The 72,089-nt window shown below is 41.6% G+C and overlaps 2 protein-coding genes across 2 annotated transcripts in view; one reads left to right on the top strand and one right to left on the bottom strand.

The window, feature by feature from the left end:
• The window catches only part of LOC308085463 (mitochondrial intermediate peptidase-like), a 73,405-nt gene extending 52,116 nt beyond the window's left edge, over positions 1-21,289 (top strand). Inside the window, 1 exon segment of the mRNA XM_080428623.1 lies at positions 20,479-21,289. Within this exon segment, the coding sequence (XP_080284749.1) occupies positions 20,479-20,579 (101 nt within the window). The 3' untranslated portion in view covers positions 20,580-21,289.
• Positions 21,290-25,463: 4,174 nt separating this feature from the next.
• Positions 25,464-63,598, bottom strand: LOC308085466 (tumor necrosis factor receptor superfamily member 19-like). The gene is made up of 10 exons (XM_080428629.1): positions 63,119-63,598; positions 61,369-61,443; positions 60,321-60,434; positions 50,257-50,435; positions 48,695-48,780; positions 35,130-35,294; positions 33,950-34,075; positions 31,629-31,731; positions 30,380-30,702; positions 25,464-26,603 (listed from the first exon to the last, which is right to left on the bottom strand). Exons 2-10 carry the CDS (start codon positions 61,429-61,431, stop codon positions 26,599-26,601), a joined length of 1,164 nt encoding a protein of 387 aa, XP_080284755.1. The 5' UTR covers positions 61,432-61,443; positions 63,119-63,598; the 3' UTR covers positions 25,464-26,598.
• Positions 63,599-72,089: the final 8,491 nt, after the last annotated feature.

Here is a 72,089-nt window from a genome sequence, read left to right as displayed (position 1 = left end):
CTCCAGCTGTCTGACCTTTGAACTTCAGTGCCAGGTCCCTTCCTTTAAATGGTAGCAGCAGTTTGGCTGTTTAGCCGCTGATAGATGCCTGCTACGCTGACAGGCTTAAAGGGATAGTTCACCCCCAAAAACATTTTTTTTTCCTATCGATTAGTCACCCCATGGAGACTTGAATTCATGGATATTTTTTAGTTTTGGTCGCATTTCTAAGCCAAATAATTTGATGACCAGCGGACCGGTAGGCAGCGGTTCTGGTAGGAAACACAAAGGAGACTCTTTGTGTCTCCTACCGGAACCGCTGCCTGGTCATTGGCTTAGGAATGCGACAAAAACATAGGTACAAATTCAAGTCTCCATGGGGTGACTAATCGATAGAAAAAAAGTCATTTTGGGGGTGAACTATCCCTTTAACGCTGCGCCCTCCTCTACTCATGCTTTCACCCCCCCCCCCCATCATTTCCTCCTCTCCACCCATTCTCCCCCATCTCCTCTCCTCCACCTCTTTTCACTGCTCCATCCACACCCACACCATACCCATGCCGTCCTCCCCCGGGCCGCTTCTGTGTAGCATGCCTGGACATGACAACAGAGAGCAGGATGGCCAGAGAGAGAGAGAGAGAGAGAGCGTAATAAAAGAGGGTGAGAGTGAGAGGTATAGGGAAGACAGGAGACAGGAGAGTGAGTGAAAGAAAGAGAGCGGGGTAGTATCAGGTATACTGTAAATCTGTCCCACAGGTTCGCCACAGGCTTCAACCCCCACCCCCACCCCCCCACCTACATCTTTTCCTTCACCTCCCACAAACCCCCATCATCCTCCCCCACCTTCCCGCATCCATCTCTGCATGTTCTTCCACCATCCCATCCCACCCCATCCATCCACGTCTTTCCCCTCCACTGACATCCCCTCTTTCTCCCCTTCTATCCAGTGAAGTAAAGTAACAAAGTACATTTACTCAGGTACTGTACTTCAGTACAATTCTGAGGTATTTTATTTACTTTACTGGAGTATTTCCGATTTTCAGTACTTTTACTTCTACTCCACTACATCTCAGAGGCAAATATTGTATTTTTACTCCACTACAATTATTTGAAAACTTTAGTTACTGGTTACTTTGTAGATTTAGATTATTATTACACTTCAGCCCTATATACATTTTGGTCGTTTGAAAATAGCCGATCTACAAGCTCACAATGCGTCGCGATGCGACGCATTGTGAGCTTGTAGATCGGCTATTTTCAAACGTATTTTTTTTTTAACTTTCAATTTTGCATGAGTACTTTCTACTTTTGGTATTTTAATTACATTTTGTTCTCTTTTACTTTTACTCTAGTGAATTTCGAATTTCTGACTTTTAACAGAGTATTTGTAACAGAGTATTTCTACATTGCAGTATTGATACTTTAAGAAATGTGAGTACTTTTTCCACCACTGCTTCTATGCCATCTTCTCCCTCATTCCTTTGCCTCTCCGTCTCCCACATCCCCCTCTTTGATCGGATCGCTGTCCTGGCGGCACCGACCGACCGCGTTTGTTCCTGCTCTCTGAAATTACAACCGCCGAGCAAACCAGGCTCCCTGTCATTACATCTGTAGTTTAGGTATCTGTTGTTAAGATCATTTTCTTTTCCTTCTTTTTTTTTGCCTTTATGGCTTACTTTGAAGTTGCTGTTCTAACTCAGACCTGTTTTGTAGAATAGCTACAGTATTACTTTTGTGTGGATGTGAAAGATTGTCTTTTTCTGTCCTGTCCCATGATTGTGCCCTTCTATCTTCTTTTACACTGTAAAAAATATATTGCGACTAATACCTTAAAACCATAGCTATAAGTATAGATACAAGGGCTCTGTCAGTCCATACTATCCATCCTGCCCATAGTGTTGCAGGTCAGAAGCACCTTACTTCTATTGTTTACATCCACCTTCATTGCTGGAGCACTAGATGACGCTTATTGCTATGGAGTGGATACCATAACCGATACATATTTAACCCCATTCACACTTGCCTATAATGCTAGCAATTTACTGGTATATTTAATGCGGTATATCTGATGACGTCAAAATCCCGTCATGCAACCAAGTACATTTTCCTGCATTTATACCACAGTATATAAGTGTGAACGCAAAGTGTCACTATACCGTCATGCTGGGTGTTTTTCAACCATGCGGTTGAAAAACCGTGCCGTGTGCCGGCACTCCAGTCGGCTACTTTTTTTTACTGCCAACAAGGTGAACAGCGTCCAATAAAGATAAACAGTCGTCTGTCTGGAAATGTTTTCCCCTGTCTGGTGGTTTCCTACATGTCTCATTATCAGCTACGGTTTCAGATAAAAGCCTTTGGTTTATTTTAAAAGACAAGGCACTAAACACGAAAATGAAAGTTACCTGCAGAATGCTTAAGGTATCATTTCCCCCTTAAGGTGCCGCTTGTTTTGGTGTTAATATTATAGATTTAGTGGTGGCCAGCAACATTGTTTATTTAATACATACATTGGATAAATCGCACAGGATAAAGGTAACATTAAAATCACTTCTCTGTAGGATAGGGCAGTTAACTCATTGAGTGCCATTCACGTGTTTCATGTGTTTTACCGCTATGGTGCAACGTGCCAATCACGTGTTTCACGTGTTTTTGAAAAAAATAGTGAAAATAAATAAATAAATATATATATACGGTATATACCGGTATATATATATTTTTCAGAACCCAAGATATCATTATCTGAAGATTTGCAGCTCCATCCACTCATTGTTTAACTTATAACTGAAAAAGGCTGTATCTCGCTTCCAAAGCACTTTTTTTTAACTTTGAATTTTTTTTATAATAATCGCACTGGCCAGAAATAGCCAGAAATAATTTTGGCACTCAGTGAGTTAAGTTGTTGTCACTACTAGCAGTGCATTTCAGCACCTCAAATTAGTGTGCGTCCCATATTAGCATGAAGTACTTGTAGAACTTATTATTGTGTTAAAAAATGCAGTCTGAGAATTGCCGAAGGTCTCTTTGAAAAACAGAATGAGCATGTAACACTGCTATAGACTTGTAAGAGTTACAATTACTGTATATACAGTATTTTAATACATTTGTATTTAAATTAATTATTTAAAGTTTTGGGTTAATTAGTCCTAAACTGATGGTTATTATTTTTTTGTGTACACATTTAACCACTTAAACGTCCCATTCCTGGAACATATGGCTGTGACTATCTGCTTCCATCTGGTCCTGTCCTGTGCAGTATGTTGTGCCTTGCCCTAAATTACGTTTGCCGTTTTCATTTATGAGGTCACAGTTCTCCCGCAGGTTGTTTTTGGCCTCCCTCTTTCCATGTGGGGTCCATCTCAAGGCTCCTTTAGCAATGCGGTCGTGGTCCATTCTGAGGACACGTCCGAGCCATCGGAGCGGTCAGTGCTTATTGTGACTTTGTACAGGCCCTCATTGAAGATCTTTTCTTGCCAAAAGATGTGACATATCCTCTGAAGACATCCATTGTGGAATGCATTGATGATGTAGAAGGAGTGATTACTTCCTCTTAGGGATGTTAACAATCAATCTATAATCGTATCTATCGTTAATCGTAATTAAATGTATCAAACTAGTTTTTTTTTTTTTTTAAGAATTGCTTTTTATTATTTTCATTTTTTGGGGGGGAGGGGCTAGTGAAAGTTACAGGTATAGTGTGTGTGTGATATCAAATGTGAGCTTTTCATAATCACAGTAATCCTTAATCATATTCCATCATATTCAAGGGCTTTTGGAGAGAAATGAGACAGACTCCAAAGAGCACTGCAGAGGGGTGTGCGTGTCTGTGTCCAGCTGATGCTCGTTGACACTCGTTAATGTTATATCGGGGCAATTACGTTTCTGCACTCGGTTTCGGTTTCAGACAAGAATTTTCCAAATTGATTGATACGGTTATCAACTATCAATTAATGAATTAATCGATAATTTGCATCCCTACTTCCTCTTATATGTTTCACATGGAAGCACATGGTTGCGATGAATGTGAATATCTGTTCTATGCTTAAAACAATTGAGTTTAGTATTCAAAAGAATAGCGCCCAGCTGAATGATTAGCAACCAATGTTGTGTCAATTTTCTGTGTCTAGCATTACGCTAAGCACCGTCATCTGTATCACAGTCATTTTTAGGGTACTGGGCAGTATATTTTTTCTATTTCAACATCCCTGCCATGTCTGGCGAAATGTTGGAAGCTTTCGGGACTGTAGTGGGAGTTGGCTGTCAAATAGCCTCCTCTGCATTTATGATAGCTACATCTGTCCTTATAATTTAGCGCATCATAATGATTGCATAAGTCACGGTCATAAAGCTGAACAGTGAGCGCATGTGTTGAAACATTTAGCAGCTCTACTATTGTTTTCTAAGAGGTTGAGAAGTTCATAGCAGCCATCCTGAATGCCCATTGGGGAATGGGGAAGGAAGAGAATGACGCGAATGAGCCAAGAATCAAGTTTTTACATCCTTGGATCCTAAGCTGTACTTAACCCGTTAAGACCGGGAACGCACCTGTGTAACCACTTTAACCATTATTTTATACTTTGGCTATTCAAAAATAGATATAGATATAGATATACAAGCTCATAGTGCCGCACTATGAGCTTGTAGATCTGCTATTTTTGAAAAATCGTGAAAATGTGTGCACATCTTTGAATATATATGTTATTTAAAGCGAACATTTTAACTCAAATCTTTGCTTCTGGGGGTCCCTGGAAAAACATATTTTGAGATGGGGGTCCGCGGCCAAATACATATAATTTTGGGGGCCCTTGACATGAAAAGGTTTGAGAACCACTGATTATAGCAACATAAGTTTTTTTTTTTTTAAACTGTTAGGATTTAGAAGCCTTTTTGTAGAATCCCCAGAAGCAAAGATTTGAGTTAAAAATGTTCGCTTTAAAAAATATATGTATATTCAAAGATTTGCACAAATAACAGATTAATTTTTTTAAATAGCAGATCTACAAGTGTATATCTGCTATTTTTGAATAGCCAAAGTGTCAGATAATGTGGTTAAAGTCGTTAATACCTAAAATGACAGATGCTTTCCCGGCATTAATGGGTTAAGCCGGGGGGGGGGGGGGGCCGGGGGCTATATAAGAAGCACCCCCCCAAATACAGAATCCAGACTCAACCCATTACGTAAAAAAAACCTTTCAAACAAAGCCCCTTGTGGATGAGGCTGTGTAATGTTTCCTCCACCTCTCCTCCTTGTTTCACCAGGTGGTAGCGGGGGGGGGGGGGCAGGAGGGCAGAGGGGGGAACCGGAGAGCAGGGCCAGCGAGGGCTAATCAGAGGCCAGCCTCTTTTATCTGCATGGCTCCCTGCCCACTGGTTGGATATTTCCCAGACACAAAACTCTGTGCTGAAAAGTAACCCCACGGCACACAGCAAAATTCTGAGTGTTGATTTTACTCTGAGAGTGAAAAAAAATGGGCCCCGGAACGGTACATTTTTGCACTCTCGCAGTTAAACTAACACTCTGGAATTTTACAGTGTATGGAATGGGAACGGCAGCAGCAGTAGCAGCAGCAGTGGCGGAAAGTGAGACCCAAGAAAGAGAGAGACAAAGAGAGAACAGGCTGAGAGAGAGAGAGACAGAAAAGAAGGAGAAATAAGAGAGGAAGGGAAAAAGTCTGGAGAAGGGGAGAGAGAGAGAGAGAGAGAGAAGGAGAGAGTGAAAGGTGATCGACTGAGGGGACACGCTGACTGGGGCTTCTCTGTGTTGTGGAGCCCAGGCCGCCCCCGGGCCCTGCTTACAGAAGAGGGCTTTCATGGGGGCTAAAACCTGTTCCCATGGCCCCCCCACTGCTCAGCACGGATCAGGAACCACACCGGTGGGATAATGCATCCACTTGGGTCGGGTTGGGGGAGCCGGGTCCCAGGACCCCGGTGGTTCTCTTTCATGAGGTATAGCAAGGCCCTGTTGCCTCTGGCGAGCAGGTTGTACCGACTGCTTGCTGCGCACAAAGCGTGCTGGACTGAAGTTTCGTTTTGGTTATTTATATCGGTGGTTTTCAACCCTTTTTCATATCCAAGGTCCATTGTTCATTCGGCATTTTTGAGCCACGGAACCACCGTTTGATGAGATTTAGCCTCTCAGATCCAAGACTTAGTATATTTTGTTATCGTTTGATAAGATTTTGTCCACAATTCCATGCTGTACCATAGGAGAGATAACAGCGTTGATCAAACTAACAATTCTTTAATTAAGTAATGCGGATGTTTAACAATAATTTAACTCTTTGAGAGCGTAAAATGAAACCAAATGGACCCGTATAAGGGTCCATTTGGTTTCATTTTAAGCTCTCAAGAGTTAAAGATCTATAAGGGTCCATTTGGTTACCAACTCTACCATCACACACACACACACACACACACACACACACACACACACACGCAAACAAAACAAAAAAACTATGACCATAGCTGTAGTGTTGTCATTTTGTTCACAGGAGTGCCACTACAGCTCCTCTTGTGAAACCTACCCAGTAGACTGTCATCACCCTTGTCATGTTTAGCTTTTTTGCCATTTCTAAAACACCATTTCCAGACCCCAAAAAAAAGCAGGCTCTCCCAACTTCAAAGACATAATTACAGAGGCAGCGAGAGGATGGTTTGCCTGCGGGTTAGACGGGGGTAATTACTTTACACACCATGACATGTTTCGAATGGTTATGAGCAGAAGCTGAAGTGCTGCTGCAGCTACCAGAAATCTGTGTTCAAGTGCATGATTATGAATATGTATACATATTACCTATACATATTTATAAGGCACCCCAGCTGCTTATATTTTGAAGCCATATAAAAAAAATCAAACCTGGGTTCTCAATATTCTTTATTCAGCTAGAGCAGTTATTATAACAATATGAAAGAATGTGGAGGCTACAATCATTATGTAGCATATTTCAACACGCTCAAAAGCTGCTTGGCTTGACAAACCCATGAGCAATAGGTTTGGCCAACCAGTCAAACCCTGCCTCTGTTTGCCCCAGATATCCCAGCAGTCATAGGGAGGGAATCCACTGGGTGTGGCTGCCCCAAGCACTGAACACAGCCGATCTATGGCACTTTAGACTGATGGGATCAATAGCCCTTTACAACAGACAGTCTCAGTCAGTGTTGATTTCGTCGACTAAAACTATGACAAAAGATGATCATCGACTACCTTTTTTCACTGACGAAAACTAAGCTATGATGACTAGAGCTAACACTAAATATATTGACAATTTTGTCAACAAATAAAAACTAGACTAAAGTGAGGGACTAGTGGAGAAGAGATCCAGTAGAACTAAAAGACAAGTCATTATAATGACGCGTTGTGGGCTTGTAGATCGGCTATTTTCAGCATGCAACCAAGTGTAAAGTCAGCTATTACGACACCATCAAGGCACCGCCAAAATATTTTTTGTAGATTTATCGACTAAAATCTTATGATATTTAGTCCACTAAAGCTGACTGACTGAAACTAAATGACATTTTATTGAAAAGACTATGACTAAAACTAAATAGAAAGCTGTCAAAATCAATACTGGTCTCAGTCAAGCAATCTGACTGTGCCGACAGTTCCTATAAAGAACATCCAAATTGGTTGCCATGCTGTCTTTTTGGTAACCAGAAAGTTAATGTAATGTCTTCTGTTTAGTTTTTCTTGTGTTTTTTGATCCCTGAGAAAAATGTACATTGTGCCAACGGTATCTATGTAACCTTCATAGCCATAATCACACTAAAGCAGCGGTTCTCAACCAGTGGTCCGGGGACCACCAGTGGTCCTTGAGGAGTTTCCAGGTGGTCCCCAGCTAAATGATGGAGAGTTGGCAACCAAATGGACCCTTATAGATATTTAACTCTTGAGAGTGTAAAATGAAACCAATGAAACCAAATGAACCCTTACGGGTCCATTTGGTTTCATTTTCGCTCTCGAGAGTTGTTAAACATCTGCAAATTTACAAGAAGTCTACACAATTAGAGAATGTAGAAGAATTGTTCTTTTGATAAAATCTTATCCAACAACAACAAAATATTAAAAGTTTTGGGTCTGAGAGTCTAAATCTCATCAAACGGTGGTCCGTGGCTCAAATGCCAAATAAATAATGGACCCGATATGAAAAAAGGTTGAAAACCACTGCACGAAAGAACTATACAGTATTTTCTGCTGTCAAAAACGGGTCTGGGTGTGTGAGTGCTCAGAATGCTGACTTCTGGCCAGATGATCCCTTTCAACTTCCTTATCCCTATAATGTCCTGAAAGATTCATTGGTTGCTACTGCAGCCGAGATGCTTGATAACGCTTGATAGCTGCAAAAGCAGGCAGGGCTGAGCCTGAGCCGCGGTCCCTGGAGCGGTCATTAGCACTGGGCTCAGAGCTGTTAGCCAGCTACATCGGGCCTTCATTTAACTGATAGCCATCGGCCCACCAATCCTCCCCAAGTAAATAAACAAGAAATTCCAATAAATCTGTGTGCAATCTGTGCATGTTACCCCATTAGTAAGACACACAGTAACATGTGCTTTAAAAACAAATTGGTTGTATTTATTGACTGTGTGGCGTTCGATGAACACAATTTGGCGTGTCTGTAGGTGGAAGCCAGCAGGGGAGGGGGATCCCTGTTGCTGCCCTGAGCTGCTCCCACAGGTCGGTCAGACTATTCAAAAATAGCAGATATACAAGCTCATAGCGCGGCACCGAGTGCCGCGCTATGAGCTTGCAGATCTGCTATTTTTGAAAAATCTTGAAAAAATTGTTTTTAATTTTTTTTTCAAAAAACTGTTTAGAGACTGTTTAGAAATCATTTTTTAAGAATCGCCCCAGGTCTTAATGTGTTAAAATCCTGCTTGCCAGAGTTGATTTCTTTGGATCAGTACAGTACTGTACAGTACAGTACGTACAGTATGTAGATCTATCTACCTCTTGCCCAGCATGCTAAGTATTGGGACAAATTGCATAGCATTATTACACTCATACTTATCTTGCACTTTTTTTAACAGTTTAATTTTGCTAACTCAAACCCTAGAATTCATGTTGAAAGGATTTTGTAAGAAAGTGCGCTGTTTACAGGTCTTTCTATCCGACAACGTAGACTGATATGGCCCTGGGTTAACTCATCCTATTGTAATCGAATAGAAATCTAGAAAAGCGTTGCACATCGAAAGTCAAGTGGTGTGCCAGCACATTTTGTAAATACGCTGTACGACCTGCAGGACAACCATTTACATCTTTTCTGTGGCATAATGCAGGTATATAGAGTGTAGGAGGCGTTCTGAACGAAAATGCTCTGCATAGTTTTCAAGACCTGAGGTACTTACTTATACAATATCTCACCCCTTGGTCATCACGAATGACCAAGGCTGCATAAAGCAGCATATCTCCATTCTGGTCCTGGGAATCCAGACTACCGCTCAGTTTCTATTCTACAAGCTAGCTACTCATTTGGTTCTCGCCTCCATTCAATGGGACCCAGACAACTACTAGTTTTTGATTTAACCCATTAAGACCTTAAGCCGATTCTACATGTCTCCTAAATCTCAACAGTATTCTGAAAAACGTATGTTGCTATATCAGTGGTGCTCAATCTTTTTTCATGTCAAGGACCCCCAAAATTATATGTATTTGGCCGCAGAGCCCCATCAAAATATTTTGTTCCAGGGACCCCCAGAAGCAAAGATTTGAGTTAAAAAATGATATATATAATTAAATATTCAAAGATTTGCACACATTTTCACGATTAAAAAAATAGCAGATCTACAAGCTCATAGCGCTATGAGCTTGTATATCTTCTATTTTTGAATAGCCCAAAGTGTAAAATAATGCTTTTTAGCTCAAATCTAAAAATGACACAGTTCCAGGTCTTAATGGGTTAAACAGTTATTTTAATTCACCAAATGATTCCCTAATTATACATTAAGTATTAAACGCAAAAGCCCTGGAGTCCTCAGGGGTTGGTGTACAACAGAAATAAATGATCACTGACGGGAGGTTAAAAGTATGGAGCCTGTGACAGCATTATAACATTTTACCTACAGTACAGTAGAGTTGTTTTTGGCATGGTGTGTTTCAAACATTTTGTTAAAACTTCTGTCTGTTCAGACTAGATGGGGTGTTGGTAGCCTAGGGGATAAAGACGTGGGATTGCCAGGCCGGATGAGAACGTCTAGGCCAAATTGTTTGCTTTGCTTCTTTTGTGTGCTTTGACTTTTTGGGGTTTTTTTTTTTCTTTTTGTATTTTTATTTCTATATAATCCAATTTTGTAAGAATAAAAAAAAAGAAAAGAAATCTAGGCAGTGAGAGTTAAGAATTGAACACCCCTCACACTCTCCCAAAACTGCTGTTAACCATTTAAGACCGGGAACGCATATGTGTCATTTTCAGATTTCTATAGAAAAAAATAAAATAAAACATCTTCAAAATTTGTGGACATCTTTGATTATATATTTTTTAAAGCCCCCCCCCCCCCCCCCCCCCAGAAGCAAAGATTTGCACACATTTGCACGATTTTTGCAAAAATAGCAGATCTACAAGCTATGAGCTTGTACATCTGCTATTTTTGAATAGCCATAGAAATCTTAAAATGACACAGATGCGTTCCCGGTCTTAATGGGTTAAGGTGGTCTTTATTAATGACGGTACAGAATCGCCCACTGGATGTGTTTGAGGCATTCAGTGGCTAACATGCATGCAAACTATATGAATGCAAAAACTAGTGTTTGCTATAAAAGCATTCACGCTCAACCGAGCCTTCCCTGGATAAATAAAGTTAACTTTAAAGGTGCTGGAAGTTATTGTCTTCTGACTTCTGACTTCCATTCTATTATCCGACATTGATTTGCCAACTTGGTAAGCGCCACAGACGAGGATAAAAGCATGTTAGTGGGCATGAACCTGGCTTCTCAGTGCCAGTGTCGTTATGAATTAAGAATGCCATATTCTTAAGATTAGATGAGTCATGATGGTAAATCCACTATCCATAAGGCTCTGGCACAGTGTACACAAAGGACAGCTTAAGCCATTCAAACCGGGGAAGCATCCGTGTCATCCCTTTGTGCCGTGCTATGAGCTTGTAGATCTGCTATTTTTGAAAAATTGTGGAAATTTGTGCAAATCATTGAATATATATATATATATTTTAAAGCAAACTTTTTAACTCAAATTTGCTACTGGGGGTCCCTGGAACAAAATATTTTGTGTTCCGCGGCCAAATACATATAATTTTGGGTGGTCCTTGACATGAAAAAGTTTGAGAAGCACTGACGGTTGACGTCAGTGCTCAACCGTCAGGTTGACCTCAGGTCTTAATGGGTTAAACTCAGTTTGACTCAGGTTTTATACTGTGTGTGTGTGTGTGTGTGTGTGTGTGTAACCAACACCGACTCTGTTATGGTTTCAGTGATTACTTGTATTTGTCTATGTTTTTCCAGCGGATTATCGTGACATTTCATTGGCCTCGGTTATAAAGATGTAGCTTTTGTCAAACATCATGCTTGCTGAACTGCTGCTGCAACTTAGCTCCATCTCCAAGGGGAATATTTTGAAAATAAACCAAAATGTATACCATCCATCCATCCATCCACCCATCCACCCATCCACCCATCCAATGTTTAAGGAGGAATTGTAATAATGTAGTCGGTTGTAATGTAAGATAGATGGAGAATAAGGTCCTGTGTAACCTATCATTGTTTAACCCATTATACAAGCTCATGAGCTTGTAGATCTGCTATTTTTGAAAAATCGTGAAAATGGAATCTTTGCTTCTGGAGGTCCCTGGAACAAAATATTTTACAAATGTTCGCTTTAAAAAATATCTATTTAATGATTTGCACAACTTTTCACGATATTAAAAAAAAAGCAGATCTACAAGCTCAAGAGCTTGTAGATCTGCTATTTTTGAATAGCCAAAGAAATCTAAAATGACATAGACGCGTTCCCGGATTGAATGCGGGTTAAGATGATTTTATTTGATTCACTACCACTCTAAAAGCCATAGTGAGTCCCATGAGCGACGGCTGTACCCCACCAGTGTTTATTGTCCACTACTTCTATCTTAACCCCTCCTCGCATCCATCCCTGCTTGTATCAATACAGATAATACATATCGCTAAGCAGTCGCGTGTGTGTGTGTGTGTGTGTGCGGGTGCGTGTGCGTGCGCGTGCACGTGCACGTGCACGTGTGTGGAGAGAGAGAGAGAGAGGGAGTCTTGTTATGGCTTTGTTCAGGCTATCTGTACATTCCTCCACAACTCTCCCAGAGAGGCTGGTATGGCTGGGAAGAAGAAGAAGTGCAAGGGGCTGCTGGTAGCTTTTATTGTAGAGTCTCTCTCCTCAGCTACCGCCGCCCACGTGAGAGCCAGGTGCTGACACCCTGCGCTGGTGGTGATGACGGGCCCGGCAAAGGCTCCGTTGTTTACCTGACTGGCCTCTTCAATAGCTGGGCCCGGTCATCACTCACTCAGTCCCACTTTCTCACTTTCTCTGTCTGTCTGTCTGTCTGAGTCTTTCTTTCACTTTCTCTTACTTTCTCTCAACGCGTTGTGTTGGTTAACTCTTTAACTGCCAGAGTTAAAGCATCGTCTATAGTTGCCATTGCCAGCGATTTTGAGCGTTTTTTACTAACCTTTGAAAAATCATAGAATATTATTTGTCACAGCGATCCACCCGGCGATCGCCTCAAAAGACATAGGGGGGTCTCTGAGAATCGAGGGGGAGGAGGGGGAAAGCGTGCCTTCGGGATAATCCATTCCATAGTTATGGGCAGTTGACAGTGGCTTGTTTTCGTCAAAAACAACAGAAAGCAGAGAAAACTTTACTTTTAGAAATCCTTTAACACTAAACGAAGCTTCATTTTGTTGTGATCACGTGATATCTGGGTGTACTCTTCATCATCATAGTCATTCACAGGGCGCGGAAGAGCGCCCTCTATCGTAAAACCACTGAAAGTGCAGATCATCGGCGGTCTGAGCCTTGGAGAAAAATGATGAGAGATCTCGTCATTGGCAGTCAATGAGTTAAGTTGAAACAATAATTATAAGATATCAATTTATAACTCAGGCTTTATTTAGGCTTCAGTCTCCGTCTCTGCTCTTGATCGTCTCCCCCACTGTATTCATCAGTCTCTCTTCCTCTCTCTTTTTTCCAACGTATTCTTTCCGTCTCTCACCCTCTCCCGCCCTTCCTCATTCTTTCTCCCCCCTTCTTTCTCTCCCTGCCATGCCCTTTACCTACCCTGTTCTCTCCTGATCTCTCTCTCCCTCGCTTTACAGAGCCAGAGAGATTTCTCTCTGTTGTCAGTCTCGGCATGTTGAGCTTTGCTTGTTTAACCCATTAAGACCGGGAACGCATCTGTGTGTCATTTTTAGATTTCTTTGGCTATTAGAAAATAGCAGATATACAAGCTCGTAGCGCGGCACCGAGTGCCGCGCTATGAGCTTGTAGATCTGCTATTTTTGGAAAAATCGTGGCAATTTGTGCAAATCTTTAAATATATATATTAAAGCAAAAATGTTCTACTCAAATCTTTGCTTCTGGGGGGTCCCTGGAACAACATATTTTGAGATGGAGGTCCGCGGCCACAAAAAGTTTGAGAACCACTGATTATAGCAACATCAATTTTTTTCCAAAAAACTGTTAGGATTTAGAATACATTTGTAGAATCCCCCAGAAGCAAAGATTTGAATTACAAATGTTCGCTTTGAAAAATATATATATTCAAAGATTTGCACAAATGTTCACGTTTTTTTTTTAAATAGCAGATCTACAAGCTCGGTGCCGCGCTATGAGCTTGTAGATCTGCTATTTTTGATTGACCAAAGAAATAAAAAAAATGACACACACGCACACACACACACACATACACACACACACACACACACACACACACACACACACACACACACACACACACACAGAGAGAGAGATGCGTTCCCGGTATTAAAGGGTTAACACACTGACCTGAGGCGGGCAGGCCTCCAAGGCCACAAATCCCCCTGGTATCACAACGCAGGCAGGAAATTGGTGTCATTAGAGAAAGTGCCAGTGATGCCGCAGACAGCACGCAGTTTATCCAAAGTAAAGATCTGATCCCACAGCTCTCCTGGCTCATGTAGGGCTGGAATATTGAAAGAGAGAGAGGGGGGGGCATGTGTGTGATTTCATAGTTTACACTATACAGTACATGTGTGTTTAGCTGTTTTTGGTGGAATTCCGGAAATAGGCGCGCATGCAGTAGCTATACTGCATGTGCGTTATACTAGAATATAATATTACAGAGTTGTATTAAGATAGTAGAGTGACAAAGCACATCTGTTTGTGTGCCAGCACTGCAAAGTTTCATTCCCAAACACAAACACTTCAGATTTGAGCAACTGTTATTTATTTTTATGTCCATGGGAGAATCCCACAGGGGTTGTGGTAGTAATAAAAGTCTACATTGTTTTAAGAGGCTGAGTTTCTGTTTGCATTGGGTTGAAGTTCAGTTAACTCATTCACTGCCTGTGTAAATAAATAAATAAAATCAGCCAATGCCAGCGATGTCCTTACCTTATCAACTAGTCACAGAATATTTATCTCCAGTATGATCGATGCCCCGATCGTTGCTAAACACGGACGGTTTCTCGGTGCTTCCGCAAAAAAAAACAAAAAAACATTGCAACAATTCGCTAGTTATAGGCCGTTGAATATATCATGTCTCGTCAAAAATGCAGAAAAAAAACAAGGAAAGCAAGATACAGCTGTTTCCCCAAATACGCCAACCAGGAAGTGAATGGTGGAGGAGATCTTGCGATCACGCGATCTCCTGGATCTGTGTGTGACTGAGAACGAATTGGTCACTCATATCTTAGCGAAGAGCGCCATCTAGTGTAAAAACTCAAAACACGCAACAGGCATCAGAAGACGTCGTTGGCGGTCAGTGAGTTAAGGTGACTCTCCACCAAACAGACTACTTCAGACTACAACAGACTGGCAGTCTGTTGGCAAAAGTTGGCATTTAGTTCAGCACAAACTGTCGGCCGACGTTAATGAGGACACATTTTTACAGGCAGTGTTGCCATATTTTGTGAGAAATAAGCAACCAGGTCTAGGAATACAAGCCCAAAAGAAGCAAATTAGGCCACATGAGCACTTTAAACCTATATGCATCGGCTATTTGAAAATAACAGATCTACAAGCTTGGCTATTTTCAAAAACTCTTGCAATAAAATGTGGAATATTTGGAATATTTTTGAAACACAAATGCACAAAACATTTTCATGAAAATATTTTAGCCACTGGTTTAAATAATAATTTAAAAAAAATTAAACAAGCCTAAATGAGCAACTAAATAAGCAACCACCAATTTTTACAAGCAACTTTACAGAAAAAGAAGCCAAAAGTCGCTTATAATAAGCCGACATGGCAACACTGACTACAGGGGCCAGGGAAGGGGCAACAACTGTTTCTCTACTCAGGCTTTGATTCACTTCACTACCCTACGGCTATCGACGACTCTACCGGTCGGGCCACGACCGAAACTGCTCGGTGGTTGATCGACCGTATATTCTAGAAGTCCCGACCCGACGGCACGGCGCTATCTACAACAGGTTGTCGGCAGGTTGTCGGCAGGAGACGCTTTCCAACGCCTTCCGCGGCCGAGTCGGGACGATATCGGTGCGGTGGAGAGTTGGCTTTAAATTGACTTTATTTTACATAATGAGTCGACAATCGAATCAAACTGATTAAAACATGATGAGAAACATCATCGAGTTAAGTTAGAAAAGTTTATGTATGTCAGATATTGCCATAAAAACATCTTCCCCTCCCAAACCAGGGGTCTTCAACAGGCGGTCCACCAAATTTGTGTGATAGGAATTTACATTAACCGCTTGAACCCTAGCATCATATTCAGAGGAGAACTTGAGCCAAAAATAGCAGATCTACAAGCTCACAACGCCTCGCAGCGCGAGGCGTTGTGAGCTTGTAGATCTGCTATTTTTGGCAAAGCGGTTTGGTGTAGATGGGAAAAAGAGCAGACCAAGTGAAAGGTCAAGTTTAGTAAGTATTGACGGTTAAATGTCTAAAAATACATATTTAACTAGCCTGATTATCAGCCTGAAGCTGCGTGGAGCTTCAGTCTGACATTGGCTGCAGTGTCCGCGATTACCAGGGGGAGGGGATTCAAATTTCCCTCAACCAATCACAAGAGATCCACGGATCCGCCTACATCTGACATCATCGCACAGCTTGTTTTATTCGCTGATTGGCTTGTCGTTAGACCACTCCCACCTCCGACTCTGATTTGACAGGTTTTTCTTCGACCGTGAAAAGCCATAGGCTCACATTATGACACCAGACCAAGAGGAGCAGTCCACTCAGAGAGTGGGCGGGGTCTATGGTCTGGAACCAGGCTAACATTTAACATGAATCCAATATGTAGTGGGAGTCCCTGCTTCATCTCTCTCTCAGCTAAGGGGTCCTTGGTCCTGAAAAACGTTGAAGACCCCTGCCCTAAATAATCACTAATCAGAAAAGATGACCAAGTGAAGACACTGTTAACTCACAAAAAAGAAAGACACAAGGTGACCTATCATGGCACAGGGTATCTATCCACTGTATTCATCTGCAAAATGACATAGACGTCTCAAATGACATCTACGTCAGCGGTGGTCCACAACAACACTCCCATCAGGCCCCTCTGTAATAACGCCTATCATTAATGTCTGGAAACCAGGGTGTCTTTTCATGTGGTCTCCTCCTTGTTCCACAGGCCTTGTGGTGGCTGTGTGCTCAGTCAGGAACCCCTGTATGTACGGGTATCGTTTTGCTGCCAAGGGGCAGGGTGCGACTGGTGGGGTAATAAGAGACAATGAGACCTGCCCTGCCCTGCCTCTCTCTCGCTCTCTCTCTCTCTCTCTCTCTCTCTCTCTCTCTCTCTCTCTCTCTCTCTCTCTCTCTCTCTCTCTTTCTCTCTCTCTCTCTGCCCCCCCTCCCCCCTCTCTCTCTCTTGTGAGGGTTTAGTGGGAGGCCAGGATCAAGCCAAACCTCTCAAGTCTCAGTTTCCACCTGCTGAGACAGTTCTAGGATGCTTTTGCGAGATGGATGGGTTTCCCGTGTGTGTGTGTGTGTGTGTGTGTGTGTGTGTGTGTGTGTGTGTGTGTGTGTGTGTGTGTGTGTGTGTGTGTGTGTGTGTGTGTGTGTGTGTGTGTGTGTGTGTGTGTGTGTGTGTGTGTGTGTGTGTGTGTGTGTGTGTGTGTGTGTGTGTGTGTGTGTGTCTCTCCAGCTGTGTCTGTCCTTTCATGTATATTGAGAGCACACACTGTGTATGAGAGGGGGAGAGAGTGTGTGTGTGTGTGTGTGCTAAACTCTTTTGTGAAACCCTTTGGGTCTCCATCCATGCGTGCTTGCGTAGACATGCTTTTTTGTGTGTCTGTGTGTGTGTGTTGGAGGTGACCCATGCAGGAAAGACGGTGAGGGGGAGGTGAGGGGGAGGCCCTATTTACATTGGCAGCCACACAAGGGGAAATGAACTGAGTTCAAAGCAGGCGTGCAGCAGAATTGTAAAGCAAAGCGCAGGGAGCGCTCCACGCATGAGCTGGCAGACAGGCTCTGAAAACACACATTCCCATGGCCGCTCACACAACAAGAGCATATTAGCTCTACAGCAATAGTCAATATAAGTGTGGGTGGGTGGGAGAGAGATTGAGTGAGTAAGTGTAAGGTCGAGAGAAAGGTCAATGCTAACATACAGTTAGTAGGTTAGGTACCATAATGTACACATACATGTATAAATGTAAACATTCAAATAAGAATGGTAAGGTTCCATTACTATTAAGCATTTTTGCCACTTTCTTTGTGAGCTTGTAGATCGGCTACTTTCAAATATTTTAGTACTTTTACTTTTGGTACTTTAAGTGCATTTGGATACCAATACTTTTAAATTAATTTTAAAACGGACTTTTACTTGTAACAGAGTACTTCTACATTGCAGTATTGATACTTTTACGTAAGTAAAACATTTGAGTACTTTTTCCACCACTGCTCACTAGTGCAACAACAACAAAAAAGCGGAAAAGGCTCATGGTGTCACCCAAATCATCCAAATTCATCATCTGTGGAGCATGAAGGTGCACAGCTAATTCCCTTAGAATCCAGCCAGGAGTTTTTGAGATGTTTGATTGGGACCAACGTGGTGGACGGAGAGATCGACATCACCGTCCTTGGAGCCTTGCTGCTGCTAGCGTGGCTAAAAACAACAAATGAAAACACAGTAGTTTGTTTATCCTCACTGAAGTGTCACTTCTCCCCACTAGCGCCCTGACACATTTTCCTCTGGAGAAATAAACACCCTTTTCTTTAACCCATTAAGACCTTGAACGTATCTGTGTAATTCTTTAGATTTCTTTCGCTATTAAAAATAGCAGATATACAAGCTCATGTGCCGTGCTATGAGCTTGTAGATCTGCTATTTTGGGGGGAAATCGTGAAAAATTGTGTTTTAAAGCGAACATTTTTAACTCCGATCTGTGCTTCTGGGGGTCCCTGGAACAACATATTTTGAGATGGGAGTCTGCGGCCACATCCATATAATTTTGGGGTTCCTTGACATGGAAAAGTTGGAGTAGCACTGATCAACAACATACTGCTAGGATTTAGGAAAATAATTATTTGGCCGCGGACCCCCGAATTTTTTTGTTCCAGGGACCCCCAGAAGTTCCCGGTCTTAACGGGTTAACAGCGTGGTACCGAGGAGCCTGCCATCCAGAACAGGGTTGTCTGTATGAGCATGCCCGTGTCCTGAGGAAAGTAGACCAATCACAGCGAACCTCGCAGGTTGATTTAAGCAGTCACACCTGGCCTCAGTCAAACTAATTAGGCTCTGAGCTGGGTGTGACACGCCTGTGCGTGCGTGGATGCGTGCGTGCACCATTCCCACACACACACATTCAGGGAGAGCCTCTGTCATGACAAGTTCTTGTCTCCGCCAGGCCGGAATGGCCAAGAGCATAGGCGGTGGGTGAGCAAGACAATTGGGAAGGCTGGGGGTCAGCCGTGCGCAAAGCGCGCGGGCGCCAAAATCTGCAAAAATCTGTTTTTTGGGCGGATTGTGTTAGTTTCTTTTTGGTTTTTGATTACTTTATTTTGGTTATAGGGTTAGGGTTAGGTTAGTTAATTCTTATTTTTGCCTGATTTTACTGATTTATTATCAAAAAAAATACTAAATAATGCTGCACACATATATTATATATAATTTGCACAATTCCCAGAATTTCACAGCATTTGGGAAGGCTTAGCCTATCCTAGCCTTCATTACCCGCCGCCTATGGCCAAGAGGCAGGTATTACTTTCGCTCCTGCCCTGTCTGACCGTCTGTTTGTTTGTGCGTGTCAGAGAGTTGCTAATCTCAGGCACCGCTGGACTGATCGCTGTGTAACTTCGCATGCGCACTCCCAGTAGGCCAAGGGACAACCCCTATACCCCAAATGTTTCAAATCGGCATCATGGTGCCACTATAACAGGCCGCTTCACACATTGGCCTATAACTCAAAACAGTCAAAACATTTTCCCCATGATTCCTAGTGATCATCATAACCCTTCGGGGATGCCTCAAATGCATTAATTAATCAGTGCATTGATGCACTGCTTAACCACTTAACCACTATTTTATATACTTTGTCATACAACGGTGTAGCACAAAAATTGTGAAAATAGCCAATCTACAAGCTCACACGTGTTGCATTGCATTGTGAGCTTGTAGAGCTTGAAGATCGAGCTTGTAGATCAGCAGCCCTAGCGATAATTACTAGCGATTACACTGAAGAATGGCAAGCAGGTGAACTTTGGTATCTGATGCTGTACAGAAATTAAAACAACTTTGAAGGAAACTTGTTGTCCTTGATTGGTTGAATGAAAAAAAAAAGAAAGCCAAACCCAAACAATTTGACTCTTGTGTACCAGTATATGAGATGTAATGAATAAAGAGCTTGAATCTTGAGTTACCCTGGTATGAAATATGGCTTAAAAAGATCTCAATATAATAACGAGTAACCTGTTGCTGTGCACAGTAATTATTGATCTCACACAAGAAAACATACACACACACACACACACACACACACACACACACACACACACACACACACACACACACACACACACACACACACACACACACACACACACACACACACACACACACATGTGCGCACGCACGCACACACAATTGGTAGGGTTCAGCTAGTCCAGCCTTCATCAGAGCATAACGTCAACATGACAGTGTTCCCACAGAAGATCAACATAAAGACAACTTTATAGTCCAGACTTTGTTTTCTTTATATTCATCTGAAAATGTTGCCTATTTTGACAATTTTTATTTTATATTTTTATATTTGTATTTTTATATTTTTATATTTGAAATAATTAAAAAGCAATGTTTTTGGTGAAAGTGCACTCTTCTCCCATTCCCCCCCCCTCTTATTGAAAGTGTTTTTGTGTCACACAGGGATGCTGCAGAGACGGCCCACCGTGGAAGAACTGGTGGACGCGCTGGTGTCTGAGCTCGACCAGAACTTTGAGACTTTTCTCATGGACTCTGAAAGCTGAGGCGTTTCCACTCCTCATGGAAACATGGACTTCCAGAGGCTCCAAGAGGAAAAGGAAGAGCCTTACAGTTTACACACAAAGTATGCACACAGCAAGAAAAGACTCTTAAAGGGCACACGACACCTTTGTATACCTTTTCATAAAGATAATAATCCAAACCTGTGGATATTCAGGTCACCATGAAGCGTTTTGTATTTGTCTTGACCTGTTGTGGCATCAACTAAATTGGCTTTTAGATGTTTTTCTGCCTGGGAGCTGAATTCTGAGGAACAGACTGTGAAAATTGTAGGACTGAATGTCTTTGTAATGCCAAGAAGTAACAAGGTCAAGAAATACATCAGTGTCATCCTTCTAAGCCTAAGGTGACTAGTTCAGAAAGTATGTATGACTATGTATTAACCAGGGCGCTCGGGTGGCGCAGTGGTTAAGTCACTGCCCACCACCACGGAGGTTGTGGGTTCGAATCCACCGTGGTGCATCCGGCGTTGTCGATTTATTTGGCCCGTGTTCGGGGGAGGGAAGCCGGGCGGGGAGGGTGATAATGGTCATCTTTGCCCCTGGGGGATTCTACAAATCCCCCAGAAGCAAAGATTCTGGGGGATTTATGTGTTAGGTTCTAATAGTTTTTGGGGGGGGAAATCAGTCTAAATTCTAAATCAGTGGTTCAATTTGTGTAAAAAAAAAATCGCTTTAAAATATAAATATATATATAACAAAGATTTGCACACATTTTCTCGATAAAAAAAAAATAGCAGATCTACAAGCTCATAACGCGGCACTCGGTGCCGCGCTATGAGCTTGTATATCTGCTATTTTTGAATAGCAAAAGAAATGACAAATGAATGATGTGTTCCCGGTCTTAATACCCTATATATTTCGTTGTGTATCAAATAGCGAAAATATCTCATCTACAAGCTCTCAACGCTTCACAGGCGTGTATATCAGCTATTTTCGCAATTATTTCTTTAAATAAAGAAATGGAACCAATCAATAATCAATAATTGACCTTCTTGACCTCGATATTTGACAACTGACCACATCTGAACATGTCAGATATTCAGTTAGAGATCTTATATTAAGCAATATGAAAAGGATGCCGTCACCATGTAAGTTATATTCAACAAAAAAAAAATCACTACTCTGCAAGGACCAGCATGGCTAGTGTGAAGCTGAAAATCAATGTCACTTTATACATGGACAACCTCCATCTGAGTTCTGGAACCCCAAAACAACACCCACTAGTGATTTTAACTGGCAACTGACAATGTTATATTACAAATAAAAGTAATAACATAATGTTTTTATTGCTTGTCCATGTGTCAAATGTTTATTGATGTACAGTCCAATATAATTATACAAAATATTGAACACCTTTTTGTTTTGCTATTTGATTTGATTTACCCTACATTTACAACAATATTGGAAATACGTTAAAAAAAACAAATGTTGGTTCATAAATTGGTGCACTTATGAGACTTGGAGTGCAGGTAAGTTTGTTGTTAACTAGTGCAAATATAGAATTATCCAGTGGTGTTAAGTAACTAAGTACATTTACTGAAGTACTGTACTTAAGTACACTTTTGAGGAATCTTTACTTAACTGGAGTATTTCCCGTTTCCATTACTTTTACTTCTACTCCACTACGTTTCAGAGGCAAATATTGTACTTTTACTCCACTACAATTATTTGAAAACTTTAGTTACTAGTTACTTTGTAGATTTTGATTATTATTACAAATCATACATGAACCACTTCAGCCCTATATACATTTTGGCCATTTGAAAATAGCCGATCTACAAGCTCACAATGAGTCGCGATGCGACGCATTGTGAGCTTATAGATCTGCAATTTTCAAAAGATGATTATACATTTGAAAACTTGAAATGGGACATTCTGCATAATGAGTACTTTTACTTTTGGTACTTTAAGTACATTTTGATACAAATACCTTTGTACTTTTACTCAAGTAAACTTCGATTACCGGACTTTTACTTGTAACAGAGGATTTCTACATTGCCGTATTGAAACTTTTATATTGAGTAAAACATTTTAGTACTTTTCCACCACTGGAATTATGGATATTCTTTTGTGGAGTATACAGCTGCTACTAATACACACACAGGCTAAAAATAGCATTTTCAGTATCGGGTGTATAAGCGGTTCATTGTTATTTCCTGGTCAGATCAGAGTGGAGGAAGAATGGCAAATCTGTTCTTCCTGTCATTCGGTGCAGTGTTTTGACTTAAGAGCAATAGATGGGTTTCCGCGCGACGTCATCACAGAGCAGAGTGTGCGATCTGCGCATGCGGGAGGTAGAACGACCCGGAAGTGCCATTCACTCTATTGTTATTTTCGGGATTTAGATAGGCATAATGCTGCTATTATAGGCATAATAGGCATAATGCTGCTATTATATACAGACAGATCCAACTTCCGACAAATCATTTTTATTGAGTAAAGAAGATATTACAAACTGCATCATTTAATCTACTTTCATTAAACCCGGTGAAGACCATTTATTTTATCAATGTGCAATGGCCAGAGCTGCTGCGGGTAATAGCGCCCTCTACAGGCTCTTCCCTCCACTGCGCGCGCATCATCCTCTCATGTTTACCAACGGGAAACCCATCTATACTGCTGCTTAGTGTTATGTCTACAGCTTCATGCAGGGGGGAGGAGGAGGAGGAGGAGGAGGAGGAGGAGGCCGGGTCGAGATAAGAAGTGCTGGTGGTGGTTAGGGCTGTCAAGATTACAAATTTAAGTTGACGATTAATTGTCACTCAAATACTTTTTGGGGCTTTTAGGCTTCGTAATAAAAAAAAATGCAGGGCAGATATGACAAATAACTTGAATATACAAAGAAATCATTAACATATTTAATATGTATTTAAATGTTATACATGTAGAAATAGCAGAAATAGCTGATCTACAAGCTTACAACGCGTGACGCGCTGTAAGCTTGTAGATCTGCTATTTCTGCTTTTTTTTATATATTTGAAAATGTGTGAACATTTTTCAACATACAGTATAGACAGACGATTATGCAAAAGTAATTGCGATTATCTCAAATAATTACCATTAGACGATTATGTAATAATTGTGACGGGCCTAGTGGTGGTGGGAGAAGCGCGAGTCAACGCCAAGATCTAACGCCTCAAGTCCCTTCACCCTCCAAATGTCTCCTAATTAAACGGGGAAATCATGTCGATTTGCACTTCAGTCGTTGCTCCTCCTCCAGTGTGCAGCAGCTTGCCTTGAATCCTTGATTCCTTCACGGCTGCTGCATCTGTTTCAACAGATTCAGACTGTAATTAACCAGGGGGGGGGGGAGCGGGGCCGCAGCTGCACCCATGACGGTGTTCTTACTTGCCTGTAACTAGTGCGGATGCGAGACCCCGGGCAGTAGTAAGGCTTGGAAGGAGAAGGGGGGACTTCACAGTTCTGGGGAGATTGTGAACACGTGCATCAAAGGGAAAGGAGTGCACTGGGTGGCTACGACCACATAGCCTATATATCCCCCCCCTGTAAAAGGCAAACTCAGAATAGCCTAAAGCTTGATTTACTTCTCAGCTGCGTGCTAGTAGTGTCCCACCGAAAATCAGAGATCTACAAGCTCACAACGCGTCGCTTCACGGCGTGTTGAGAGCTTGTAGAGCTGTTCTTTTTTTGGCGTTTAACACTGGCGCACAACTATGTATAAATCAGGCATAAGTGTGGAGTTAGTTATTGGACGGCTTCTGTGTTCTACGGTAATTAGCTTCTCTATCTTATCTTCTCCCAGCTGAACAGAATGTTCCAGCAAGTGATGTCTTGAAAATGTGATGGACAGCTCATGTGTAATGTACAGCAGTGGTGTAAAGTAACTAAGTACATGTACTTAAGTACTGTACTTGAGTACAATTTTGAGGTATTGTGCTTTACTTGAGTATTTCCAATTTCCAATACATCTCGGATCCAAATATTGTACCTTTACTCCACTACAATTAGTTATTTTGTAGATTTTGATTATTACTAGAAAACACACATTAATCACTTCAGCCCTATATACATTTTGGCCATTTTCAAAATATTTGTATACATTTTAAAACTTTAAATGGGACATTCTGCATAATGAGTACTTTTACTTTTGGTGCTTTAAGTACATTGTGATAACGACTTCTACTCAAGTACATTTTTGAATTCCAGACTTTTACTTGTAACAGTATTTCTATACAGCAGTATTGATACTTTTACTTAAGTAAAAAGTACTTTTTACACCACTGATATGTTTAAAGGTAGGGTAAGTGATATTTTTGGGTTAAAACAAAAAGTATTTTGTTAAAAGGTTAAAGCACTATACTCTGATAGTAATCATTGCTATAGAGTGTTTGTTCAGTAACAGGAGTCTCCCCGTCTGTCCAGCATTTTAATAAAGAGAAAATACATTTTCCGGTAGTGTCAAAATCTCAGCCAATCAGGAGAAAGTACCCATTTTTTAGCTTCATTTTATAGTGTTCCAGTTCCAATTTTGCCTGCTCATTTCTTAGTGTCATCACTTCCAATTTCACTTGTTTAATCTATATCCTGATTGAGTTCTCTATCCTAATTGGATAAAATTGGAAATGAAACTGAAACTGAAACGAAAATGCATGTTCTGTTTTATAAAGAGCTGGAGAGACAAGAAGACTCCTTTTACTGAAGAAACACTCTATCTATAGCAATGAGTACTATCAGAATATAGAGCTATTTAACACTTATTTTAACCAAAGAAAATCACTTACCCTACCTTTAATTAGCAAAAGATGTTAAACAGTATGTCGGTAAATTGTTTGAATGGACCCTTTTTTTTTTTAAATAAATACATTTAAAAAGCATCTAGAAAAACGACATGTGAAGCTCAGCAGATAGTGTGTACTTTTCATAGTGGTTTATTTACAAACGTGTAAAATTATATCAAATTCTGACGTGGAAGCGTCCATGCGCAAACCACCAATACTACAACTGGAGGCAAACAAACAAAAAGGCAAGCATATTTAGTCAGTCATGTCTATGTTACAAAAATATTGACCTATTTACTATTTTACAGTTATCTACAAACGGCAAATTTGAAATCACACAAACATTCCTCGTTGTCTTAAACTTGTTCAGTATTATCTAGATTGTCTTCAGTGCGCACCGTATCACTTTTGACGCTTGATTGTCGGGTCTATAATACATTGGTTCTCAAAGTGGGGTCCAGGGACACCCAGGGGTCCTTGGAGGGGGTACCAGGGGGTCCCCAGCCAAATTAGTTGATAAAGTGTCACAATAATTTTAACCCCTGCTATTCAAAAATAGCAGATATACGAGCTTGTAGATCTGCTGTTTTTGAAAAATCTTGAAAATGTGTGCAAATCTTTGAACCTCTTTTTTTTTAAAGGGAAACATTTTTAACACAGATCTTTGCTTCTGGGGGTCCCTGGCACAACATATTTTCAGGTGGGGGTCCGCGGCCACATCCATATCGATTTGGGGGTCCTTGGCACGAAAAGGTTTTGAGAACCACTGCTATAAGAGACCAACACGTGATAATGCAAGACATTCTTAAAAAAAATGAATACACGCCTCGGGGACAGTGTCCGCTCGTTTCCTCATTCACGTTGTGTCACAAAAAAATACTCGGCCAATGCTCCTTTGTCGCTTTGAACTTCATTCGACTGACCTCCCGGACCAGCGAGCTCACATTCTGTGGTTTTGCATCTCTTTCATCTGCGTTGCGTACAGTTACTCCTTTGTCCTCGTGCTTTTCTTTGACCTTGGAAGTGCTTTTTCCTTTGCATTTATGTACATTGTCCCTTCAGTCGCTTTGAGGAAAGGAGAAGAAGCTCCAGAGTCTGGTCCAGGCTGGCCGATCACACATGGGGGGGATGGGGGGGGGGTTAGTGCTATCTGTGTGTGCAGGCTAGAAGAGGGTCTCTGAAACGGGATCAGGTTGTGGCTGTCGTCAGGTCCAGCAGGGTGGTTCGAGGGGGGGGGGGGGCGTGTGCCAAAGAAACCCATCTCATCCTAGAAGAGGAGAAAGTGGAGAAACACACACACCGTCCATTAGTAATTTATCTACCCAGGGTTGGCCGGGGGGGGGGGGGGGGGGGGCTGAGTCATGAGTCATGTTAAAACAATATCTCCATGGCTACATCAAAGAGCTGGGCTTGGACTCTGCCTGACGCTATCTCTGATACTTAACCAGACTCATTCCGCTTCGCACGGACATAAACACCACTGTTCCTGTCCATCAAAGAGAGAGAGCAGCAGTTGGTTGTGGCACAATAACTGCTCTGGGGAAACTGACCGCACGCGCCTGTTCAAGAGTAATGCTTTGTGTGCGTGGACGTGTTTGAGTTTCGCAGAATGTCCTTTTATGTGTGTGATTGAGTATTTGCATATTGTGTGTGTGTGTGTGTGTGTGTGTGTGTGTGTGTGTGTGTGTGTGTGTGTGTGTGTGTGTGTGTGTGTGTGTGTGTGTGTGTGTGTGTGTGTGTGTGTGTGTGTGTGTGTGTGTTTTAGACTACACTTGGGAATGTATTTGAATACTGCAAAGTATACATGTGCCACACACAGTACACCATATGTGAGAGAAAGTTTCAAAACGTGTTTGAGCATTGACTATTACAAGTAGAGTAGCCCTGCCTGGGCCCAGAGGCCTAATATCTCCCTTGGCCAAGGAGGGGGGGGGGGATTCCACTTCCGTTGAGCAGAAGATGTTTGGTTTCCCATGTATGTGAGAAGCGGGTTTGAAAGCAGGTTGTTACATACAGTGTATGTTTTAGTTTGAGTGTTTGTCAGCTGTGTTTATGCATCTATTCTTGTTCAGAGAACCCACATTCCAGTCTGCTCTGGTGGCACTGCCCTTCTGTCTCTGCCCCATTCCTGCACCCTGGCTGCACCAGTCCTGACACTCCTATTCACACATATAAAAAATGAATATAAAAAAAGCTTTGTCTGACAAACAATGTGTTGCCTGTTCTGGTATCTATTCATATCAGTTGGGATTTATTTGGATATTTCTTAATGTTTTTGGAGGAGGCTTTGGCAGCTCAGACCTGTCAAAGCTTAGTTTACATAAGGTCCTTCAGTTTCCTGGCCTTAAGAGTGTTTGCTCTCTATTTGCATGACCCAGTGAAAAGTTGAACGCTGAGGAGTGCTACAACAGTGACTATGAAACATCAAGTGAGCATCTTAACTTCATGCATTTATTCAGCCACTTGCATAAAACACGATGAATAACAGACATTTTTGGTCAAGAATATCAAAATGCAGAAACGGGAATATTAAATGTAGAAATGAATGCATCTTAGTTGTGCCTAGAAAAACTGAAATCACAAACCGAGAACATGCAGGTGCTCAGAAGCCTCAGGTCTTTTACAGTAATAGACATGCAGGGACCATCTTTTTAACTCACCGTTTGTTAAACGTTCGCTCTCTACAGTACAGTGGTGCACAAATGATTCAGCCCCAGTACTTGAGTCAAAGTACTCCTGGTCAAATATTATACTCAAATACAAGTGAAAGTCGCTCAGTCAAATTTGTACTTAAGTATTGCTGTAATTTGGGGGGCATAATTTGGGGGTGTTGGAGGTTCGCGTCCCGTTCCCGACGACCTTTGCTGCGTGTCACTCCCTGTCTCTGTCTCTCCCTGTTTCCTGTCATTCTCTACTGTACTATCAATAAAGCCAGAAAAGCCACACCAAAAAAATCGTAAATCTCACGTCTGAAAACGAGTGTCATTTAAATAACACGCCCTTAAATATTCTCGAAATGCCCCGATTTTACGACATGAAGAACCAGAATACGACCAAACAAATCATGAAAAGCCATTAAGAAAGAGTTTCCCCCGCTCGCCTCGCCACACACGCCTCTCTCTCAATCACACACACACACACGCCCAAGTGTGTCTTTCATGTAATCCGTAACGTACAATCTTTGTCACGTAGTCTTACATGAATGACATATTATGATACCAACACATCGCCATGAATGGAATACGTTTGTATATTTATTTACCCCATACCGAGCAGTGCGCGTTCGAGTTACACTAAAATAAAGCAGTCATGTAGGCCAGGGGTTTTCAACTGTTTATGAAACAGGGACCACCACCCTGACTGAGAATCAACCTGGGGACCACTGTTGTGTTGGGAGTGGGGATATGGGTGTGGTGTATAGGGAAAAAGCTTTAAATGAAATGTTGACTGTTAAGGGCTTAAAGGTAGGGTAAGTGATTTGCAATTATTCTGCAATCAATTATTCAAATAATTGCAAAATGGGTCTATGTTCTGATAGTACTCGTTACTATAGAGTGTCCTGTCCATATAAGGAGTCTCCATGTCTCTCCAGCTCTATATTAAACAGAAAAAGCATTTTCAGTGCTCTCTCCTGATTGGCTCAAATGTTGTCACCTACCTGAAAATGTATTATATTCTGTTTACTAAAGAGCTAGAGAGACCCCTATGACCGAACAAACGCTCTGTAGCAATGCTATCACAATATAGTACTTTAACCTTTTTAACAAAAAAAATAAATACAAACAAATATCACTTACCCTACCTTTTAATTTAATTTGTTAATTCGAGGTGAATTAAATCAAGACCTTAACAGTCATTATTTAACTGAGATATGCTAGTGGTCCAGAGCTCCAAAAAGATTGAGAACCACTGATCTATTCCTTTCCCATGGTTGCCCTTATTCTGTTCTCTTAACCTTCCTTATTAAACTCATGTTAACTGATTCATTGCAACATATGTATGAGCAAGCAGACACATGCGATTGATTATGGGAACATTTCCTAATAATGGTGACTCAACCATGCAATCCGGTACAATTTCTCTTGAGATTCTAATCTTCCAATTTCTATGGAAGTTCTTGACATCCAACTTCCCAGTAACTGACAACATTGACACGTCATCATACGTCACCAGGTAATTTACTGCACTGTTTCTAAACTAGTGGACGATAAAATAAAATAAAACACTAACTACATTAGTAAATGCATGGTCAGGGACCACATGCAATACCTTCACGGACCACCAGTGGTCCACGGACCAGCAGTTGAAAACCCATGATGTAGGCTATTCCCCATGAGACTCGGGCAGGCTGCAGTGATCCCGTGCCGCCACATTGATAAGAGATTGGAGCGTCGGGTTTATATCCTTAACCCAGCCAGGTTGTGTAGCCTACATAACTCTCTATGAAATAACTCAACTCTACTGTAAGTTTGTAGACCTCACTGTCCATGAAAAGATGGTCGGGACTCAGTCCGACTCTCGAAAATGCTCTCGCAAAAGCGCTCATATATTTTGAAAATAGCAGATCTACAAGCTCACAACGCGTCGCGATGCGACGCTTGTGAGCTTGTAGATCTGCTATTTTCAATGCAGCCAGATCTGCAATCTTATCTGATGAATGTTAAAGCAGTTTGCTTAAATTACTTTATAAAATGTTATCTTTTTCACAGGGATTATTTATTAGTGTGATATATATACATTTTGGAGTGGATATATGTGTCCAGATGCCTGTCAGACGGTGAGACAATGCTGCTCCGCAGGTCTACAATGGAACAAATGGGTGCAGCCAACGTCTACAACTGCTCTCGACCTGTCGTGAGATCTCGGCGTATCGTAGGCTGAAGGCAACGTCAGGATATATTGATAAATGCCGAAAGTTGCGGTGATATCGCCGTACGCCAATTATTTGGTCTGCAACGCGTTTGATAAATGAGGGCCACAGTACTCGAGTAAATGTACTAAGTCACTCTCCACCGCTGCTACAGGGAAACATCTCAAACTCACCTTCCAAAGACGATGGCTGTTGCCTGGGAAGCAACACATCTGTCAAAGTTTCCCCGTAACTCTCTCCGGTCCTCCGGTCTGGGGGATAATTCTCCTGGACATCGTCTTTGGACCGGGACCCTTCCTCTCCTCCTCCATGCACTTCTTCCCCTTCTGCCTCCGTCCTCCTCCCTGAGGCTTCCAGACTGTGCCTGGGTGAGCTTTCACAATGCTGCTCCGGGTTCTCCATGAGCGGCCACGTCTCGCCGGTCCCTCTGGAGACGGACTCTGGATGCGCTCCAACATGGACCGGTCCGTCGCTCACTTCACCAGACTTTAGGTTTCTGGGGGAAGGCAACAGAGACGGGACGGGGGGACGGGGGGGGGGGGACCTGGGGTCAGCTGCATGAATCTCTCCCTTGGTGTTCCTGAGTGCTTCAAGCCACACACGGCTTTGGAGAAACCTCTAACTCTGACAGTGATCTCACAAACAGACCAAACGTGTGTGTGTATGTCTATATATATGTCTATAGCAGTGGTTCTCAAAGTGGGGTCCGGGGGCCCCCAGGGGTCCTTGAGGGAGTTCCAGGGGGTCCCCAGCTAAATGATAGATAGTTAGGATTAGGAACCAAATGGACCCTTATGTCTGTCTGTAACTCTGAGAGTGTACAAATGGAACCAAATGGACCCTTATGTCTGTCTGTAACTCTGAGAGTGTACAAATGGAACCAAATGGACCCTAACGGGTCCATTTGGTTCCATTTGTACACTCTCAGAGTTAAATTAGCATTGATTTTACAATATAAATTGGGGTCCCAGAGATAGAAATGCCATTAAATGGGGCTTCGTAGCCTAATGCATGTCAAACTGAAGGGTCCTTGAAATTGAAATGGTTGAGAAGCACTGCTAGAGCTGTAGAAATCTTCTCTTATATGGGGGTCCCTGGCATATCTTTTCAAATGGGGGTCCGCGGGCTAATAAGTGTCAATCTGGGGGTCCTTGACATGAAAATGTTTGAGAACCAATGATATATAGTTTATTTTGTTTGTATTTGTTTAGAACTAGTTTTTTATAAATAGTACGATAGGACTAATGTACTATTGTACATGTAACGTTTTTATAAAGAGCTGTTTTTGTCTCCGCCAGGCCGAAGGCATGATTGAGAGAGTATGTTTTGCACCCTGTCCGAAGCCTGACACTACTGTAGTAATATGTTGTATTTAGCAAATGATAAAAACATCTTGTACACTTAAGTGTGTGATTTACTCACCCGTCATTGAGGCTCATCTGTGACTGGAATGGGCTTGTGTTCTGACTCCGGCCCAAACTGCAGCTCTCATCACAGCACAGAGAAGGGATGAGGTGGACCGGGCCTGAGCGCCCCACACACACACACACACACACACACACACACACACACACACACACACAGAGGGAAAACAATAAGGTACGGTCAAAGTTTTACCCCTGAAGCCGATTCTAGAAATGTCTTCTAAATCCCAACAGTATTCTGAAAAACGTATGTGTCTCAGTATCAGTGGTTCTCAAAAATTTTCATGTCAAGGACCCTCAAAATGATATGTATTTGACCGCGGACCCTCATTTCAAAATATTTTGTTCCAGGGACCCCCAGAAGCAAAGATTTGAGTTAAAAATGTTCGCTTTAAAAGAATATATATTCAAAGATTTGCACACATGTTCACGGTTTTTCATAAATAGCAGATCTACAAGCTCATAGCACGGCACTCGGTGCCACGCTACGAGCTTGTATATCTGCTATTTTTGAATAGCCAAAAGTGTAAAATAATGCTTTTTTAGCTCAAATCAAAAAGTGACACAGGTGCGTTCCAGGTCTTAATGGGTTAAGAATCACCACAGGGAAACTCAGAAAAAGGATGGAGCCAAGTAGAGAGCCCTTGTGCTGCTGTATAGGTGATTAAATACCACCAAGTAGGCCAGGAATGCTATGCTATAATAAAACGACTTGCAACTATCACTGTGGTTGCACAACATGACAATGTCGTTGCAGTCGGGCAGAAACCAGCTAACTCCATTTTGACGCTTTTGCATAAATCAGTGCTATTGAACGCCCTTTACGTCTGTGTGTTGGTAAAAAAAAAACATTGAACCGATGAAAAGTATTAAAAAGTGCTTCTGACAAAAGCAGCTAACTCCATTGGATCCTCAAACTTTCTGCTAAACCAGCTAACTCCACCAAAGGGGGGTGGAGTTAGCTGGTTTTGCTGACTCCAGGCTCCACCCCCTTTTGACCTCCAACCTCATTGTGAGCTTGGAGGTCCATTCAGCTGTTCTTATCAATGATGAACAAAACCTCCTAACTCCAACTTTTTTTTTGTTTTTTTCATGCAGCTAACTTTTTGGAGTTAGCTGCTTTCTGCCAGACAGCATGGATATACAATAATGTATATAAAAAAGAAGACAAAAACCAACAGTACTACTGTAATGGATGCAAAGAACCAAATAAATATGTATTCACCTGTTTCCTAGGCTGTGTTTTCCACTTCCTGTCGATTTCATTGGATATCATTGGTCATCTGACCAGTTTCATTGGATTTCATTGGATCAAATCGACAGGAAGTGGAAAACACACAGCCTAGGAAACAGGTGAATAGGATAGGACAACAATTACACAGTAGATCCACATAAAAGAAAGGGGGACGTGCACAGATAGACCCTAGGTGGTGCTAGAGCACCTGCCCTTTGCCCTCTTGACCAGAAGTGCCCTAATATATTAACAATTCCCCAAAATGTGCATTGCAATTTTCTTCTATAAATCTCACACTACTAGGGCAGCCGGCGGTTCCGCGCGCCGCGCAAGGTGCCCTTTTTTTTTTACTTGAGCACCTGCCCCTCAAAATGTCTGTGCACGCCACCATCTGTCAGAAACCATGAGGGATGAATCGCTAGTCGCTAGTAAGCAACCTATTTAGGTTGAATAGCTGGATAAATTGAAGGGTAAAATAAGAAAATGCTGATGAAATACAGAGAACAGTCCATGTACAATTATATCAGTCACCATGATGGACATCAGAAACCACCATCCAGTGGTAGAAACAGTACTCTTTTTTTTTTTACTTAAGTAAAAGTATCAATACTGCAATGTAGAAATACTCTATTACAAGTAAAAGTCAGGAATTCAAAATGTACTTGAGTAAAAGTACAAAAGTATTGGTATCAAAATTTACTTAAAGTACTAAAAGTAGAAAGTACTCATTATGTAGAATTGCAAATGTATAAAAAATATTTTGAAAATAACAGATCTACAAGCTCACAATGCATCGCATTGTGAGCTTGTAGATCTGCTATTTTCAAATGGCCAAAATGTATAGGGTTGAAGTGGTTAATGTATGTTTTGTAATAGTAATCAAAATCTACTAACTCAAGTTTTCAAATCAATGTAGTGGAGTAAAAGTACAATATTTGCCTCTGAGATGTAGTGGAGTGCAAGTAAAAGTAATGAAAATTGTACTTGAGTACCGTACTTGAGTACAAGTACTTAGTTACTTTCCACCACTTTCACCATCACACAGATTATGCTGATGTCTTGTCTTCATAAAAAGCAGAGCCTACCACACGTGTGTCCGGGGCCGAGGTGACACTGGCAGCAGGGTCTCTGGGGGAAGTCGTGGAGCCAGCGCCGGTCCAGACAGAACAACTCTGCCCCGCCGTACGGCCCGTCCTGGGCCCTGAGAGAGGCTGTGGACACAGAGGGGCTCCATCAGCACTGGTGACTGTGAGTCAAGTGTTGCTATCATAGTGGGAAAAGTGCTGAAATGTTTTACTTAAGTAAAAGTATCAATACCACAAAGCAGAAGTACTCTTGTTACAAGTTAAATGGCCTGTGTTCAAAATGTTACTTGAGTAAAAGTATTGGCATCAAAATATACTTAAAGTACCAAAAGTAAAAGTACTAAAATGTTTGAGAATAGCTGATCTACAAGCTCACAACGCGTCGCGATGCGACGCGTTGTGTGCTTGTAGATCGGCTATTTACAAATAGCCTACAGGTATGTATGAAATAGGGCTAAAGTGGTTATGTTTTATAATATCATAATCTGTATCTGCAAAGTAACTAGTAACTAAAGTTTTCAAATAATTGTAGTGGAGTAAAAGTACAATATTTGCCTCTGAGATGTAGTGGAGTAGAAGTACTGAAAATGGGAAATTTATTTAAAGTCTGGTCTGCACTTGGATTGACGGGGATTTGCATATTGTGCTTAAATATTGGCAAAGGTGTGCCGACATAAGGCCTGTGGCTAAAACTGCAGCAGACCAATGCCAATATCTTGCGGTGTTGTTGTGTTATTGTTTAACCAATTCAACGCATCTGTGTAACCACTTTAACCTTTGGCTATTCCAAAATAGCAGATATACAAGCTCATAGCATGGCACCGAGTGCCGCGCCACGCTATGAGCTTGTACATCTGCTATTTTGGAAAAATCGTGAACTTTTGTGCAAATCTTTGAATGCGTTTTTAACTCAAATATTTGCTTCTGGGGGGTCCCTGGAACAAAATATTTTGAGATGGGGGTCCGGGGCCAAATACATACCGTTTAAAAAAAAAACTGTTAGGATTTAGAAGACATTTGTAGAACCCCCACCAGAAGCAAAGAAATAGCAGATCTACAAGCCATGACCTTGTATATCTGCTATTTTTGAATAGCCAAAGAAATCTAAAAATCCGGATTGAATGGGTTAAAATAATTTTAAGTTTACGTTTTTCTTTTCCAATTAAACTATTTCCCTCACCACTGGGTTTCTTCTCCAGCAGCTGTCTCTTGCAGTAGATGACACAGAGGACCAGCAGAGCCAGCAGCACGGTGGCCAGGGCGCTGCAGATGACCGCGGCCAGCGCCATGTCCCGAGGACTGGTCACCACCGAGGGCAGAGGCACCAGGTTCACACGTCCACTGCCTGTCCACAGAGAGAGAGAGAGAGAGAGAGACAAGAGGTTTTAAACTCAAGTACATTTCAAGCACATTCATTGGTGTAACGTCAAGAGTTTAGCTGAATAAACACCCTCCCCCATTTCTATTTCTTATGTATTTATTTAACCCATTAAGACCTAAGGCCGATTCTAAAAATGTTATCTAAATCCTAACAGTTTTTTCAAAATAATGTAAAAAATATTTTTTCACGATAAAAAAAATTTAGCAGATCTACAAGCTCATAGATCTGCTATCTCGGTGCCGCGCTATGAGCTTGTATATCTGCTATTTTTGAATAGCTAAAGAATTCTAAAATGACACAGATGCGTTCCAGGTCTTAATGGGTAAAGGGATAGTTCACCGAAATAATTACTTTTTTCTATCGATTAGTCACCCCATGGAGACTTGAATTCATGGATATTTTTTTGTTTTTGTCGCGGATTGAATATGTGTTCTCTGGGCCACTCACACACCTACCCTGTGTGTCTACAAACAGTTGGACACGCGATCGATCATAAGGGATGCACATTTTCTGTGGGGAGCTGAAAAAGTAAGTGAACCGTCCAATTTTGACGAGAAATGGCGTGTTTACACGGGGCTGCATGAGAAGGACTCCAAGCCGATCGGAATGTTTGTTGTCTGGCGACGTGCACGTATAGCCTGTGTGTTTACAAACGATTGGGCTTGCGATCATAATGAATATAATTTTTTTTGTGACCTGTTGAAAGTTTTTTTTAAAATAGGAAAATTGCTGGCAGTGGGCAAACACAACCAGAAATGAATCTGGCAGTGAATGAGTTAATTCTAATTTGATTATTGTCATTGCAGTTTAATTATTTCTGTGTTGCGCCCCGGGGCGATGCAGGGGTGGGAATATTGGATGTGATAGTGATTGGGGAGGGTGAGGAATATGGGCGGTGTTTTCTGTATTAAAATTTAAAAAAATTAAGACAGAGAGATAAAACAAAGTCATGCACACACAGTTTGCGAGCGAGACGAGTCGAGTCGGAACGACTAAGTACGTACAGTGGGTGTGAACTCTTGACAAGTTTTGGTGACATTAAGAATGTTTTGGCGATAAGACTTCCACGGCTTATTATTACAAGGCGATAACAATGTGGTGTCAACAACAGACAATATAATTTGAGACTTTAACAACCCCGCATCTATCACGATTGTGTAATTGTACTCCATGAAAAGGGTGGTTAGTTTATTTTAGCACATACTCGTAAAGGAAAAACGTAAACATAAAACATACCATTATTAGTTGGTGCTGGCAAGACAAAAAAAAACTAAAAAGGCAATTGAAAACGACAAATTAGAACGATAAATTAAAGAAACTGTGATAAATAATCAAGATGACAGGTAATCCCCTCACTTCTTTTGCCTTCTAGCAATCCTTTTCACAGACGCTCTAACCAAGAAGAAGTTCTCATACTCTGTGACCCTTTTATCCCTTTGAGTATTACAGTCATGTGACAGCAACACCTCCCAATTACCGGGTTCTGTGAATAAGGCCAAAGGCAGACCTTTTGGCTGGATGTTTGGACATAAGGGGGAAGGATGAGTGCATGCGTGCGAGCAGTGGTGTAAAGTAACCAAGTACATTTACTCAAGTACTGTACTTAAGTACAATTTTTAGGTACTTTTACTTTACTTGAGTATTTCCAATTTGCAGTACTTTTACTTCTACTTAACTAAATCTCAGAGGCAAATAATGTACTTGTACTCCACTACAATTATTTGACAGCTTTAGTTACTAGTTACTTTGCAGATTTATATTACTATCACAAAACATACATTAACCACTTCAGCCCTATATACATTTCGGTCATTTGAAAATAGCCGATCTACAAGCTCACAATGTGTTGCGATGCGACGCATTGTGAGCTTGTAGATCTGCTATTTTCAAAAGATTTGTATACATTTGAAAACTTGAAACAGGACATTCTGCATAATGAGCACTTTCTACTTGTGGTACTTTTAAGTACATTTTGATACCAATACTTTTGAACTTTTACTCAAGTAAATTTTTAATACCTTACTTTTACTTGTAACAGACACTGCAGTATTGATACTTTTACTTAAGTAAAAAATGTGAGTACTTTTTCCACCATTTTTTACAGACAGACATGCCTGTGTCTGTCTGCCAGTTTGTGTGTCTGTCAGTCAGTCAGAGCGACTGTATCAGAGTGCCAGGGTTCATGTGTGTGCACGCACGCACGCATGCATACACACACACACACACACACACACACACACACACACACACACACACACACACACACACACACACACACACACACACACACACACACACACACACACACACACACACACACACACACACACACACACACACACACACACACACACACACACACACACATGTGTTACAGTATGGGTGCTACTGCCACGAATAAGCTGCTGCTACCATAGTCATCACATGGCCCGGGGGAGTCATTTGACGTGCCTGTCTGTCTGCTCCACCTCAACCTGCCGGGAGCGTTCGCACACGCACACCGACTCTTGCATCAAGACTTTTTGGCTCATTACACAAGTTCCCACAAATAAGGGACATCATCATAACTTGAATATGGCTCCGCGTTGGATACAGTAAATTAACACACTTTAACCCATTAAGACCCGGGAACGCATCCGTGTCGTTTTTAGATTTATTTGGGCTATTCAAAAATAGCAGATCTACAAGCTCATAGCGCGGCACTGAGTGCTTGTAGATCTGCTATTTCTTTTTTAAAGAAATCGTGAAAATGTGTGCAAATCTTTGAATATATGTATAGATTTTTTACTCAAATCTTCCCTGGAACAAAATATTTTCAGATAGGGGTCTGCGGCCAAATACATAATTTTGGGAGGTCTTTGACATGAAAAGGTTTTTAAAAAAACTGTTAGGATTTAGAAGATTGTAGAATCCCCCAGAAGTAATAAGATTTGAGTTACAAATGTTCGCTTCCAAAAAAAATATGTATATTCAAAGATTTTCACGATTTTTCAAAAATAGCAGATCTACAAGCTCATAGCGCTTGTATATCTGCTATTTTTGAATAGCCAAAGAAATCTTAAAATGACACCGATGCGTTCCCGGTCTTATTGGTTTAACATGCACTCTGTTTTACAATCTGGCTGGCTTCTCGTCTAATTATTGTCCTGGCCATTATCCAAAGTTAGGAGAAATAAAACAGGGGTGATAAAAGTATAGTGATGCGTGTTACAACTTTTGGCACTTAAAACTTAAACAAGCTTCACCAATTTCATTGAATATATTCAAAATATTCACTATTGACTTTAATGCGTACTACAATGAAGGAATGATGGATAATGTGAACAGCTCCTTTAAACGATGAATTGAAAATAGAGATAAAACTGACCAAGCTGGCTGACTTTTCTAAGTTTCTAACTGAAATGACTCAATTAAAACGCATCTGATGTAAAAGTTCAAACTAATTATTCAGTTTATGAAGCAGTTTTGGGCTCATGATTCATGGGAATGACATTTCAAATAAGTTGATGAACGTGATACAAATTTACAAATGAGATTTTGGTTCTTGAGTTTGAGCTTTGGGACAGACATCTGAAAAGCCTGATTTATACGGTGGCACACTGGTATCGTTCACCAAATAGCAGATCTACAAGCTCACAACGTGTGGCACTGTGAAACGTTGTGACCTTGTAGATCGGCTATTTTCAGTGCACGACACAATGCGCAATTAAGTATGAATTCAAACCCAAACCGACCCATGTGAGTTGAAGGCCAAGCACATCACATACAATACTGAATGGGAATTTATGTATAATAAAAGATGGAAGATTTTTGTTGTCATACTGCCTTTTCCCAATTATTTTTTTTAAACTTATACAAGTATTCTATTATACAGTGTACTTCATTGACCGGGGTGCACAGGGGGTCAAGTACATTTACTTAAGTACTGTACTTAAGTCAGGCATGCAAACAGCCCCGAGGTTAAAAAGGTGACAACATGTTGTTTTCTTTTGGGTCAGGTGTCACACAATTGCCCTATTTGGGTTCAAAAAGGTGACTGTAGCTGAAAAGTGACACTTTTGCATGTCTGTTAAGTACAATTTTGAGATATTTGTACTTAACTTGAGTATTTCCAATTTCCAATACTTTTACGGATCCAAATATTGTACTTTTACCCCACTACATTTATTTAAAAACTTGAGTTACTAGTTACTTTGTAGATTTGGATTATTATTACAAAACATACATTACCCACTTCAGTCCTATTTCGGCCATTTGAAAACAGCAGATCTACAAGCTCACAATGCGTCGCGATGCGACGCATTGTGAGCTTGTAGATCTGCTGTTTCCAAAAGATTTTAATACATTGTATACACTTGAAAACTTGTGAAATGGGACATTCTGCATAATGACTACTTTCTACTTTTGGTACTTCAAGTACATTTTGATACAAATACATTTTATACTTTTACTCAAGTATTTTTTTTATTACGGACTTTTACTTGTAACAGAGCATTTCTACATTGCAGTATTGATACTTTTACTTAAGTAGAACCTGTGAATACTTTTTCCACCACTGCTTGCTACTGTAAGTAGTTCATAAACCTCGCCATTATCCCTCTTTCCTTCACCATTTCAGGGTACCACGGGTACACACTTGGTAGTTCTATTTCCATTTACTCATACATTAACACAGGAGTTTGAAATAGACGTTATAACAAGAACAAAAATGACAAACCAAAACACTTAAAATGTTTGTGTTGCTGCGAGCAGCTTTCCATGCTGATGGGCATATGGCTTTGACGTGTTAGACCTCGTTTGTCTGCCTACTCAAAATATTTGTTCAGTGCTTGCACTTACTTGTATTAGTATTATTATTATATTTTGTATTTTCTTACCTGACCCAACCAATTCACATATATTCTCAGCCCAAACCCGGCCCTACCCGACAGGCTTTTTTCGGGCCCCGTCAGGCTCGAGACATGAAACTGAGAACTGTTAGCTTGGCTGTCTGCACGAACATGTGCACGAACATATCTGTATTCTCTAATTGAAAGAGCATTGACCTTTAAGGGCCAAACAGATTAAAATAATTGCCCGTTACCATTATCAGTAATCAAATATAATTTTGTTTAGCACAAAAAAAGATCAAAGTATTCATTGCACAGATCGAGATAGCTCAGTGGGTGTGGGTTTACTGAGAGCAAACAAGGTCACCTGAAATAGAAGTTTGCCTAAACTATGAAAATGTTTGACTGCTTGCCCACCATCAGACTGTAAAAAAAAAAGAATTGTGAGAAATAATCTGAATAGATAGCAAACACTATAAACAGCTTTTTGTTTGAAAAAATATTTTTTCAATGAGACCCCTTCTATCGCTGTTTGCTTTTTGCCACATTAATCATAAATCGAACAGGGTTCAGCCTATTCACATCCAAGAGCTCTTTGTTATGCAATGTAAACATTACTTCAGTGTTGGGCAGGTTTTTCTTTCCTTTTCATTCAAGCCAATAGGGGATAAGGGTATTTTAACATTCCATCCAAGAGGAAGAAGAAGGGTGAAAGAGCTATCCTAAACTCACGGCAGCAGCACGCCAGAATTCTGTTTCCACGGTCACAATGAAGACTCATTTAAATGTGCGCATTTTAATATGCATTATCGAGAAATACATGATAACTGGCGGTGGTGGACTCAAGTACTGTACTAATTTTGAGGTGTTTGTACTTTACTTGAGTATTTCCAATTTCCAATACTTTTACTTCTACTCCACTACAATTATTTGAAAACTTCAGTTATTAGTTACTTTGTGGATTTTGATTATTATTATAAAACATACATTAGCCACTTCAGCCCTATCTATATACATTTCGGCCATTTGAAAATAGCCGATCTACAAGCTCACAATGCGTCGCATCGCGACCCATTGTGAGCTTGTAGATCGTCTATTTTCAAAAGATCTTTATACATTTGAAAACTTGAAATGGGACATTCTGCATAATGAGTACTTTTACTTTTGGTACTTTAAGTACATTTTGATGCCAGTACGTTTGTACTTTTACTCAAGTACATTTTGAATTCCGGACTTTTACTAGGAGTATTTCTATATTGCAGTATTGATACTTTTACTTAAGTAAAAAATGTGAGTACTTTTTCCACCACTGATAACTGGTAGTGAATAATACCCCATTCAAAATGCACGGCTGATTTTAAAGCAGCGGGCGTGCTGACATCGTGTTTACGGCCCAATTGTGCACATAAACAATGAATGTTATAATATAACCAGAACAATATTTGCATTGGAATATCCACCCTGTCATCACACTAACCATCAGAGGAGCTCATAATAAGTTAAGCCCTGATACCTGCCGAAACGTGAACGAACGCTTTGAGACGGCGGAGAGAGGAAAGAGGCACGGCACAGGTTAATACCCCCAACAATCATACATACAAAGATGAAAGTATACTCCACCACACACTGAAAGGCTTCAAACGCCTTCCGCTACTTTGATATCTTTAATGTCTTTTAATGTCGCCTTGCTTTCACGATAAACACACTGCTGAATGCTGGTAAGAAGCAATAAAGTCATGAAAACAAAGGAATGGGTCTGAATCCTTCCTGTGGACACCGCTGTGCGTGAGGCGTCTATGATCTAGAGCAGCGGTTCTTGAACTTTTTCAAGGACCCCCAAATTGACACACATTAGCCCGCGGACCCCCATTTGAAAAGATATGCCAGGGACCCCCATAAATATTTTTACGGCTCTAGCAGTGAAATTTTTAATTTCAAGGACCCCCAAGTTTGACATGCATTAGGCTACGGACCCCCATTTAATGCATTTCTATCTCTGAGACCCCAATTTATATTGTAAAATCAATGTTAATTTAACTCTGAGTAGTGTACAAATGGAACCAAATGTTAGGGTCCATTTGGTTCCATTTGTACACTCTCAGAGTTACAGACCCATAAGGGTCCACTTGGTTCCTAACTATCCCTCATTTAGCTGGGGACCCCCTAGAACTCCCTCGAGGACCCCTGGGGGTTCCCGGACCCCACTTTGAGAACCACTGATCTAGAGAGTGTCATAAAATGACAGGTTGTACCAGTGTATCAACCGAATATTGGTATTAGCAGTTAAAAAGAATCAGCCATCTGTGTAGGCATTGTCTAGAGACACACGAATACAACTACACCTATTGTAGACCTATAGAAAACACACACTGGAACCGACCAATAGTTGCTTCCAAAGCAAGTTAATCTCAGAACCACACCGTCCACAGACAATATCCTTATTATCCTACAGGAGTAGATGCCAGGGCCAGCTTAAGAAAATGGACAAAACTAATCTCAATTAGAGTGAGGTTATGATGAACTGATGGACATATGGAGGGAGAGAATGTTATCAAACATTATGCGTATGTAGTTGTAATACACAGTGGTGAAAAATAACTAAGTACATTTACTCAAGTACTGTACTTAAGTACAACTTTGAGGTAGTTGAGTATTTCCATCTTTCAATGTTTTATACTTCTACTCCACTACATCTCAGAGGCAAATATTGTACTTTTTTCACCAATACAATTATTTGTAAACTTTAGTTACTAGTTACTTTGCAGATTTAGATTACAAAATATACTGTACATTAACCAATTAAGCTCTTCGGCTATTCGAAAATAACCAATGTGAGATGTGTTGCGAGCTTCTAGATCTGCTATAAGTTTTGAAAGAATATTTGTGAAATGGCAACATTTTTAATACTGAGCACTTTTACGGGCGTACTTCTTCTACCGCTGGTGGTAATAGAGTCTTAACCCAGGGTTTGCGAACACGTATGTTCAGAAGAACAGCCACGGTGATCATCTTCATCTCTCCCACACACCGCGATGTGGGGCTCCTTTATCAAGGCCCCTAACAGCTGCAGCAAACACAGATAAAGGTTGGCCCATTGAAGAGAGCTCACCTGCTGATGCTATCTCCACACCGCACTCTGCCAATAAACCACAGCCTTTGATATGGCCCTGCCTGTTGACTCTATGGAATGCCAAAGTCAAGGTACCAAAAAAAGGCACTTGGCAATTATTGAGAGAACTATGGTTTGTCTATTGTTTGGTCGGAGAAGCCTTTTACACGTCTAATGTAAAACCCCATTTAATAGGTTCTTGGTAAACGTTGCGGTTGTGGCTTCCTGGTTAACCAGTCAGGACTGATACGTCTTATAAGATAAGATAAGATAACGTTCAATCTTCATTGATTTCCGGGGGGAAATTCAGGTATCATAGCAGCAATAGCAGTAAGAGTGAAACACGGGAGTGGTACATGTATGGTTAAGAATCAAACTAAATGGTCAAACCACCAAACCAAGATTTATCATCTCTCTACTCTTACACAGTGGTGGGAAAAGTAGTCAGATATTTTACTTAAGTAAAAGTAGCAATACCACAAAATACTCTGTTACAAGTAAAAGGCCTGTGTACAAAATGGTACTTGAGTAAAAGTACAAAAGCATTGGTATCAAAATATACAAAAAATACCAAAAGTAAAAGTACTAAAATGTTTGAAAATAGCAGATCTGCAAGCTCACAACGCGCCGCATCGCCTATGTATAAAATAGGGCTAAAGTGATTAATGTATGTTTTATAATATAATAATTTATATTTGCAAAGTAACTAGTAACTAAAGTTTTGAAATAATTGTAGTGGAGTAAAAGTACAATATTTGCCTCTGAGATGTAGTGGAGTAGAAGTAAAAGTATTGAAAATTGGAAATACTCCACTAAAGTAAAAAATACCTCAAAATTTTACTTAAGTACAGTAGTTGAGTATACTTAGTTACTATACACCACTGCTCTTACATACATCCTGTGGCTACTATGTTAGCATGCAGGTTGTAGTTTACATTCGCTTGAAATTCCGGAAAAAAATGTTAGATTTTTTTTAAAGGCCTGCTTTTCAGGATTGAAGAACAGGTCAGTACTTTTGACAAAACATAAAGTGAAATTATGTTTTACTCAATCTCTAACTATGAGTGTGAAGATGAGTGTTTTAGTAAAAAGGAGAATGTTTTAGTTATATATTTAGTTATTAGGTGCAGTTATTACCATTTTACTATGAGCTTTTCAAACAGCCTTTTGTAATACATGTCCCAAACAGAGACGATTACAATCAAAGAAGTGCCTCTGCCAGAAAGTTTAATTACTTACAAATATGTAAAAACCCAAGGGGGCATGTTTGTGGCGAAGTATATTATACCAACCACGCCCATTTTTAAATGTGGCAACAAAAATATGACCATGTGGTTTGCATTTGCATGCTGGATACTTAATTAAGACGTTGGTGAGGAAGCACTCAGAAATAGATAAGACCATCACTACTCCAGGCATATCTTCACTGACATGTGATCCACTTTGGTTTTGATGGCATCATTTCTTTTTAAGACTGAATGCTCTTACTTGGCTTGTGTTGCCTCATAGGCACTTCAATCAGTTAAGATAATTTGCTAAGTTCTGTGGTTGGTAAGAGTAGAAGCCATGAATGAGCCTTTGAACTAGGTCGTCAACTCAGTAAATAGAGGACGGCTGGGATTAAGTTAAGTAATGTCAGAACCTCAGGGTTATCACTGGGGTCACAGGTTTGATGGATCTTAAGTTAGCCCTAGCCTACAGTAGCATGTCAAAATATAAAAGGTTTGTGGTATACTGGTATATTTCAAGAGCCTGAGTTTGCCTGCAAACATGCAACATGTATCAGTCCTTCAAAACAAGAAAATATTTTAGTTTTGAAACTCCTGCCTCAAACTGTGTAAGATAAATAATATTTTGTGGCTGGCCACCAAAGTAAACAGGCCCTAAGTGTCTTGGTTAGTCAGAAACCGGCTAAAAACAAGACTATTGTATTCAATATTACCACACCAACAGATGAAACTCCCACCTGAAACTGGTGTATCTGGTGTATTATCTGTTTGGTAATAATAAAGGGTATTATATGCACATGCAAGTGTGGGTGGGCCTGTGCGTGCGTGCGTGCGTGCGTGCGTGCGTGCGTGCGTGCGTGCGTGCGTGCGTGCGTGCGTGCGTGCGTGCGTGCGTGCGTGCGTGCGTGCGTTGTGCATGTGTGCTCTATCCAATCCAGAGCCATCTTTTGGGGATCTGCCGTGACAGTGAAGAACTCCAGCAGATGAAACGCATTAAAGAGTCTGGAGGAATCCATAAAACACAGTCTCATTTCTACCAGAGAGTCCATAAACTGGCTGGGGGGAAAACAGAGGGAGAGGGAGGGAGGGTGTGTGGAGCATAGAAGAGAGGAGAGGAGGGGAGGGGATGGGGGGGGTATGAAGATTTACAGTCCCTTCCACCGACAGTGGCTGGCTGGCCTCCCCTGCACAGCTGCACCATCGCCTGGGGGCCCCAGTGTGGCCCTTATTAGAATGATCTGCCCTTTAAGTTTTCACCACCCTCCGCAAGATAACACTGGAGGGAGGGAGGGGAGCGAGACTTTCAAACATTTTGGAAGTGCTCCACACTGAGACTCTCAGTCTGTCTGTAGGATCTAACTACCAGCTATGTGCTGGGATACAATGGGGCCCATTTTGTTTCAAAGTCCCCCCCCCCCCCAACCCACCCCCCCGGTATCAAAACGAGAAGTCAGACAGATGGACAGACGGACGGGTAGATGGAAGGAGCTTGTGTGTCCTGGTGGCTGTGCTCGTTACACACGCACAGTAATGTAAAAAAAAAAAAGGCATTCTATTAACCAAAGCTAGACCGTGAAAAAGAGACTGCAGGGCAGAAGGGTTAAGCCGCTAAAACGACCGTGTAATATGTCGCCTGCGTTCGCAGACCCGGTCCTGACCGAATCAAGGTTCACTGTGGGAAGGATATGAGCAACGGCTCGTTCGATATCTGTCACAATTCTATATTAAAATTGCCTAATGAGTGGGTGGGTGAACCGCGCTAGCCTGGCATGGCGTAGATATTAGTCTGGAATCTCTGTTTGGAACCTGCATTTCCATGGGGCTGATTTAAAAACAAGACCAGGAGACCTAGTTCTGCCAGACCCAGAATGAAGTCCTAGTATACAGTAACACACCTACAAACCACTTCATAACTGAAGTTCATGATGTCATGAATAGTTCGTGACGAAAGGGGACGTCACAAACTTTTTTTTGGCTGGGGCCGGAGGACAAATGGCCCCTGCCCATGTATGGACGAAACAGGTACAAAGCCTCATGTAAGCCCGACCCCTTGGGTCTGGCAACTATGCCTCTGGTGATAAACCTTTTGCATTTGCATACTGGGCCCTGATTGGTCCCCCACAACTTATAAGGACAGCGGAATCCAATCACAACCGGGCGGGGCCAGAGCACTGGGCAGATTCGTCTGGTTTCCAGGCTAGGACCGCACCGCGGCCGCCGGGTCAATGCCAAAAAAACACTGTTAAAGGGATAGTTCACCCCAAAAAAATATTTTTTTCAATGGATTAGTCACCCCAGCGGACCGGTAGGCAGCGGCTCCGGTAGGAGACACAAAGGAGACTCTCTGTGTCTCCTACCGGAACCGCTGCCGGTCATCAAATTATTGGCTTAGGAATGCGATCCATGAATTCTCCATGGGGTGACAAATCTATCAACAGGGGGGAAAAAAATGTTGGGGGGTGAACTATCCCTTTAACCCTTTAAGACCTGGACCATTTTTAGAGTTCTTTGGCTATTCAAAAATAGCAGATCTACAAGCTCATAGCGCGGCACCGAGTGCCGCGCTATGAGCTTGCAGATCTGCTATTTTTGAAAAATCGTGAAAATGATTTTTTTATATTTTTTTCCGAAAGATTGTTAGGATTTAGATTTCTTTTTGAAGCGGCCTCAGGTCTTAAATTGTTCATCATATTAGTATTCATTATTTGTATGACAATTAATTGTCAAGTAAAATTATCTTGACTGCTCTCCTCTCGGAGCCGTCTTCGTTGGTCTAGCTCTAGCAGATCGCTGCTGGAACCTGCAGCCACGGTGGCTCTACTGGCTCTCAGACACACCACGCTGCCAAAGCAGAAACAGCTGTTCTCCTCCACAGTCATCAGGAAGTCACACTCAATTACCCAACGTATAAGTTCACTGGGACCGTTCGCTTTATACTGGAGTCTCAAAATCATAAGGTTGTACTTAAGTACTTGTAATGGGCGGGGGAGAAAAAAGGAGGAAGGTAATTGGATGTGTGGCCTACTGGAATTCAATCCCTGCTTTGTGAACATACTGTAACAATGTGAACCCCCCACCTCTGAGCTTAATAGGTCTCATTAAAAGAACGGTGGTAAATTGTACTTGAGATGGTTGCTTACTTTAACAGTGCAGTTACTGTAACTGTACAGTAAGGTTAAGACAGTGCAATAATTTTTTTGGAAGGATCGTTCAATTACTCAACCGGTGGTTAAGATGTCTTACTAATGATGTAATGCCTAAAAACCAACATTCAACACATTAGTAGGTTATTCAATTGGCGTTGAAGTTTCCACTCTCTCGTTAAAACCTATAACAATGCAATAATATTTTTTTTGTGGCGCTATTTAAAAATATCATGTCCTTGAGACATCAATGGAACAATTTAATGAAGGAAATTCCCTCATTCAGCCAGAATGGAGTGATGATAGCTGGCAACATGGACCCGGTCCTTGGCAAGGCCCGCTATTATGCTAGCCGTATCCATTTCTACTTTTAACTGTTCTGCTTATAAAAACCAAGCATTTCTTTGCACATAACGCACAGTTGGCTCGCTCAATAAGACTTTGTGAATGAACGGAAGGTTTTTCTCCCCCCATTAAGGTGAAGGCTATGGTTCTGATTACTCCAAGGACCTTGTGCTGGCATGTTTTATATGGAGGTATGTGCTTTGTTGTGGCATTAATACTGGCTGACTGGTTTAGCATGGAACTTTGGTTGTGGCTGCGTTTGGACTTGGGAGTTCATTATATTGTGCCGGGCTAATGATGTTTGCTTTCAGGCCATTGTGTGTGCAGTGTGCCTTTATTCCCATCACAGGTGAGGTCGACTTTCTTTGGCCTTGTATGCCAGCAGCACCACAAAGCCAAAGAGCAGTTTAACCACATGTGCAATGAAACATAAAAGAATGATTTCAAAGTTCACCTCCTCCTCCCCATCAAAACAGCATTTTGGGGGTCGTTAGTACAAGTTAGTACATTGTTTGTCATAATAGCATACTGTATCATAGATCTGTGTGTGTAGTTCATTTCTTAATAACATGAAACCTAAATCCTAGTAATAACAATTGACCTTTAACAGAAAAGTCGTTACGACTGTTTGACCTTAATGACGACCTTTACTGGCTGTCTCACTAGTGTTAATGGGTAGGAGTAGGAAAACAAAGGACTTAATGCTCACAGTGTGGTTCATAGGGAGGTGGAGGGTCCCCACACGGTATACACTCCATGTCTTGGAAACCACTCAGCTTTGTCTTCCTGTAATATCTGTTAAAGAAGCACATATAGTGACATTTCATGAGCCAATACGTTCATTGTGCATACTTGTGTCTTTCAAGTGTGAATAGTTTTACATGACCATTGGATAATAGACAAGCTATACACGAATCCACGGAGCGCTGCCCTGCGCGCAGCCATTGCTGCGGTGTCAACGCTCCGCGGACGCGACAGCGCAGCAATGGCCGCCTACAGGCAGCCACAGGCAGCGCGTCTGTGGATTCGTCCATAAGTACATGTGCACAGTACCGTGAAGTTAAAAGCTGGTGAGTAAACAGCAGAAGCAAATCTCTCTTAACCATTCACATTTTTTAATACAAATTTCATTTCTATTCTGGGAGATTCTGTTCTATTCCTCCATATTAAATACACATTTTACAGTCTCAGACTTAACCACTTAAAAGGGTGGTATACCCCTTTAAGTGGTTAAGTCTGAGAATGTAACATTTTAATTATTTTCAACATTAAACTATATCATTAGTATACATAATATTAATGACATAGTTTAATGAGTGGCATTCTGCTTTAAGCCCCTTTAAAAATAAAAATAAAAGCCAATCTACAAGCTGGGCTATTTTTGCTATTCCTGAAATTGTGGGAAATGTTTTCACCTATAATGCCCAAGATAGGGATACCAGGTTTAATGTGGTTAAATGAACCACTTGAACCCCAGCATCCCTATTCTTGGGTGAATATTTGCCACCAATAGCAGATCTACAAGCTCACGACGAGCCGCAATGCGGCGCGTTCTGAGCTTGTAGATCGGCTATTTTTGGCAAAGAGATTTGGTGGAGAGGGAAAAAATAGGGAAAAGTGCACCAAGTACAATGCAACTCAGGTCCGTTTTACCAAGCACAGTGGTGTAAAGTAACTAAGTACATTTACTCAAGTAAATGTACTTAGTACTTAAGCACAATTTTGAGGTATTTGTACTTTACTTGAGTATTTCCAATACTTTTACTTCTACTCCACTACATCTGAGAGGCAAATATTGTACTTTTACTCCACTACAATTATTTGAAAACTTAGTAGTTACTAGTTACTTTGTAGATTTTGATAATTATTACAAAACATACATTACCCACTTCAGCCCAACATACATTTAGGCCATTTGAAAATAGCCGATCTACAAGCTCACAATGCGTCGCGATGTGACGCATTGTGAGCTTGTAGATCTGCTATTTTCCAAAGATTTTTATGCATTTGAAAACTTGTCAAACGGGACATCCTGCATAACTAATACTTTCTACTTTTGGTACTTTAAGTACATTTTGATGTACTTTTACTCAAGTAAATTTTGAATTTCTGACCTTTTACCTGTAACAGAGTACTTCTACATTGCAGTATTGCAACTTTTAAATCAGCACTTTTTCCACCACTGACCAAAAGCGTAATTGTGAATTAGTGGTTATAATAAACATTGTGTTTGTGGTATATATATGTGATCAGTTTGTCCTCCTCTCTCACCCGGGCAGGCAGTCGCCACACACGGCGTTGCTGGTGGTGGAGCAGTTGGCCTTCTGGAAGCGGTTGATGCCGCCGCAGTCCAGGCAGGGCTTGCACTTCTGCAGGCTCCGGTCCTCTTTGAAGCGGCTGCTCCGGCAGGGCGCGCACCGGGCATCCTCTCCGTAACCGAAGCCACATTCCTGCAGGGGGATTAAACAGAGACAAAAAAAAAAAAACCCCGGGGGTGGGTAAGAGATGGGGTTCCGTGATGGTTTTGGGGGGGGGGGGGGGTGGATGTAGGGGGGTGGGTGGCAGTGATGTGGGTGCAGCTTGATGAAAAGGGGGGGGGGGGGGGCGTCTTGAATGTGGGACTGCCAGGGGTTTTGGAATTAAAGAATGATCTTGGCTCGCGGGATCGGAAAAAGGGGGAAACAATAGCTCGACTCTTTGGAGAGTCTATTTTACACTGGCAATAATCTCCCTGACTCTCTGTGGCATGAATGAGTGGCCTTCCGCTGCACGGTCCAGAATGGCCAGTGATTTGAATGATAAAGGCCCAGGGGACACCCACTGTTGTATTATTGCAAGTTTATTGCAGAGTTGTTTTTTTGTCTCCCCCTTTTCCCTGGAGCAGACTCAGCAAGTGTCCCTGTTGATTGAGAGGCCAGTGTGTGCAAAGGCAAGCACTTATTCCAGCCGTGTGTGTGTGTGTGTGTGTGTGAGAGTACGCCCGAGGATTATCCAGAAGTATACAGGGCAAGAATGAGATGAATACCCATGCCTCCTTCGCTCCCTACAATGGGAAGTGCACTTAAAAAGCACAGCTTCCTATTACTGTGTGACTGATCTAATGCTAAACCTGCTTTTGTCAGGAGTTAGGCCTCTTTACCAAATTTAAAGTCTGTATTCTGTAACGTTGTTGAGAAAGTAAAATAAAGTGCCGGTTTCAATCATGCAAAATTATAGTTCATCAAACACAAAAAGGATTTTAGAAGGCATACACCCTGTAATACGTAAGTATAAAATAGTGTAGGAGTTTCCATACTATGAGATTTGGACTGGAGACTATGCATTATCTTATTAGTAATGGTTTGCCTTAAAGAAACAAATCGCTCACACACAATGCAGTACAAAAAGCTATTGGTTTCCACAGGAACAGGAAATGGATGGAATGAATCCGCTATATGTTTCTACCCCCCCCCCCCCCACACACACACACACACACAAGTCTCCACACTGGAATTCAGCATATCATTTAATTTCATCCCTCTAACAATGTGTTGAGTGTGGACACTATATGCTACAGCAGTGGTTCTCAAAGTGGGGTCCGGGGACCCCCAGGGGTCCTTGGGGGTACCAGGGGGTCCCCAGCAAAGCGTCACAATAATTTTAACCACTTTAACCATATCTTATACTTGGGCTATTAAAAAAATAGCATACCTACAAGCAGAGTGCCGCGCTATGAGCTTGTAGATCTGCTATTTTAGAAATATCCCTGGCACAAAACATTTTTGAGATGGGGGGTCCACACACAGCCAAATACATATCATTTCGGGGGTCCTTGACATGAAAAAGATTTGAGAACCACTGTGCTACAGTGTATTATATATAGTATTACATCACACGTCTAGCTTTGCCTCTGTCCTTCACAGTCCTCTTGTCCCACGTTGGTAAAAATGGTGGAGGCCCATTGACCTTGATGACTACCGAACAAGAACGCGGGAACATGTTGCATTCCAGCAGATCATATCATTGTATAATACCACTCTAAGTTTTTAAAAAAAAGGACCCAGCGGGTAATGACATCATTCATTGTATCGGCCTCTCTACATGCAGCTGCCCCCTCCCATCGTCCCCACTGTGTTCACCCACCACACTGCTACCGCCACCGCATTCCCCAGCCAGGAGGATGGAGGAACAGGGGGGTTGGGATGGCGGTGGGCAGCAGCGGGGGGCTCATATATCATTAAAGTGAAGGTCAGCTTCAAACAGGGGCGCTTCTCTCTTCGCCCGTGTCCCATTTCACTGCCTGGGCATGCAGTCATGCCGGAATGTGGGCACAAGGCTTCTGAAGAGTGTGTGCGTGTGCGTGTGCGTGTGCGTGTGTGCGTGTGTGTGTGTGTGTGCGCGCGCGTGTGTGCGTGTGCGTGTGCGTGCGTGTGCGTGTGTGTGTGTGTGTGTTTGTGTTAGATCTGGGGTAAGCAGGCTGGCAAGGGGGGGGGGAGGACAGCGGGAGGGGAAGAGATGTGATTGCGTGACGGTACCGTATAGAGTCGGGGTAGAACATGAGGAATTCAGTCCTTCCAGCCAAAACACATCTGAGCCTGACATTGAACCCTGGGCCAGGCCTGGCCGGAGGTGAACTAACTAGCTTAAAGGGTTGGGCAACCGCCGCAGCTGTTGTTATGAACCCAGCTCTGCCATATAAGGCTCTGCTCTCTGGCGGGACAGGGAGAGGGCAGGGCAGCGGAACAGTAGAGGTTGGTGGGGGATAATGAGAAAGTGGAGGTACTGTATAGATGTTGAGCGACTGGGGGGGGGCAGAAGAAAGAAGCCTTTGCTGCCCAAAGTTTCAAGCCCATGACCTTGTCTTCCTGTGGAGATAATGAGGGCCAGAAGCCAAGGCAGCACAGTAGAGGAGATAGGTTGGCACTGCAGCCAGCGGTGTAAAGTAACTAAGTACATTTACTTAAGTACTGTACTTGTGTACAATTTTGAGGTATTTGTACTTTATTTGAGTATTCCCATTTTCCAATACTTTTACTTCTACTCCACTACATCTCAGAGGCAAATATTATACTTTTACTCCACTACAATTATTTGAAAATGTTAGTTATAGTTACTTTTCAGACATTAATTATTACATTATAAAACATACATTAACCACTTTAGCCTTATTTTATACCTAGACTATTTGAAAATAGCAGATCTACAAGCTAGCATCGCGGCGCGTTGTGAGCTTCTAGATCTGCTATTTTCAAAAATGTTTGTACTTTTACTTTTGGTACTTTAAGTACATTTTGATACCAATACTTTTGTACTTTTACTCAAGTACATTTTTAATTCCGGACTTTTACTTGTAACAGAGTACTTCTACATTGCAGTATTGATACTTTTACTTAAGTAAAACATTTGAGTACTTTTTCCACCACTGACTGCAGCATCGATACTAAAACCTGGTCCCTGTATGAGGGCTGCAGGGGGCCAACCGCCAGGGTAGAGATGCACAGTTAACTCTTTGACGAGGGAACTCGTCAGATTCTGCTAAGGCGCACCCTGCTACTGACGAGTCTGACGGGTTTCGTGTTTTCAATGGTTTTCCACCAGATGGCGCTGTTCGCTATACCCAATGAATGATGCTATCACTGCCAGATGACAGACCCCGGAATTGAAATCATTTAAAAACAGCTTGTTTACTTCCTGTCTATTCGTTGTGGGAAAATGGCTTTATCTCTGTTTCTGCTGCTTTACGGCAAAAACAAGCCACATTCAACAGGCCACAGCTATGCAACGGATTACCGCGACCGGATTATATATTTTTTCCTATACTACAAGACCCCTGTGCGTGTAAGGAGGCGATCGCCGTGAGGACAGCGATCACAGAAGATATTCCATGATTTTTCAAAGGTCAGTAAAAATCGCTCGCTTTCGCTGGCAGTAGCGTCCCACTATTACACTATCACTCTGGCAGTTGAAGAGTTAATCATGTATGTACTGTACGTGTACCTCATAATTTGAGTCACGTCTGCAATAATGAGGTAGTTCATTGTCCCATCGTATCGTCCACGAGCTTACAGCATTTAACCGTCTATCTCTACTGCAGGGTGCTTCGGTTCAGACTGGGGAATAGGATTCTTTGAGGGTTGCAGCACATCCCGACTTTATGAATCCAGATGATGAAGTAATGGAGGGCCCATGGAGAATCCATCTCCGCTATAAGCCCCAGTGTTGGCTTCAGCCTCTGCCCATGTGGCACCACATGGCCGGAATCAGGGGCTGTTGCCACGTACGCACACAGCAGGGCAGGGCAACCGAGCTAACTTCTTTCTCCCCCTCCCCTCCCTCCGCTCTATGCAGGCAGCACAGGCACCATCTCAGGAGTGATCTCTTTGTTCGCCCGGCAACAAAGCCCCGACAGAAGGGCTGACACCCTAACCTGATTGAGTGTGGCAGCTTGAAAGTGAGAAAAGATCTCTGGTGATTCGAGATGAAATGGTCAAAAAAAAAAAAGCTAAGTTCAATAATAATAAAAAAAAGAACCTGGCAAACTCTATAGCCTTTAAGAACTATTTCCAAAATGGCGATCTGTCCCATAAGACAGACAACCATGAGAACATACAGTATAAGAACATACAGTATGTTAACCCATTAAGACCGGGAACGCATCTGTGTCATTTTAAGATTTCTTTGGGCTATTCAAAAAATAGCAGATCTACAAGCTCATAGCGCGGCACCCACGCTATGAGCTTGTAGATCTGCTTTTTTTTTTTTTAAGTCGTGGAAAATTTGTGCAAATCTTTGAATATGTTTTGTTCCAGGGACCCCCAGAAACAAAGATTTGAGTTACAAATGTTGGCTTTAAAAATATATATATTCAAAGATTTGCACACATTTTCACGATTTTTTTTCTCCAAAAAAGCAGATCTACAAGCTCATAGCGTGGCACCGAGTGCCACGCTATGAGCTTGTAGATATGCTATTTTTGAATAGCCAAAGAAATCTAAAAATTACACAGACGCGTTCCCGGATTGAATGCGTTAAAGAGAATAAAAGTGCTGCATGGGTCTGCTTGGAGTCCCGTTTGTATCAACCGGTAGTCATACGTATATTCAGGACTCACTTCATCAGTGTGTTTTTTAGCCAATTAGCCAATCAGTTACAGTGTTGGCCGACTCACTGATTGACCTTGATGAAAACTAAGTTGAAAAGGCCCCTGTGTTTTAAAATCTCCCTTCCCCTCCCTCCTCCAATCTTCTACCTATCTGGTGTGGGGGGGGTGGTGGGGGGGTCGAGAATGCCAAGCAAAACAGCGGGCAGAGAGGGGAGGCTGGCTGGGAGCTGAAGCATGTTCAGACGGGGAGATGTTTCAGAGATTAAGAGAGGGAATCACACGACTCTCTCCAGGGGAGGCCGGTCATCTGATCTGCTTATGAAATGGTGCGGAAAACAATGCAAGGTTGTTAAAGGCGGCGTGCCCTTCTAGCCATGCTGCTGCAGACACACACTTTCCCTGCCTCTCTCTGCATGAAGACACGCACGCACGCACGCACGCACGCACGCACGCACGCACGCACGCACGCACGCACGCACGCACGCACGCACGCACGCACACACGCACGCACGCACGCACGCACGCACGCACGCACGCACGCACGCACGCACGCACGCACGCACGCAAATCAAACACATGTTTCTTTACCTAGAATATCTTTCTTATACACAAATATTGTAGTAATACTGTCATTCAGTGGTGTAAAGTAACTAAGTACATTTACTCAAGTACTGTACTTAAGTAAAATTATATTGGAGTATTTCCAGTGTTCGGTAGTTTTACTTCTACTCCACTACATCTCAGAGGCAAATATTGTACTTTTACTCACTACAATTATTTGAAAACTTTAGTTGCTAGTTACTTTGTAGATTTTGATCATTACAACACATAGCCTACATTACCCACTTCAGCCCTAGCCTATATACATTTCGGCCATTTGAAAATAGCCGATCTACAAGCTCACAATGCGTCGCAATGCGACGCATTGTGAGCTTGTAGATCTGCTATTTTCAAAATATTTTTATACATTTGAAACATACTTTCTACTTTTGGTACTTTGAGTACATTTTCATACCAAATACTTTTGTACTTTTACTCAAGTAAATGTTGTCATTGTCTGTATACTGTACCATGGCTTTGACCCATGTAGTGCTTAATAATTGGTTGCTTATAAAGTTGGTGATTGACAAACTTAAGCTTGTTTGACTTTTGCACTTATTTTGAGTCATTGAGAATGAGCACTGATTGGCTATATGTAAAAGCTCTCTTTCACCGTTTCTCTCTTGCTCTCTCTCTCTCCCTCTAACTATCCATCTGCCGACATACTCTGTCTTTCGCCCTCCAATGCAAGCCAGCAGTCCTCGGCCCCACAAGGGTGACCATGGGAAATGCTACTCTCTTTTCAGTGCTGTCGACACATCAAAGAGATCTTGCCTCTTTGCCAGGAGCCAACGTTACCATCGAGCACTGGAAGGCAGTCACCACCACACAGTAAAATCCTCGGTGTTAAGTGTATTAATCTTTACACTCTCAAGAGTCATATTAACACTGAGGATTTTACTGTGCAAACTCTTACTGCTCCATTTTTTGATGCAAAGCCAATGGAGATCAACTCGCCACACAAGATAGCAAAGAACCAAACAAAATAAAATACAAAGAGAAAGACAGATAGATTGTTATGAATGACGTTCCCTCTGCGTGGGTGGTTCTTTTAGCTTCAGTCAGTGTAGAGGAGCTAATTGATGTTTGTCAGCCTGCCTTTAATACAGAAAGACACACACACACGCACACGCAGACGCGCACGCACACGCACACACACACACACACACACACACACACACACACACACACACACACACACACAGCGGCAGACTTCCAGAGCAAACTGGGGCACATTCCTTTGGGATCTCTATGGCAGCCGCAACAGAGGAACGCCGAAAGTCTGCTTCCCCTCTCAACTACCATGGCACACTCTGGCCCTCTATGAGTGGTGCTACTGGTCTGGAAAAAGACTGCAAAATAATCTATTGTAATTATTGTTGATGCATTTCTGTAAATGCAGTACACTGCTGACAAGCAAATGTGTGCAAAATCATATTAATACTAATTCTAATATTAACATTAATTTATCTGATTCTCTGGTTTCTTTTTAGCACTTTGAAAAGAATACACGCTGTTAGTGAATATACCATAAAATGCTCATGTTTTGGGACATATTCAGGTTTGCAGGCAATTAATAGTTTCCTCCTATGTCAAACTTGACTGGTTTTTGAGGGGATGTCTGAATTACCTTTGTTCCTTAATAAAAAGTTACAACCTCTTGAAGTACATAAATTACAGTGATTTCAGATAATTGTGCATCCCTACTGGTCTGGAGCAAAGGATTTTCAGAATGTGGACGTATTGATCAAGGTTACAGGTCTTACACCCAGAAAGCTTCTCTGGATGTAGGTGGCCAGTTAGTTTGTGTGCACAAAATGTACTATGCACAGCAATAGTCCTGATGTCAATTGTGTCTGAGTTATATAAATGAGTGGTATTTTAAAGCGTGATTGACCTTGATGACCTATAGGTTAAACTGGGTGCACACCTATGATTTTATATGGTACATTTAAATAGTTGGATACTTTTATTGAAAGTTATAGTAGCCTACTGCTGCTTCCCCCAGCAAACCCCCCCCCCCGCCCCTCTCTCTTGACACAAAATACACACATGCATGCACATACACACACACACACACGCACGCACGCACGCACGCACGCACGCACGCACGCACGCACGCACGCACGCACGCACGCACGCACGCACGCACGCACGCACGCACGCACGCACGCACGCACGCATGCACACACACACACACACACACACACACACACACACACACACACACACACACACATCTGTGTCCCATCTCTCTCTACACCACTGTCAAAACAAAAATCAGAAAGCCTTCAAAGTAAAGTAACCCCACGAACAGAAAAACTACTTTGCGAAGCCTTCTGAATACAGACAGGGGGCCGAGTCTCTCTAATGCGGGCCAGGCATCCCGCTACCTTTAAAAAAAAAAGAGCAAGCCAAGCAGCCAATTATTAACCAGGACCCTGGGGCGTCTAGCTGCGTTTCGTGCCTGTTGATCTGCCACAGGAACACGAGGACTACTTCAGGACTACTGAAGCGTATTACAGACCACAGAGTGCATGTCTGCGCCAACCAAGATGAAAGGCAGCTAGGCTTAAACAGCATGTGTGCAACAGATGTCAAGGGGTGATAGGGTGTAAGATCGGATACTGTAGGTTAGTCTTTTTTTCCACCTGCATGTACCTGTGCATTATATACACAGGTACATGCAGGTGAGAAAAAAAAGTTGTTTAAGTGGGTGAATATGTTGCAGCTATTAGAGGAACGTCTTTTGAAAAGGACATGTACTGTAGGCTTTCTCTTGCAAAAAGGGCATATTATCTGTTAGCTAGAGTAAGTTTTTCACTTACAAAGGACACCAAAATAGAATTGCCCTTGTTTTTGAAATATTGATTGATTAGTTTCAGTTTCTCACAGTGGTGGAAAAAGTACTCAAATGTTTTACTTAAGTAAGAGTATCAATACTGCAATGTAGAAGTACTCTGTTACAAGTGAAAGTCCGGAATTCAAACTGTACTTGAGTAAAAGTACAAAAGTATCAAGTATCAAAGTACCAAAAGTACTAAAATGCATGAAAATTGCAGATCCACAAGCTCACAACGCGCTGCGATGCGACGCGTTGTGAGCTTGTACATCGGCTATTTTCAAATAGCCTAGGTATAAAATAGGGCTAAAGTGGTTAATGACTGTTTTGTAATGTAATTTATATCTGCAAAGTAACTAGTGACTAAAGTTTTCAAATAATTGTAGTGCAATATTTGCCTCTGAGATGTAGTGGAGTAGAAGTAAAAGTATAGACAATTGAAAATACTCCAGTAAAGTAAAAGTACCTCAAAATTGGACTTGAGTAAATGTACTTAGCTACTTTACACCACTGGTTTCTCATAGAAAACCTTTTCTGAGATGGATATATATAGTGTGTTGGGTTCCTCATTTGCTTACCAAACTTCAACTAATGCCATTCAAGGCCTGTTTGTACAAAGCACACACACAGACATACATGGCTATGGTGGTGAAAAAAGAAATTGCGGTGAGCAGCAAGCAAGCATAGGCATGGCTTATTTCAAACAGCAGAGACAATGAGCTGGAGAGGGAGGAAAAACAATGGAGTCCATTCAACTGCAGAAGGTCAAAAGTAATGGGTGTGACGGATTAAAGAAGGGCCGGTGTTCAACAAAAGCTAATAATTATTTGGCTGCTCACTCCATGAAAGGGAGGAAGTAATAAATAATTTTAGGTGCCCTGGAAAAGACGCACTTCTCTAAACAAGGACAAACATTTTGTTCCTGTTCTGGTCTTTTTCCCGTGTTTGAAGAGAGAAGGTCCTTTTTTTTCTTTTTTCTTTTTTAGTCACAGAGGGAATGATTTATCCAAGTTTCTTTTTTTAGTTCAAGGAAATAACAGGGTGATTCAAAGCACCAGGTTCTGATCCCTTCCTACCTACTCTTTCCTTTGTGGAGGCTGTGCCAGTTTTCTTCAGCTTACACAGTGTGGCAGAAGCTGCACAGAACACCAGCTTATTTCCCCACAAACGTCAATTGTGTTCACAGCAAAATTGAGTTCACTCAAACAGGGTTTTAGTCAAAGATGGAGCTACAACATGGGCATTTAACCCATTAAAACCGGGAACGCATCTTGTGTCATTTTAGATTTCTTTGGCTATTCAAAAATTAGCAGATATACAAGCTCATAGCGCAGCACTTGTAGATCTGCTATTTTTGAAAGAAAGAATTTAAAATGTGTGCAAATCTTATATATACATTTTTAACTCTGGAAGGTTTTAGCTTCTGGGGGTCCCTGGAACAAAATAATTTGAGATTGGGGTCCGCGGACCAATACATATAATTTTAGTGGTTTGAGAACCACTGATATTATAGCAACATAAGTAAAAAAAATAAAAACAAAACAAAACAACTGTTAGGAATAGGATTTAGAAGCCATTTGTAGAATCCCCAGAAGCAAATATTTGAGTTAAAAATGTTTGCTTTAAAAAATATATATTTCAAAGATTTGCACACATTTTCACGATTTAAAAAAATATGTATAGCTCTGTGCCACGCTATGAGCTTGTAGATCTGCTATTTTTGAATAACCAAAGAAATCTTAAAAATAACCCAGAAGATGCATTCCCGGTCTTAAATGGGTTAAACAGATCACTATAGGCCGGGGCTCGAACCTTCGATAGCTCCTGCCCGGCGTCGCACTGCTTGCACGGCTTGCAGCTGCCAAACGGGTCCTTGTACTCCTGCTCTCTGCACTCTCTGGTCTCCTCCTCGGCCCTCACGGGAACCTGAGAGCCAACAGTAGATTTTGGCAAAAGGGGGGGGGGGCAGGTTTAGGGATTCCTGCGTTTCATCACGGCTTTCATCAGTAACACATAATGCCGACTGAACCCAGAGCTATGCACCATAATCCCCCCTTCATAATAGTTCCAGTATTTCAGGCCCCGCAGGGCTTTTTGACTCCTCTTGAAAGAAAAGGTTTTGATACTGTTGCATATCTTCCCATCGCGCACAGAGGGGGGGGGGAGCAGCAGTTACTGCCAGGAGACAACAGATGTTTACAATAAATGTAATGATGAGTTGTGGTTGATACTAGGGAATGAATGGGTTAACAATTATCAGAGGTGTAAAGTAACTAAAGTACATTTACTCAAGTGCTGTACTTAAGCACAATTCTGAGGTACTTTTACTTTACTGGAGTATTTCCAATTGTCTATACTTTTACTTTTAATCCACTACATCTCAGAGGCAAATGTTGCACTTTTACTCCACTACAATTATTTGAAAACTTTACTACTTTGCAGATATAAATAGTTCTCATCGGCTATTTGAAAATAGGCTATTTGAAAATAGCCGATCTACAAGCTCGCAACGCGTCGCGACGCGTTGTGAGCTTGTAGATCTGCTAATTTCAAAAATGTTTGTACTTTTACTTTTGGTACTTTAAGTACATTTTGATACCAATACTTTTGTACTTTTACTTCAATTTTGAATTCCAGTTCTACATTGCCGTATTGATACTTTTATTATTAGTAAAACATGTGAGAACTTTTTCCACCACTGACAATTTTCCAAAGGCTATGAACGTGCAGACACTATGATAATAATTCATAATAATAAACATTCTCATGTAGGCACTATATCAAAACAAAATTAAAGTGATTTGAAGGAAGCCATGTTGTTATTGGATAATATAATTGTAATGAATAAGAATATATTTACCAGAGATGAGTATATCACATGGACCGTCAGCAGTAAGAAGGTGTGCCGAAGCAGCCAGGCCATTCTGATGGACTGCTGTTTGAGACGGATATAGCAAAGATACCACATAACATTAAGCATGTAGTAAGTGGTGTGTGTGTGTGTGTGTGTGTGTGTGTGTGTGTGTGTGTGTGTGTGTGTGTGTGTGTGTGTGTGTGTGTGTGTGTGTGTGTGTGTGTGTGTGTGTGTGTGTGTGTGTGTGTGTGTGTGTGTGTGCGTGCGTGTGCGTGCGCGTGTGTGTGTGTGTGTGTGAAATCCAAATGATTGCATACAATATTTCAATTTATGTGTTGGGGGGGAGAGGTGAGCTCAACAAGTAGCCTATTCAAGTAATAGCTACTTAATTAAAAAATTGTCAAAATCCTACATTATTGTATATTCCATCATACACAAAAATAAGCTGTAATTTATAAAGGAGAACGTATAACAGTCATACACAAAAAATCTATCGTTAATGTATTTGGTGGCCAATCCCAATTGTATTCAACCTACTCTATATTCCATGTTTGTAAGAGAGACATTAGGCTACATGCGTGGCTACATGCGTGTTAAACATCTGTCCTTAAACAACTTTGTAATTATTTACAAATAGCATCAAACCCATTTTCTCATTTGAATTATTCCATGTACAAGTTTGTAGGACAACTCAGCAACAGCATATGAAAATCTGAAATAGTTAGGTCCCCATGAACTTTACCCAGTGGTGGAAAGTAACTAAGTACATTTACTCAAGTACTGTACTTAAGTACAATTTTGAGGTACTTTTACTTTGCTGGAGTATTTCCAATTTTCCGTACTTTTACTCCATTACGTCTCAGGGGCAAATATTGGACTTTTTACTCCACTACAATTATTTGAAAACTTTAGTTACTAGTTACTTTGTAGATTTTGATTATTATTACAAAACATACATTAACCACTTCAGCGCTATAACATTTTGGCAATTTGAAAATAGCTTGTAGATCTGCTATTTTCAAAAGATTTTTATACATTTGAAAACTTGTGAAATGAGACATTATGCATAATGAGTACTTTCTACTTTTGGTACATTTTGATGCCAATACTAAGTAAATTTTGAATTCCGAACTTTTACTTGTAACAGACTATTTCAACAATAGGGTATTGATACTTTTACTTAAGTACAACATGTGAGTACTTTTTCACCACCACTGACATTACCACATAATAACCACTACAGCTGCACAGTTTAACGATCACACAATAATATCCAACACAACAATAACAAATGACAAAAACAAAACAACAAAACAACTATCCTACCAGCTTGTAGATCTGCTATTTTCAAAATATGTTTTAAACATTTTGAATATTATTACAAAACATGCATGAACCACTTCAGCCCTATTACACATTTCGGCCATTTGAAAATAGCCGATCTACAAGCTCACAGTGCATGGCGATGTGACGCATATTGTGAACTTGTAGATCTGCTATTTTCAAAAGATTTTTTTAAACATGTTGAACTTGTGAAATGGGACATTCTGCATGATGAGTACTTTTACTTTTGGTACTTTAAGTACATTTGGATGCCAATACGTTTGTACTTTTACTCAAGTAAATTTTGAATTCCGGACTTTTACTTGTAACAGAGTATTATCTAGAGATCATTGCAGCATTGATACTTATAAAAAAAAAAGTACTTTTTCCCACCACTGCAAAAAACAACAACAACAAAACAACATGATCTTACCTGCTATAAAACGCGTGGTGGATCACAGTTTTAAAGCAGATCGTGCACCGGGTCAGGGTCTGCACACCATCCCAGTCCTGAGTCCTGGTCCGTGCCCGTCTGTCTCTCTGTCTCTCTGCCGCTCCGCTCCAAAGTAACCAGCCAGTTGGGTTGTTCCAGCCGCCGTAGGAGATCAAAGGGAGCTGAAGCATGTAATCTGATCTCCGATCAGCGAGCACAGGCTACATCAAAGACAACTCCGAAACAGTACCATTATTATTATGATCATGTGATCAACACAGAGAACTTTTTTCTTCTTCTACCAAGCGATCGCTCTTTAATTAAAAAAAAAAACGACTGGATGCAAAAAAAGTTTTTATGGGGGGGGTGGGAAATGCACGATGGAATTAAGAATTGAGTGGTTATTCCCTATTATCCGCATTGAAATGGTGATGTCTCCCTCCCTCTCTCTCTCTCTCTCTCTCTCTCTCTCTCTCTCTCTCTAGCTGTGCTCCCTCTCTATCTCTCTCTATCCCTCCCCCTCTCTCTCTGTGTGTGTGTGAGTGCTCCCTCTGTCTGCTCTGACTGCAGTGTTTGTGTGGTTTATCTGAGGGCTGTGGCTCTTTGATGCCAGCTCTGCCCTGCTGGGACCAAAGGGAGATGATCTGAAAGTCGGTGGAGTCTAGTCTAGTCTAGATCCCATCGCCCGAATGCCTGCTCGGTCCCGTCGCGTTATTGGCTCCTCGTTTGGTTGTCAGGCAACCAGTGGTTCTCAAACTTTTTACATGTTATTTGATTGTCAAGGACCCCTAAAATTGATGTATTGGATTCTGAAAAGGTTTTGTAGAGAGTAGAGACCTCAGAAGTCAGAAGAGAAGCTTTGTTTGTTAAAAGGATCCCTGGCTAATAAGCCTTATATGCTTTAATATGTTGATGCTAAATTAACTAATTTGTTGGGGACCCCCCAAGGACCCCTGACCCCTGCGTCCCCGGAGCGCACTTTGAGAACAACTGATTTAGGTGTGTGCTGCAACTCAAAGACAGTCCGGTAATGTAGGTCTATTTGGTTAAAACTGCAGTTTAATTAAAGTATCCTTTTTGTTCTAGGCAGCCTTAGCCGATCTACCAGAACGCTCGCCCCAAAACACGCTCGCCCCGGCCCGGGTCAAATCTGGCGGCCTCGGAACGGTCGCCACCAGGTATTCCGTATTCCTAAACGTAAGTAACCTCAGTAAACTATACCTATTAAACCTAACCTTATTCCTAAACGTAACCTCAGTAAAACTATGCCTAACCCTAAACTTATTTCTAACCTTATCCTTATACTCAAAACTCAAGAATACATGAACCACTGGGGGCCAGCCGCCAGTCTGTTTTGGGGCGAGTCTTCCAGCTGAGCCTACCTCTGTCATTGCTATAATAACCTATGCAATTATCTTCTGAGGATTTTTCGTATATTCCATAAATTCCATTAATTAGATTTGATGTTGTTATATTATCCAATGCAATTAGGCTATTGTTGTTGGACGATGTCATTGGTTGTCCCACAACAACACATGACAGCGCAAATGTCCCTCCGGGCTATGGGATGTACACAGTCTGGCTTTTGAAGTGGAGCTGCGCTCCCTTTCATCTCTATGAGCTACAGATGAGATGACGTCATCCCACTGTTCCAGCATTGGCTGCGGCTCGCTGAATGTTTTATATAATATGACAACGTTGGAGAAAAAGAGCAGACACATTAAACTGTCCATAATCGGTCTTGTCGACCCCACCCCCAACACACACACACACACACACACACACACACACACACACACACACACACACACACACACACACACACACACATGCAAAAGTATTGGTATCAAAATGTACTCAAAGTAGGCTACCAAAAGTAGAAAGTACTCAGTCTGCAGACTGTCCCATTTCACAAGTTTTCAAATGTATAAAAATATTTTGAAAATAGCAGATCTACAAGCTCAATTAAAAATGTACTTGAGTAAAAGTACAAACGTATTGTTATCAAAATGTACTGCGTGCTTGTGTGTACAGTGAAGCTAGGGCAAAAGTTCATTTTGTGTAGTCAGTTTGTACATGTCTGGGCATGTTCAAATCAGGTCGTAAAAATCAATGTTAATAATTTGTTATAATGATGTGACTATAGGCTACTGTTAAACTGGCATTTTTCAAGACTGTATGTATTCATTTGTCTCATATTACAGAATGGGTCAGAGACAGAGGCTATTTATAACCTGGTCAGGCATCCTGCCGTTGACAGCCCTACAAAATATAACATGAACTAGGCCTAATCTCAGTTATCACTAATTCAATTTATACTGATAATTCATGTCATGACCAGACTAGAGCCTATATAGCATACGGACTGCAACATAACATAGGCCATTAGTTCTTTAAGTGGGGTCCGGGGACCCCCAGGGCCAGGGGTCCTCGGGGAGGTTCCAGGGGGTCCCCAGCAAAATGTGCTAATATAGCATTTTCACAATAATTTTAACCACTTTACCCTTTTATACTTTGGCTATTCAAAAATAGCAGATCTACAAGCTCATAGTGCAGCACCGAGTGCCGCGCTATGAGCTTGTAGATCTACTATTTTTCAAAAATCTTGAACATTAGTGAGCATTTTTTTAAATGTATTTTTAACACAAATCTTTGCTTCTGGGGGTCCCTGGCATAACATATTTTCAGATGGGGGTCCGCGACCAAATATATATCAATTTGGAATTTGGCATGAAAAAGTTTGAGAAGCACTGCTGGGCTACACATTGCAGAATATTTTGCAGCAGCGTGTGTTCATGTGAATAAAAGCGAATCACACTCAGAATGTGTGTCCGATTTTATATAAAAATTAAGCCCATGCAGTGGTTCTCAAACTTCTTTTTTTTGACCCTCCTCAGACCCCCATTAGAAATTACAAAAAAAAACATTTTGTTCCAGGGACCCCCAGAAGCAAAGATTTGCGTTACAAATGTTCGCTTAAAATTTTCAAAGGTTTGCACAAATTGTCACGATTTTTGAATAGCCAAAGTATAAAAGGTTAAAGTTATTGTGATGCTATATTAACACATTTAGCTGGGGACCCCCTGGAACCCCCCAAGGACACCTGGGGGTCCCCGGACTCCACTTTGAGAACCAATGGGCTTTGAGTTGTATTTGTCTGCTTCATTAGTATCTGTGACTGTCGTCCCTGCTCTCGCGATAAAACTTACACAGGGCTGGATTAACACCTCTCAGTGCCCCTGCGCACTGGAACTGCAATGGGCCCCCCCTCATGCGGGAAGCACGCGGGTGCCCGATTCTCGAAATGTTGACGTTTGACATCATTTATTTATTTCATTCGTATTAGATAACTGCAAAATGGGGGATTTTTTGTGCCCCTGGGCACGTGCCCAAAGTGCCCATATGGTAGATCCGGCCCACAGAGACAGAGTCACAACGTGCAGCACATCATTGACTCTTTAAAACAGTGCTTCCCAAACTGGGCTGGGGGTCCCCACATTATTTTGGTGGGTCCCCAGAATGATGCTTAATGTGCAACATTGTGTTCTCACTCAACAGCAAACAAGCCCAACATAGGCCTACAGTATAAGTGTACTATAAGTGTATCTGCACATTTCTAAAATGACAATTAAATAGACCAATTATTTGTTTACTAACATTGAGACTGGACGCACAGGTGATTGTTTCACGCAATCAATTCCCAACCTGTTGTTTCGGGGTGCGCTGGTTTCAGCACACCCCAACCCCCTCTTGTGTGTTGGCTAGTGAGGCGAGACCTGACAGAATGGGTTTCATTGCGTGCATATACTGGTTGCACGCATACTGGTTCTTATTAGTGTGACGTCGTCTGTTAAGGGGTCTATGTTTTTAATACCAAATTAGCCAAATTGTCAAATATTATGTAAGAAAGAGGCAAACATTATGTTTTTTCCACAATATTTATCTGTGGAACCGAGTTAAACGTGCTTGTCAGGGTGGGGGTCCCCAGTTCAAAATAAATATGATTACTTTGGGGGGTCGCTGCGTCGCGGCCTGAAAAGTTTGGGAACCCTTGCTTTAAAAAAAAACGTTGACTTGGCAGCTCGTTGTGTTTTGACCATCTAGCGCCATCTAGCGCCGATGGGAAGGACTCTAGTGACTTGGTGAATCCCTCAGGGTGGAGATAGAGGGTGTTATGGCTCCATCTACTGAAACTTTACTGCTTTTACTCCCTCTTAGTTAGAACCGCCTTTAGGGAATGCAATAATTGTAATTGCCTGGCAGTGGTGGAAAAAGTACTCAAATGTTTTACTTTAAGTAAAAGTATCAGTGGTGGAAAAAGTACTCAAATGTTTTACTTAAGTAAAAGTATCAATACTCCAATGTAGAAGTAGGCCTACTCTGTTTCAAGTAAAAGTCCGGAATTCAGAATTTACTTGGGTAAAAGTACAAAAGTATTGGTATCAAAATGTACTTAAAGTACCAAAAGTAAAAGCACTAAAATGTTTGAAAATAGCAGATCTACAAGCTCACAACGGTCGCGATGCGACGCGTTATGAGCTTGTAGATTGGCTATTTTCAAATAGCCTAGGAATAAAATAGGGCTGAAGTGGCTAATGTATGTTTTTATAATTTCATAATTGATGTCTGCAAAGTAACTAGTAACTAAAGTTTTCAAATAATTGTAGTGAAGTAAAAGTACAATATTGTAGTGGAGTAGAAGTAAAAGTACTGAAAACTGGAAATACTCCAGTAAAGCTAAAGTACCTCACAATTGTACTTAAGTACAGTACTTGAGTAAATGTACTTAGTTACTTTACACCACTGAAAAGTATCAATACCGCAATGTAGAAATAACTGTCACAAGTGTAGCAGAGAGTCCTGCAGGCCCGCCAGAGCCCGCCCACGGCCCGGCCCGGCCCGTTTGGGCTGATTCTGTATTTGACACACGGGCCCAGGGCCGGGCTCGGGCTGAATACCACGGGCCAGGCCCGGGCTCGGACTGATTCTGTTATTTGACAAACGGGCCCAGGGCCGGGCTTGGGCTCACAGAACATTTTGCGCAGATAATTGATAATTGAACATGATCGGCCGCTCGCGAAACCCCGGTATAGTCATCATGGTTGTGCGAGTCTCACTGCGCTGCCTGCTGCACAGCACGCTGCTAGTCATGTGACAACAACACCGGCACTAGAGTCCTGCAGGCCCGCCAGAGCCCGCCCACGGCCCGGCCCGGCCCGCCCACGGCCCGGGCCGGGCTTGGGCTGATTCTGTATTTGACACACGGGCCCAGGGCCGGGCTCGGGCTGAATACCACGGGCCAGGGCCGGGCTCGGACTGTAAAATTGCGCCACCTATCGGGCCAGGGGCCGGGCCGGGCTGAATACCATGGGCCAGGGCCGGGCTTGGGCCCACATTCTCGGCCCGTGCAGGGCTCTACAGTGGCTCACAGCCTCAGCCTTATGACCTAGAAGTCTAATATCTCCCCGGTTAATATATTGGGGCTTACCATGCGGGAGATCCGGGTTCGAATCCCAGGCTTTACACAAGTGAAAGTCCAGAATTCACAATCTACTTGAGTAAAAGTACAAAAGTATTGGTATCAACAGTGGTGGACGAAGTACTCGACCCCAGTACTTGAGTAAAAAGTACAGATATACTCATGGTCAAATGTATTCCACTACAAGTAAAAGTAGCTCAGTCAAAATGTTACTCAAGTAAGAGTAAAAAAGCAATTGCTTTTAAATATACTTAAGTATTCAAAAGTACATGCTTTTAAAAATACTTAAAGTACAAGTAAAAGTAGAAGTAATTTGTATTTCTTAATTTGTATATCAATGAATTGCTGTAATGTTTTCACAATGAATTTATAGGACCATGGAACTCTTGTTTCAGAGAAGTAACTCTCTAATCACTGATATGCTTGTAGAACCACTACGTTATACAAAACCTGCAGAAACACCTATAAAAACATAGAAATTAGCTTTTTGGAGGTGTTCTCTATATGTGATTCTAATTTGGGGTTGATTGATTGGATGTTGTGTTTGTGATGTTTAGTTTTTTGGACAAGAAATAGGTCCCAGCCCGGCCAACAAATGTATGAATCCATTACAGTCAAACAGTATGGAATATCAGAACCCTGTTTGATGCTCATTGTCACATGACTCACAACACCATTTCTACCTAATTTGGTTTAAAAAAAAAGATATCTGATGCAAAGTATTTGTGAAGGGGTGTAGGGGTGGATCATGTCCTGAAGGTCAGGAGTTGACGTGATGTGACGTTGACTGCCTTGTAGGTCTACACCAGTGTTTTGAACTGGATGAAGCGTCCTTGAGCAAGGAACTGAAGCCCTAACTGCTGCAGATAAGCAGGTTTGTTAAGAGTTACAATTATACTGTGTAATTTACAAATTCTATCGTAAATGCAAGGATTAATCACACTGATTGACAGGAGAGATGATCAGAGGAGCAGAGTTACCATTAAGGTTCCTCCATACAGGACAGAAGTATGGGTAGAGTCTCTCAGTGAAGATGCAGCCAGTGAAAGAGTACAGATGAACTCTGGCCTCCACATCATAAAAGGAGACCAGACCCTCCTCATAATCCACAAACACTCCAACTTTCTGGACCTCCTCTCTTACAGTGAGGAGGACATCAGAGCCAGGACCCGCAAGAGCCTCACAATACTCATCTCTCAACCATATAGTCCACTGTAGTAACCATTGTTGGGTCTCAGATAGAAATTTCCCTTCCTGTTGATGGACTCTCTGGCCACTCCTACATAGTCAGTCTTCCTTCCAAGCTGAACCTCATAGTAAAACCTTCCTGAGCAGAAGCTTTTTTTTCCTAAGACACAAAAACATGAACAGAATCTCTCTTTGTTGTCTGGGAGATTCTTCGGTACATTTCCAACACTCACTTGTTTTCCATCCTCAGACAAGATGAGGTAGGGATTTGCTGTATCAGGATCGAGAGTTACATCCACCTCATATTGCTGGATCCTCCTCATCTCAGAATCACACAGCTTGTTGTCCATCTCTTGACTGAGTGTCTTCTCCAGCTGTCTAGAACTGTCCCAAACAGTGACGCCTTAAGTTTACGATCCAGGAATGGTCAGTTTTGACTTCCACTCGTTGCTCTAGAGGTTTCAATAGGAGGACGTACAGTCACTCTTTCACTAATGTCCTCACACTCTGTGGAATCAGCCTTTAAATCCAGCTCCTCAAATCTCCACTCATTAAATATGACATAATTTTCCAAAAAAATTGAGTTCCATGTGACTCCAGACCGGCCTCAACGTACTATGATTGGACACATCAGGTAACCATGGCAACATTGGGCGGCCATAGCTGAATCGTTAGAGAGCCCGCCTGGGAAGTCAAAGGTCCCAGGTTCGATTCCAGGCTTCAGCAATGTGTCAAAGCATCAAACTGAGAAAGACACTTAAACCCCTATAACTGCTCCCCGAGCGCTACAACCAACAGCTGCTTACTGCTCCTACGATAAAAATATAGGGGGAAAAAGAATTGAACACTGAACACTGACCTAAAAACATGTCTGTCCTCAGATTACAATTGGACTTAATTCTATATCCTACCAGCTTGACCCCAGAGAGTCAAACAACTCACTCCCTCAGCCAGCTCCATTGAAGGAGCCCAGTGGGCGTGGGCTCCTCTGCACCCCGCCCGACCCCTCTTTTTTCTGTAAATATAGTATATTTGGCTATTGGTGTTGTTTCTGATATGTAATGTATGTTGTTTCTGATATGTAATGTTGTAGCATATGTTTCTAAAACATGATAAATAATTTTACTCCTAAACACCCATACAAGATGTAACAATACAGAAACCTTGAACTAATATTCTAAGTGTAAAAGAAGGGAGTCGAGTGCCAATAGCCGATCTACAAGCTCACAATACATCACTTCTGCTATGGATTGTGAGCCTGTAAGTCAGACATTTTCAGCATGCGACGATGTCGTTGATTGATTGATTGATTGAATACTTTATTAGCAGTTTGCAAAAGAAAAGCACAGGAAAGTACAGTTCAATGGTCTGCTATGAGACCAACCACACAGAAACATGGTCCTCTATGCCATAGAGGACCATGTTTCTGTGTGGTTGACCCTGGCAAACGTCCCAATTTTGGGCCGGGGCTACTGCTGAGGTGTGCCGCGCCGTTTGAAGAAGGTTTGATTTTTTTTTTTTTTTTTTAACAATAATAATAATCAGGCATGCAAACAGCCCCGAGGTGAAAAGGGTGACAACATGCTGTTTTTTTTCGGGTCAGGTGTCACACTATTGCCCTATTTGGATTCAAAATGGCTAGTAGAAGCTGAAAAGCTACAAGTTTGCATGTCTGAATAATGCAAAAACAGAAATATTTGTTTGCATTTGCTTTTTTTCTCCCTCATATATTTTCATAATAAAAAAATGCCTATCGTATCGTATCAAAATCGTATCGAACCGTATATCTAGGTGTGCCCTGGGATTTTTTGGCTATGCCAGGTGTGCCTTGGCACAAAAAAGGTTGATATACACCAGGGCTACTCAACTTAAGATGGCTCAGGGGCCACTCAGCAAAATACCAAAAGTCCAAGGGGCCGCCATAAAAATGACGGTCCTATTTTGGATTTTTCGATTTTGTAACACACAAGAAAATGTACATTTTGACATCATATTCTTTTCCCTGTACCAGTTTATTTTGTGTTGTGTGTATGTCCAGTGGCAGACACCTATCCTGGGCGCGCGGCAAAGCCGCACGGCCGGGAAAAATTGGGGGTCAAACCCCCCCAAAAACCCGAAATGCATAGAAAACTATGCATTATACCTGTAACAATTGACGCACCTGTATGTATGTCTGTCTGTTTGTTTTTGAAAAATGTTTTAGCAACCCATATATTTGAACGGAAATGTATATTTTTATCCTGTGCTTAAAAAAAAAAAAAAAAAAAAGATTTTTTTTTTTTTTGTTTTTTTTTTTGACCATGA

This window comes from Gymnoscopelus braueri, assembly GCF_963280865.1.
Source record: "Gymnoscopelus braueri genome assembly, chromosome: 5".
Lineage (NCBI taxonomy): Eukaryota > Metazoa > Chordata > Actinopteri > Myctophiformes > Myctophidae > Gymnoscopelus > Gymnoscopelus braueri.
The sequence above is the reverse complement of the archived record's forward strand: the minus strand, read 5'-3'. Positions and strand labels throughout refer to the sequence as shown.

Excerpts from the sequence above, each read along its gene's own strand:
- LOC308085466 (XM_080428629.1), bottom strand. The coding sequence starts at position 61,431 with ATGGCCTGGCTGCTTCGGCACACCTTCTTACTGCTGACGGTCCATGTG. Across the intron at positions 48,781-50,256 it reads TGTGGCGACTGCCTGCCCGG|ATATTACAGGAAGACAAAGC; the intron begins GTGAGAGAGGAG and ends CTTCTTTAACAG. Across the intron at positions 30,703-31,628 it reads CAGATGAGCCTCAATGACGG|AAACCTAAAGTCTGGTGAAG; the intron begins GTGAGTAAATCA and ends GCCTTCCCCCAG.